The following is a 60,981-nucleotide window of genomic DNA, read 5'->3' on the forward strand; positions in this document are numbered from 1 at the left end:
ATATATGATACATGTGCCAGACAGACAGCATCTCTGGCCTAATGTATGTATTGTGTTGGTGTTGAGAGCGCTAGCATATGAGTTTCGTACTTTTGGCTGTTGTTTGTAGGGTTTCACTAGGAACCAAACTTGGAGTTCCTGCACGGACCAGTGTTTAAGGCATCAAATAAAAAGGCACAGTACAGTCACCTCAGAGAGAGTTGTTCACAAGAACAAGGAGGGCAGGACACAACTGCACAGAACAGATATCCAGAGACACCTTAAGTAAAGGATTGCATTTACACATACAGTAGATCTACAGTATATATATTTATACATCCAGAAAATTCACAGTATATGCACATTTACACATGCAGTAGCTATACATTATAAACACATTATTTCACATGCAGTACAGTACCCACACATTTATGCACACAGTAGATGAATTATATACATTTACAAATACATTATTTGCACATTGATATACAGTATATACACAATTTGCACATATAATGTATGTAGAAATGTACCACATATTATATTGAACAGTTGCTTCCCATCATACAAACCATTTTAGGAGATTTTACTGAACATACCAAACACATCACATCCACCACTATAATCAGGAGAATTTTCTGGGTATGATGAGGCAAGCAGGACAGACGCCAGCATGCCATTAAGCAGGTGGGTGTAGAGTGCCATTATTTCTTTTTACGCCAATTAAACACAGCACATCTTCAAGAGCTCTGCCAAAAATAAGTGCTCGGTAAATATGCTCAGGCAGAAAACTTTTAGTTTGGTGGCTTCTGTCTGAGGTGGGAATAAGTAATTAGGAAATGACTAATAGCTTCCGTCATGAGTTTCCCTCATGAGTAAATAAATCTGTGAGCGGACGTTCTTTCACCATACCATAAGAAACAAAAAACACTATTTCAAGAGTGCAACAACTTAGAAAAATGCTCAGCAGTGCTGTCTGGCAAGTCATAAATTTAGCTGAAAAGAATCCCATCTGAATTTTGCTTTAAAGAATTAAGACATCCTCACACCTTCAGCAGACTACATGGCAACACGATACACTGGTTCTCCATTAAGATACATTATACATGTATTAAATATACAGGAACCTAATCAGACCATGCATGGCCAGAGTATATGGAGAGCCAAAAGCCAGAATGTTTAGAAGTACCTCCAGCCTTAGGGGTGACCAGAGGTTGAGTACAGAGAGAGAAAAAAACACATAAAGTTGACAGGTTATGTTATTCATTCTGGAATTAACAATGTGCTAGTCGGAATAAGCTTGTTAGCCAGATAATGCGGAGGCAAAAAAATAAAGCAGCAAGGTCTGGGAGGCTGCAGCCAGAGAGAAGCAGCAGGATAATGGGAGCTCTTACAATCTGCTGGCTGATTAATCAAGCTCTGCAGTACTGCTCTAGGAACATGGTGCACACACACACACACACACACACACACAAGCAAAGATTCCCGCTTCGCACACATTCTCCTGCTTTGTTCAAGCAGCTACAGGCACGCTCCACTATAAACCCTGCTGCCAGGGTTACAAAGCCTCATGCACCTGTGCTTCACTTCCATGCAGGGACAAGTAAGGAATCTGGAGATGGAAAGAAACAACTTGTATATCTGAAGGCTACATAGGAAAAAGAAAGAACTTGTGGTGAAAAGAGTTTGATATAGACAAAGCCATAATGGTTTGATTTATTTTGTTGAATAGCATGTCTTCGCTATTTCAGTATCTGAGTGCTGAAAGAATCTTGGCTAATGAAATGAAGTTGACATTCTTAGGAAAGCGTCTCTCTTGTTTTGTCTCAGTTCTGAGCCAATGCAGGAAAGGCAGAATGACACAGACCTGATTGGATTGTCATTGATTATTTCAGCAGCCCTCTGTCTGGTGTCTGATGCATGATGGGAAGAGTACTGACCCCACACACTGGGATCATCAGTCTAAAACAGGGATGTCAGACTCCAGTCATGGAAGCCCACAGCACTGAAGAATTTAGTATCCTACATTATTTAAGACACCTGATCAAACATAACACACAATTACTGCTGCTTTCATTGGGCTAAATTTTGTGCTTTGAAAACACAAATATATGTTGAGCTGTGACCCTTCAGAACCTGAATTTGACAGGATAATGTAAAAGAAAGCACACACAAACCATCGGTTTAAGAAGTTTCTGTGCGTGACACTCCACTGTTAGTGGAAATAATGAATCAGCTTCAGCTTCATGGATAAAGCTCTAGCCATTGCTTATTAATACTGCACACCCCTAATTTACACTGATCAGCCATAACATTAAAACCACCGACAGGTAAAGTGAATAACATCGATTATCTCATTACAATAGCACCTGTGAAAGGATGGAATATATTAGGCAGCAGGTGAACAGTCATGATGTGTTAGAAGCAGGAAAAAACACAAGCATAACCATGAACCAGCGACAGGTCATGGGCGCCCAAGGCTCACTGATGCACCTGGGGAGTGAAGCTTAGCCTGTTTTACTCCCAATCCCACAGAAGAGCTACTGTAGCACAAACTGCTGAAAAAGTTAATGCTGGCTATGATAGAAAGGTGTCAGAACACACAGTGCATCGCAGCCTGCTGCATGTGGGGATGTATAGCCGTAGACCAGTCATAGTGCCCATGCTGACCTCTGTCCACTGCCGAAAGCATCTACAATGGGCACGTGAGCATTAGAACTGAACCATGGAGCAATGGAAGATAGTGGCCTGGTCTGATGAATCACTTTTTCTTTTACATCATGTGGATGGCCGTGTGCATGTTTACCTGGGGAAGAGATGGCACCAGCATGCACTATGGGAAGGCGAGCCAGCGGAGGCAGTGTGATGTTCTGGCCAATGTTCTGCTGGGAAACCTTGGTTCCTGGCATGCATATGTATGTTATGTTGACACATACCACCTACGTAAAGATTGTTGCAGACCAAGTACACCCCTTCATGGCAATGTTATTCCCTAATGGCAGATCAAGCATCTGTGGGATGTGCTGGACAAACAAGTCCAATCCATGGAGGCTCCACCTCCCAACTTACAGGACTTAAAGGATCTGCTGCTAACGTCTTGGTGCCAGATACCACAGCACACCTTCAGAGGTCTTGTGGAGTCCATGCCTCGACGGGTCAGAGCTGTTTTGGTGGCACAAGGGGAACCTGCTCAATATTAGGCAGGTGGTTTTAATGTTATGGCTGATCCCATGTCTGTGTGTGTGTGTGTGTGTGTGTGTGTGTGTGTGTGTGTGTGTGTGTGTGTGTCTGTGTGTATCCAAAGAGGACCTGAAGAAAGAAGGAGATCCAAGGAAAACGTAAACAGAGAAGGAACAAATATATTTCAGTAAAGCTGAAAGTACTTTTGTCTGAGTTTGCTGCAAATATACAGAGAGTTATTGAAATGTGCTGTTTTTATAAAGCTCTTTAAGGACATATTCAAGTAGAAAACTGAACCTCTGCTGCAGGTAATTATGTGAACTCTATTTATAGGGCTCATTACTTCATTTCATCGTGCAATATCATAATGATAATAAAGCTGACTTTGACTATAGCTAGATTTTTATTCATTTTAGAACTCAGATAGGTCGAATTGTACTGACATAGATTTAATTAAATCTTTTTTAGGAATATAAGTGAACAAAGTTTTCACGCAAAGCAAAAAAAAAATAAAAACCCTAACAAATCCTTATGTCATACAAACAAAATGCAGAAAAATTAAACACTGAAAATCCGACTTACAAAAGGAATAAAATCATATATGATTTGTTTTAGTATTGATATGAAATTATGTTAATAACCTTAAAAAACATACACTAACGTCTTGATTTTGATTATTTAACTATAAATCAAGTATTTTTCAGGTTCTTTAAATACAGTGCTCAAATTTACATACACTCTGATCAGACATGAGTATGGAAACCGTAGGTGGAATTTAGTGCTTGGACACATTTGGAGCCTTTTCTCAGTGTTCTGTGGAATATCAACCAGAGGCTGTGATTATCTATCTCCCTTTGTTCCTGTAGTGATTTCCAAAAGCTTAATTTCTACCCTCTGTGCTCCCACAAAGACCCCCATAGCTACAAGCCAAGACGAACATACATCTGTTCAGAGAGGAACCCGGCTAAAGCAGCAACAGTGCAGAGAAAGACTGTCTCAGTCCCATGGACATGGAGGCTTTCACTCAGAGAGCTGCTCCACTTGGCCCTGTCACGGCTGCAGGCTGTGGGCTTTGCAAAGAGCCAGAGTTGATCTTATGCATAGGAGGGAGCCGTGCCAAAAGGGCATCACCCATATAAGCCAAGCAGAGGGCAGGGAAAGAAGGCGGTCATAAGACTGGAGGAATCAGAGGAAAAAGTAAAGGATTTATGGCAGAATTTATTAGGGATCTTTTAATGTAAAGCAAGAGTTTTGCAAGTACTCCACTTGAAACTTGTCTGATCTTTTTCCCCCCCTTTTGAACAAGTGGAAAAACAGAATAAATGCCATCCAAAGCAAAATCCTGTGTCCTTATGGGTAAATAATGACACATTTACAAGGCATGTATTTAAAAACCCGTACAGATATATGTCTTTAAACAGCCTGCATATTAATGTGTTATATTAACGTAGTTAGCACCATGTGTTGAAGTGGTGACTTGATAAGCTCTTTCTCTCCCCTTGCTAAATATGCTCTGGCAGCAAGTATTATTTAAAGAAGCCCAATTATACATAATTCTCGACATAATCTGTCCATCCAGTTTCATTAACATGATTTTATATTTAAAGAAACTTGCAATGAGGAGTGACAAGAGTTTCATGTGTGTGAAGTGTGTTTTTGAACAGGGCAACAGCACTCTCTGCTGTCCAACCACTCTGACCGCAGAAAAAATATGACTTTGATTGTATTCAAGTAAGTCATGCTTTGTTGTGGCAAAATTGCTTTGTGTAGCCTTTCTTCTATACAGATAAAACAAAATGAAAAAAAAAAAAACACCCTACATGCAAATTGTAATCTCTTGGCCTTTTAAAAATATGTGGTGCTGTGAAGCTGTACCTTCTGGCAGTGCTGAGCACAGAGGACATTTTAGAAAATGATGCTTTTCTATACAAAATACACCACTGTTCCTTCTGTACTATTCTTCTGTACTATTATTTTAAGCTGATATAACAATGTCTTCCATATATTATATATTATTTCCATATATAAAAAATATAAGCAACATGTATGTTGATGAGCAATTCATATACCAGAGATGGGCTCACTGTTTAAAACACAAATCAATTCCAGATGTCAAACAAACATTTAATATATCAAAATGTAATATTTCAGAAATCCTCTTCTGCACATCATTACACATGCCTATGTGCATAGGTCTGCCAAAATTTCTTTTTTTTCTTATTCAGTACAATGAAAGAATGAAAGGTGCATTCTAATTAAAGTACCAGTCAAAGATTTGGACACATCTGATTGTGTATTTTTGATGATCTTGAAAAAAATATGATCCAAATGCTTACATTTGTCCAAAGCTACAATCAAGATCACTTTACATTTTAATTTAATTTAACCTTTTACTTTTTAATTTGCCAGCATTGTTACTCAAAAATTTGTAAAATTGCAACAACAAAAAGAAAGAAAGAAAGAAAGAAAGAAAAGAAAGAAACTCCTTCCTTGATGTGTGTCCAAACATTGCATGTTTGATGCGTGTCCAGATCCATTGATTTAGTATGTAATAAGACAAATTTGGGCAAAAGAGACAAATGTAGATTGTGAATCACACAAAAAAAATCACCTGATTTTACTGGTTGCCATGTCGACAGCCAACAGCATCAGCTCACACTGAGTATTCACAAGCCACCTGCTCCCCGTCCCCACCCTATTTTTCTCATCTAATTTAAGGGCCAGGAAGTGGTTTGGACATCAAGATGCCAGTCAAAAACTCCAGTGTAATTTATTTCCACATTCTCATAAGGCTGCCTAAAATCAGCTGGTTTTCCTAAATGAGTTTATTCATAAAGACAAAAGTCAAATAACTTTGTTAAATATGAAGTGTATGTATACAAGAAGAGTAGTGATTTATAGTCTCACTATCTGCTCTCACCCAGAAAAGAATGAGTTCCCTTTTGAAACTGCTGCTTCTCGAGGTTTCTTTCACATGTCTTCTTAGGGAGTTTTTCCTTGCCACTGTCATTACTGATCTAAAGCTCCTTTATGAAAATGTCTATACAAATAAATTTGACTTGAACTGAATTGTCTGCACTCATGAGTTGTGTTTCAGTGCTTAGGAAGACCAGAGACGACTTGAAACTCTGTGTGAAATTCTTGGATTAATGTGTATTGTATTGGTCATATTTATATGTTTTAGTTACATGGATTTGTAAGATTGCAGGAAAGGATTTTCTCTGCCTCTGAGGTGAGAGATTGGCAGTCTGTACATTAAGCACAAATGCTGTTAGTGCTTTTACTTATCAAGAAAAGCTGGGTCTGCTTGTCTACAGATGCTGGGGTTTGTTAGTGGCTTGAAAGCCTAACTGCACTTAACAGTGTTCCAGCTTATTCCATATGATTATTTCCTTGGCTCTCTTCCTATGGGTCGTTTTCCTTAGGCAAGACTTCTTGACTGATTTCAATTCTTGACAGGTTAAAATGTTTTTAGGGGATGAAATCCTATTCACAGTGTTGTTAAGCTTGATGATGGTTACACATGTCCTTTTGTAGACTTCAATTCGTACTGTAATGGGCTCTGCATTTGCTACAACACATCATAGAATGGATTCTTTTATTTATTTATTTATTTATGTATTTATTTTTGTAAGTTGGTAATAACTGCTCGATTGAGAGGACAGCGGGGGTGTATGATACAGCACAATATGCATTTTTTATAGAGCTGAACTTTTCCTTTCTCAGTCTGTTTGTTGCTGTTAGGCTGGTGTACATAAAATATTAGTGGCATTTGATCTGAAGGGTACCTACATTGGATAGCATAACACAGTCATAAGCTTTGCATTAATATTTTATAAGACAATACAGTACTTCTTATATCAAAACCTGTGAGATAACATTTTTATGAAGTATATGACTTTGTCTTTACCTGAAAGAAAGAAGAGAGAAGAAACCTCATCTGTAATCATTTTTTTAATCTTGGGTGTTATTATTTATTGTTTTTGTATTTATTAATAGCATATACATGAAGTATTGAGAAATCTGTTATTTTACTTTTTTGAGGTGTATTTACTGTATCTGTATCTTCATAATCAAGACTTTTATGAATCTCCACTAAAAATACATTATTTATGAAGCCCATATGCCACCAAAATGAATAACTACTATATCCTCAAGCTAAAGTGATGATCAAAAGTGTGTTAAAACAATGATATAAAACACCACCTTGCTCAGAGTTCATTTTTGCAGGTAATAAAAACTTCCACCCGTCTACGAGGGCTGTTCTCTCTAATTCATTTAAAAATGAAGCCATATAAATCTTCTCCTCCTCATTCTCATTGCTTTAAAAATGATTTATTCTTTCTTGTGTTTTATAAATGCCTTATGTAGTTACCCTTCAAATAAAGTGTTACCAAATTATATTCACTACTGTTAGAGTGGCCTGGATAATTTCTGTACATATACATAAACAGACCTAGCAACACCTGTTGAGTGTATTCTAGGAAAACAGGAAAGTTTGTGGTTTACCTCCTGGAAACTGTATCATTGGATCTTCTAATATTGTACTTATTTCCCATGTTAAAAAACCTGCTACTCCAGCACAATTAAAGTAAATGCTACATATTTGTAATACATAATTTAAGACCCTCTGAAAGTGTATGCTAATGAGCTTGTGCATTCATGCCGCTACTGCAATTAAGACAATACACTCAATAATAGAGGACAGAGTGTGAATGTCAGGCTGTTTCTGGGAGGCGGCTGCGTACTGTCACATTATAATACACCCAAAAAAATTACCCATTTCATCAGAATATATTTCTTGTATTCTTTTTTCAGCAGGATGAACATTTGTCACAAGCTGAGCACTGGGCACATTACGAATAAGTCATATGAATGACTGCAACAACAGCTTTCCCATAGAATTTTTTAGAAGTTTTATATAAACATGGAATCATAATTAACCTAAAATTATTAGACCCTAGGAAACAATGTTGTTAATAAATAACAAATTAATAATTACTCAATTAAATCTTTTTTGGCATGACAGTGCAAGCTTACTTCTGGTGAATTACCATTCAAGCCCTTCAGTTTATCCATGAGTCTCAGGATGCGTGATTTCACGTGTTGGTTCACATACAGCAGTCAGTTGTATCATCTGAATACTGTGTGACTGAGTTTCTCTTGCACTGTGAATTTAATCTCAACAGAAGTGCTCAGGTTTCAAACATCCTGGCACACAGTATCCATTCTGCACACTATTCAAATGCCGACCCACCGTGAGGAGACTATTTGTCTACTGTACCCTCTGATTATTATCATTTATACCCACTCTTCCTCACATACGCAAACTGTTATTATCAGAAACCTGCCGAGATAATCATGAGCATGTTAAGAAATTCCTATCTGCGCATTTGTTCCTCCTCTGTGCAGCAGCGGCTCTCAACTTGGCAAAAAAGAAACAAAGATAGGTGGGAGATGGGGTGAGGGAGCTACAGAATGAGAGAGGAAGCCTCTCTTCCTACTCAGTGTTTGTATTTTAGTGGCTCTGAATCAATCTGTCGTGCCGGTTTCCTATCAGATCAGGCCATGGGCTCCTTCACCTATTGTCATCTATCACAAGCTCCCAGCCACATGAACATGCCAGGGTTATTCTTACGTTTTTCTGCAAGTGTCAGTGCAGAGAGGAACAGAGTATGCACCTCCATACCCAAAAGATGGCCCAATCCTGCAGGCCACACAAGGATTTAGTCTAGTAATGAATCCAGTTTGAGCCTGCAAACACAGATAGTCTTGCCAGGTCAACCACCCATTATTGGATAAAAAATAATCCTCAAATTTACCACACATGGTCTTATATGAAAAATCATGACCAAGCTATCATCATGAGATACACATAATTAAGCTGCAGCACAATTCAGACATACAAAAGAACTCGTTTTTTATTCAACATTAAGAATTAATCTCCATTAAAACGCTTGCGAGAAACCAACAATATTATTTGATTTATGGCCCCTCGCTCAGAAAAACTGCAGTCCAAATAAATTTGCCTATAAAATTCTGAAACACGAACATTAAATCTGTCACAAATCTTAGTTCACTGAACTAAAAATCTAAATTTTCAATGAATTGGTTTTATTGATGCACTGCAGGTAGCATTGCCACGTCACAGCCGAGTCCCGGTTCGATCCTGAGTTCTGGTTACTGTGTGTGGAGTTTCTGTGCAGGATTTTCACTGATCTGTGTCAGTTTCCTCCGGTTCTCCACTTCCCTCCCATCTCCCAAAAACATGTCAGTGGGTGGACTGGCTAAAGGTAAATTGCCCCTAGGTGTGAATGTGTGTATTCCTGCCTCATGTCCAGTGTGTACGGCATAGGCTCCAGATCCACAGTGACCCTGACCAGGATAAAGCGGTTACTGAAAGTGAGGGAAAGTGATTTTCTTGACCAAATGTCATTACATTAGTGTGTCACATCAAAACAGTAGAAGGCTACAATGCTGTGTTTCAGTTCAATCAAATATGTATAGGAAGAATGTTACTTTACAAACCAAATGCCACTGAAATAACAAACCCCAAACTCTCCATTCTTCTAAGCAATGGTTCAATAGAGCAAGTGCAGACTGCATATAATACTTAGTGACATGTATTGCCAGAATTCAAATGGTCATTACAAACGTAGCAGTAAGTTAAGAAGGCTTCTCATATCGCTAGTATTTGAGAAAATAAGATATTTATAATAGGAGATCACTTCAATTCACATTAGTTCCAAATGCGTGATGACATGGACAAGAGGTTCAGTTGATGGGGGGGAAGGGACAATTCACAGTGTATACTCCAAGTATTTAATTGTTCCAGCAACTAATCTGGAAAGTAATTAGTGTTTGCAAGGCACATGTCTTGCAGTTCAACAGGAATAATGAGTAACAATGATGCAAAGGGACGTGTGCTCACAAACACTCCACAAAGCGTGCAATGGCAGCAAATGAGGTCATGGTGGCCATGAGTAATTGAAGGTTTAAAAAAAAAAAGTTAGCGCTATGGAGCAGCTGCTCCTTATCAAAGCTCTGATAACATGCAGACACACACACACACACACACACACATACACACACACAAAACATGCACATACATACAGTATTTATACAGTTCGTAATTGCTTGTCTTTACTCTGAGAGAATAACACTAGTGAAGAATCCAAATGAGATCACACTGACTTGGTGAGTCAAAAGGGGGTTGGCTTCAATATCGATCCAGTAGAGCAGGAAGGGATAACGCTATCACTGCTATAGTGATTATGCACAAACTGATATTCCCCCTTCACTTAGCAGCATCTTGTTTTCATCAGGCCTCATTAAAAAAACAATGCTAGACTGAGCCTATCCATGATGTTTGTCGGTTGAATACACCATAAAAGTCAAGACCTCATCACTCCCAACTGAGTGATAAGCTCACACACAAATTGGAGCTGGTTCAATTATGCCTCATAGATATTAAAAAAAATCCTCATCCCCTGTTTTTCTGAGATATTCATTCTTCAACACATGGCAGTGCACACATTGCTGCTGTGGAATTTTCAGCTGGCTCCTCACCAAAGTTGCAATCGGGGCTACTCCCGCACACCCACATACACACACACACACAAACACACGCACATATGTAGATGTTCATGACAAACTAACAGTGTGATGTCCAAATTCTCACAAATTTTAAAGTATTTAAAGCCCTCAGGCACAAGGGTGTGTGCATAAATTAAGCACGGTGAGGGAATTGGAAGCCTTTGTTGTTGAATGCTCATCAGTGGATTTCTCCAGCACAGAATAATATTGCTGGAGGGCAGCTGTACCTGCATCTCAAGTGACCAGATGAGTTTGAAGTAAGAAGACGAAAGCAGTTTCACTAAATAATCTACTTCCCTTTACCATTATTTGTTATATTACTGTTCCTATTGTTGTTATCTCGTTCTCATAAGAAAGAGCTATAAATAAAGCTAATATTAAAACAGTGTGCTGCTTTATAATATAAGGAAAGTCTGAACAGCACTTTAATGGATATTCCTACAAATGTCATTAATGTCTTGAAAGCTTAAATAAAAGAAGTAGTAACCATTCATTCAAGGTGTTTTCTTATATTTATCAATAAAATGTCACCAATGTAGGGGATTTATTGCAATAATTACATTTTACCTTTATTTTACATCTTTCATTTAAGTTTCATTTTACACAGACCTGCTTGGCATAGTCATTTCCAAGATTTTATGGAGAGATTATGAGATAATCATTTCAAAATGGAATAAGGCATGCGACAGACAGAGAACCAGAGCTCATTTTCTCCTGAATAATTTTTGTTTGTTTATTGATTTGATGAAGACAAGACATACTTAGCACTGTAGAATGTAGGCCAATCAATGATAGCTGATAGAGCCAAATAAGACATTGACTGGTATGCAGAGTTGTCTATACTAGAGCTATACTACACAGAATGATTTTTTTTTCCTAAAGGGCCATTAAAAAAACATTACTGTGTTATGGCATTGCTATTAATGTGCCTAAAATTGTTTAAGCAGAAAAATGTATCTCTGAAATACCAGAAATATAATGCCTTATAAAGCCAGTTTTCATCACAAGTGTCAAAACAACATCTTGTGTCAGCACTCAGGTGTGACATCAACTGGCCATCAGAATTGTAAAAATAATAGGAATGAACCTTTAAAGAGTAAATGTTACCCACTTTTATTAACTTTAACATGGAGCATGTGTAATGTGTGAAATGTGACATGTATGTGGGCAGGAAAAATGCTACTGTGTCTGAGTTTACTGTGGGGAGAGTGGTATGACACCTGTTCTGGACTATGGAAGAAGCCTTTTTGTCACATATACATCACAACACAGTTAAATACTTTCCTTTGCATATCCCAGCTTGTTAGGAACTTAGGGTTAGAGCACAGGGTCAGTCATGATACAGCACCCGTGGAGCAGAGAGGGGTAAGGGCCTTGCTCAAGGGCCCAACAGTGGCAGCATAGCAGTACTGGGTTTTGAACGTCCAGCACTTCAGTAACCCAAAGTCTGAACCATTGAGCCACCATTAAGAGAAGGGACATTAGAACCTTCCCTTCTCTATTACTGTATTAATATTCAGCAGCATCCCAGGCAGCACATGCTAAGCTCTTCACCAAAACAGATATTACCATGTCATCTTGGAAGATGTCTCAAACTCTCAAATCAGACCGAAGGCAGTTTGCAGGTATTTTCCTTTACACAGTAGAGTGATAGACCTCTAAAAGCTGCCTCCATTAACTAAATGGAAGATTATTTAAATAATAGAAATTTCCTTTATTTTTTACATTTTATAGAAAATAGTGCACATTTACTTACTTCCATTGTGTCATGTGTTTTTGACATGTATTTGCAGCTGACTTGAGGGAAGTGGAACGCATGGTAATCAGCTGCTTTTCACAGAACATCAACTATTCTCTGATAAACATGCAATTACTCTAAGATGTGACCATATGAAAAAAAATATCCCTTGTCTTGTGAGTTTTCTCGCTGTACTAACTTCTCTCTTACAGGGTTTTAAGCTCGATGATATTAGACCCTGACTTGTTGAACTAGCATGAGGATATGTTTTTTGATGAAAGCATTTCTGTATAAGAGTCTCTGATAAAAGCTGTAAATGTAAAAGTAAATGCAAACATGTACAGATGGTCACTATAGAAGTCTGCTGAGAAAATCTAAAGCACAGGTTACTGCAGGTCAGGCATGAATGTTCTCGATTACTGAGCTAGACGGTCGACTGTGCAAACTGCTTGTTAAAAATATACCATTTTTATACATACTTTTGTTCGTATACTGTTATATGAGCAAAGGGATGTTATAGCCCCCAAACAGAGAAATCCTTAGATTGCTTTGGACTGTTTTATGCGCAGGTTCAGATGAATACAGCTAGATTACATGCCATTATTTTTAAAATATATATACTAATTACCTGCTACTATCTTCATAAAACCCACTATTTCTCATACACACACACATAGTGTACTTAAGCTAATTACAGTTGTGACAAAGCCTTGTTATTGTACTTGGCACAGCACAGCATCTTTTGGTATGTAAATAAGAGCAGGCTAGAGAGCTTTGGTCAGGGTGAGGAGTGCAGGGAATCAGCCAGGCAATCTGAATTGCCACAGGCTGTTTGTATATCTGCTCTCTGCTCTACGCCACAGGTCCTTGGGTCTCAGCCAAGCAGCAGTCCTGCTGGAAATGTAACATGCACATATCTGAGTGAGCACATGCATCTCTGGAGCCTTCAGAGAGAAGGAAACTGTTTAACTGCATCCTGTAGCATAATCAGAAAAACAGCAGCTGAAATAACCAATCAAAACAAAGACTTTGTGAAACTTTATTGAGCGGGACATGTTCACCTACACTCTACATCTTAAAAGACTTCAGGCTTTATCCTGCTGTGAGAAAATCTTGCCCACACACCCTTAACATAAATCTATAAGTACCTGATAGTATTCCATCTTATAAACTTATTTCAGAGCAGATCTTTGCCAGTCTCCCAGCTGGCATCATTCAACGAGGATTTGTTTCCAAAAACATCTGTTTGTTCAGACGAGGAACATATCACTTTTTATGCAGTCAGAATGGCTAGCTTATGACCTGAGTGAACCTTTCAACTGACCTCTGCATACACAAAGGAAACACAACCAGTGCTGTCCAGACAAGAGTAGTTCCCCTAGTGTTAATTTTTGGCTACTCTTAAGCTTTTCTCCACAGGTTTTTTTTTTTAACCTTGCCACTGCTGCCTCAAGATTGCTTGTTATGGATCTGACCCTAGTTTGATACATTTTCTTTTATTTTTGTGCCCCATCAATGGCCACATACATTGTAAGCTATGTGTGTCAAAAACTAAAAATATGACACGTTGAAAATTCTAAAGTACCTTAAGTGACCTACAGGTCTGAAAAAGGGGGGACAAGTATGTGCAAATGTAGCCATCTAGTGGTTGCATGAACAAATTGCATCAGCTGGATACAACTGACTCATGATGTTCAGAATGAGAGACTAACCAGACACGATAAAGAGCGAAAAGATGAGATGAAGTCATTAAAACTAACCTCTTGAGAAATTTCTGAAGAAGTCAGTCTCTAAGCATTCCAAACACAGTTGTTTGTAATCCAGTTACGTTTTTAATTGTCTTGGAAAATCCAGAAATAAAAGTGGTCTAGAAAACCACACTCATATGGACAGCATTATTTTTAATAAATACATTAGCCTTAAAAACTAACTAACTTTTTAAACTTTGCTTTAAAATCAATTCAACAGCATTTGGTATAGAAGAATGCTTTTGAGGTCATAGTAAAAACAAGCTAGTGGTGAAAATGAAATGAGAAGGTCCAGATGGCACACCAGAACAAAAAACATATTACCAAAACCACAGGCAGAAAATGTAGCAGCACAAACAGGAAAAAAAAAAAATCCTGCCAGAATTGACAAGTTATAGCAACTAATTTAAAAACAGCATCAGACTTTTTAAGGTATCCCCCTTCCACACAACTTGTTTAACTCATAATCCCCAAAACAATGTTTTCTTTCAACAAATTGTACATTTCAATATTATTCAGGTTCATTAACCTCAAACCAACTTCCTAAAAGATGATTTAATAACAACCATTTTGCATAATCAATTGGACATTTGGAGGGGGAAATCACCTAATCTTCAATTATACTTCCAGAAAAAAAAAAAAAAAAAACCTTTCATAAGGTATACTTCAACTGATCAGAATTGAAATCTCTAAAACACAGCTAGCTGCATATACAGTATGAGTCTACGTTACTCCCTTATATTGCTTTCACTGTGTAGAATACATTTACATACATGTCTATTTCAACATTCAATTTTTATTTACATCTACATCAGGAGAAATGTCCATGTGAGCTTTTCCGGAGTTTAAGATGTCCATCTCCACCAGGCCACCTTTACTCTGTCCCACACTGCTTCAAGAGAGTCAACTGCAGGACGAACATCCAAGATAGAGAACTGGTACGTGCCTTTGTCAAGGTCTCCTTCATAATAGTCAATCACATACCGGACCTCTTTTCCACAACGATCCACAATCCAGTCATGTCGGTCGAAGGGTAGTTCATATCTATACACACACACACACACACACACACACACACACACACACACACACACAAAAAAAAAAAAAATAAAAAAAAGTTAGAATACGCTGTACAGGGAAAGCTGAGGAATGTTACCTAGCTCAACACTTAAACAGGATACAACTTCATACCCCATCCAGTGACGTATCCTGGCTCTGGGTGAAAACTCCTTTGCTTTACCACCAAACCGTTTCAAAGATGGGCCACATGGACATTCACTATAAACCAGAAACAAAGAAAATGATTTTTCAAATGAGTTGAAAAAATAATAATGAAAAGAATTAGCATTGTACAACTGGCATAATACTATCACTACATTCACCAACCACTTTAATAGAAACACCTGTACACCTGCACCTTCATGCAACTCATGATCTTGTGGCAGCAATGCAGTGCATAAATCATGCAAATGCAGGTCAAGAGCTACAGATAATGCGCACATCATACATCAGAATGGGATCTCAATGATTCTAACCACTTCATGGTTGTTGGTGCCAGACAAACAGCATTTCAGAAACTGCTGATCTCCTGGAATTTTCACACACAACAATCTAGAGTTTACAGAGAATATTTTTTAAATAAATAAATAAATAAATACAAAAAAAAAAAAAAGAACCCCTAAAGCGAGAAGCAGTTCTGTTGGTGGAAATGCCATGTTGATTGCCAGATTGGTTCAAGATGACAGGAAGTCTACAGTAATTTAACCACTCTTTACAACTGTGGTGAGCAGAAAAGCATCTCAGACTGTACAACCTTGAGGCTACAACTCTAGAGATGAGCTCTTATAATGAACAGGTGTTCCTAATAAAGTGGACAGCAAGCGTACTACTACTATTATTATGATTATTATTATTATTATTATTATTATTATAACAGCAACAACAATAATAATTTACTCACCCAGCATGCAGTGCCTCCCACTTCAGGATCTCCTCCCAGGCCTGTTCATTGTTGCGGTTGTGGATTTTAATGATATTTGTCATGTCATCTGGGGAAAGACTTTCATCCTTCCAACGCCACCTACAAAAACAGATCATTATTTCTATGCTTCTGGTATGTTACGAAAGTGTTTGCTTCTGTGTTTGTAAGCTGACATTATTTCATCACTCATTACATGTATCCAGGTGCAATAAGTTTCAAAGCCCAAACACAGAAAATAACTGACATCTACCTGATCACTCTGCTTCTTTGTGCCTGACTGTGAGCAAAACTGCACTTTTAGAATTTGGACCATTTATATACACTATGTGGAGCTAGTTTATGTGTGGTAATGGTGAGAAGAATGAGTCTGGCTGCACTATGACTGAGATAATCATCATTAACAGCTAGCATTGTGAAAAGCAAGACAAGCTGTAATTTTATCTAATTAACCCCCACTAATACTCACAATAAACATATCATTCTCATTTACACTTGGGCACACTGAAAAGTCAAAACTACACATTTTATTTTCACAAATATACAAGTTTATCTGATCTTACCAAGCTTCACCAGCAAAACTCACTACCCTAAATGGTAAATAAGCTGCTTGCAACCACATGACCGTAAGCAGGTGAATTAGCAGACAGAAAGCTTTTAAACCATTATAAACCAGATGTGATAATCACGCTGCTTCTGCAAAGTGCACTGCCAAGCAGTGCTGATCAGTGTTGCTTTTTAAACAAGCGAGGAGAAGGGGAGGTAGCAGTGAAGTCCACACAACCTACAATCTTCTCATATTTTCATCACCTTCCCTAAGCCCTGTGCAAAACACACCATCACATCACTCAATGACTCCCAGTACTACTACAAGCACTATCAAGACGTTGTTTGTGTTGTGGGGAGACACCGCTGTCAGTCAGTGTGTGATCTGACATGCCCACATAGTTTGGATCGGGCAGAAAATAGAACTTTTTTGAAGTGTTCACTTATAATTAAGTAGTACTTGTGATCACAAAGAATTTAACATTTGAAACTATGGTGGAAGGGTTTTCAAAGTTTCCATCCTGTTGTGAGCCCTAGGCACAGCCAGATTTACTAGGCAACTAGTCCTGCTGTGAAATTGTACAGTCAACGCCGGAAATTATTGGCACCGTTCAGGAAAAAGATCTGTCTAAGGCCAAGTCCTAACCTCCTGACTGAAGAAACCAGGTTTTGGACTGAAATAGCCTGGTACATAGCAGAATTCATAATTCCATCAAGAATCCATGATGGTCCCAGGAACCACCAACTGGACATCTGACCACTACACAATACCAAACACAGTTGCAGTGATGGTTGGTGAAAATCAGGGGTGGAAAATTACTGAGAAATTATACTTAAGTGAAAGAATAGACAATGTGCCAGAATCTGACTCAGTAGAAAGTGGAAGTATCCAGCCAAAAATATGCTCAAGTGAAATCCAAAAAGCTGCTACTTGAATGTAATGTACAAGCATGAATAAATTAAACAGAATTGTTTTTAAATGATGAGATTAAGGTAGACATGTTTTCGTGTAAAAAGTAACTTTTATACTCATCTAAATCTGTTAGATGATTTTCATTTAAAAAAAAAAAAAAAAAAACTTTGCCCGAAAACGTCATTCACTCTCTGTAGGTTTGCTTGTCGTATGCATGACTAACACTCATAGCTTGCTAATGAATTAATCAAAAGTTAAAAAATATATGTAAACAACCAATATTTAACATTAGCTCGAATCTGACCTGCTGCCTAGCCAAATATTTTAGTTACTGGAATCGACGCTAGTCTAACTTGGCATTAGGAAAGAAAACAGGTCAAGTTAGTACAATTTAGCCTGACAGCATACACACAACTTACCTCAACATGCTTTTTCAGATTAGATGAATTTTATGCCTACTAGGGAGGCAAAGGAGACATCATATTTTATATGAGTCTGCTTCTGCTGAGGTGGGGCCAGGGCACTCAGCCTCAAGGTCAACACTGCTGTCCAGCTACTTATCCATATTCAGATACACACAGATAACTATAGCGATAACTATACTGTGTAGCATAAGAAGGTCACCACAGATGACAAACTGGCATGATTCCTGATAGTTTCTTTCTACACTGAAGACTTTAACTGGATGATAAGCTTCCCTGAGCCTATTCGATTGATATGCTGGGCATGGTCATTGGCTGAGAGGATCACAGGATCAGAGAAGAGACCTTTGTGATTTGTAAAAAGTGTTTTGAAGGTCTAAACTAAAATGTAAAAGTAGTAAGAAGTAAAGTAGTATAGTATAGGAGTATAGTCACAAAGTACTATTACTCAAGTATTTTCCACCCCGATTAGGAACACCCTGGTTGTCATCACAGCAAGTTCTCCAGACGGAGAAATAAATTCTCTCTGTTCAGCATTCAGTTCACATCAAGGAAAACCAAGCTACAGCAATATTTGAATCTGTGCTATTATTATTTTGCATGCAATGAAAATGTCACAAACATACCCTTTTCTCAACATGGCATTCCAAAACATCTGCTCTGAGGGATACACCCAGTTTTTATCTGTTCCGAATCTGGGAATTGTGGACTCGTCTCTGTTAACCGGCAGGGGGAAAGGCTGGTCAGAAGCTGGCTGTTGGTTTGGCGGTGGCATCTAACAGGAACACAGACACACAAGAGTTTGTAGTTTATCATTTCCGAAGCAAACAAACACAAGTATCATATCCGGAAGTGATGGTTTAGGTACCATGTTTGCTGGATCAATGTCAGACATTCCTTTAGCAGCTTTCATGGGGCACTCCACAAAGTCGTAGGCCCTCTCCTGGTGCACTGGTCCTGCAGGAACTGCGGTCTGAGACTCAGCCTGATGCATGGGGCACTCAGATGGAGGAGAACCTTGAATTTTAGACACATTACATGTGAAATAAATGTTTTACATTTATCGGTGAATATCAAAGCTTTGCAATAGACGTACTTTCCTGGCGTGCCTGGTGCATTGGACAGCCCTGTGGAGGCACGCTGCTGCCAACGTGAGCCTCTGCTTTAACAGTGGCAGCAGGACTGGACACTGAGCCACCCATCCTGAAGTCCCGGTCTCTTCTGTTATAGAAATAACCGCAAATGAATATTACACAATCCCAATAAAGAGGCTTAGATAGCCAAACAGACCACAGAGCAAGCTAGGTGTACAGTATGCATGCTTAAACTAATTCATGACAACAGCTTACATAGTGAAATAACAGATAATAATTGCATGAGATGACCTTTAAAGCAAAACAGGACCAAAAAAACTGAGCTAACTTATCAATAGTTTACTACAAGCAGTCATTTTAATGATCCAAACTGCTTAATTTAGCTGTAGCTATTCTCAAATAAATCTTAGCTAGCTGGAGGTGTGTTAATGGCATGAAGGATACCAGGACTTTTCAGTAAAATGATTATAAACAAAGCTATAAGCGATTCATTATTTATACACTTTCCATCAACAGCTAGCTTAAGTGTACAGACTTTCATCAATAAACACACTATTCCTACTAACAGCTAATACTAATATGAGCTAGATGTAAACAATTACACCCATCCCACATATACCACAATAAATAATATATATACATATATATATATATATATAAAACCAGAAAAAAAAGGTTTTACCTCAATTAACCTGCTCACACAACGCAACCCAATCCCCAATGTCAACGTGCAGTAGCACCGCCAGCAGTTACCCATAATCCTTTACTGCTTCTTCGTCTAATCCATCTGAAACACTTCAGCTTATTACTGCCACCTACAGGAGCCACTGTGTCACTTTACACTACCCCCAGCCTCAGACACCCAACATAGCACACTAAAGCTATTTTTTGCACACTGCATCTCTGCACATCTGTTTTTTTTTTAAGCATATTCTATTTATGCATATTCATATTCTACATTTCATTCCTCTAAAGGCTGCTAAACTTTCTTACATATAGTCTACTAGATCTTATTCTATTATATTCTGTTTTTATTATGTATCATTGTTGCACTGTGGGACGAAGCACTAAGGAAAAACATTTCACTACCTTACATCACATGTATGTAATATGTATGTGACAAATAAAGAACCCTGAACCAATGTAAACACATTGTAATCAATTTTAGTGACTACTGTAAACATGACTACTGGGACAGTATGTTAAAGTCCATCCCATGTCTACTCAGAAGATTCAAATTTACAACTGCTGATGATGATTCTCAGGTATGTAGATTTAAATTTTGCATTTAAATAGAAAATTGTTATCTTCTGGTTGGATTTCTTATATTAATAATCATTACACATCTAAACACAGAGGGTTTTTTGTCTAACAGATAGTGGTGGGTTAATTTTAATTCTAATGGTAGGACTAATTTTTTTGTAAGACCTTTTCATTCCTGTTCTAAGCTTAATACTCACTTACACACTTACATTTATATTTACACTATTAGCAGACATCCAGAGCGACTTACAGAAGTGGTTTCAGTGGTGTTTTCAGTACAGAAGTGGTAAGTCTTCGGTCAATGACTCAGCTATTCGGACAAACAGAGGAAGTACATTCTGCCACCTGAGTGCCATGACATAGAAGACACTTGATGCATGTCTTCTTTGTATCTTGAGGGATGGTGGTTCCAGTCAAGCCGTGCTAGAGGTACTTCCCACCTCCTAAAAGCATTCTAGTACATGGATTCGCTCCTATTCAAGCCTTGCACCCAGTGTTCCTGGACCACCGTGATCCTGACCAGGATTAAGTGGTTACTGAAGATGAATTACATTTTAGTGTTTTATTGTGAAATATGTGTAGTCTGACTACATGAACTAGCAAACTGTTCCTCATTACTCCTTTAACCCATGTTTCACCTCACTGTGGGTGTGCTGCTGATGCCACTGGTAGGTTCCCATCCCTAGAGCTGGTTAAACTCTCCTAATCATCCACTGGCATATCCCAACAACAGCAAAAAGAACTGGACTGAATATGTGTGCTTCTCCAGGCTTTGCTATATCTCTGACCCTCATTCACCTGGACCTGGAGAACAGTACACAGTGTGAACATGATGCTCTCCTGGTCAGTTATTGTGTGTGCCATAAAAAATTTGAAGTTCAGTGTTAAGCTATATTATTTGTTTTTTTGCCAATCACAAGTACTCCTACTTTCATTTAATCTCATGTTATTATTTGTATTACTCACCCATGAATCTTACACATCAGTTTTCTATCCTTCAGATATTCAGTTGCAAGGATCTGATCAAGTCTCTGTGTGGCAACATGTCCTTTATGGAGATGCAGTCTTCTATCAATCCTCATCTTCACTCTGCTTCTGGAGGTTGTTTATTGATTTATTTCCATTCAGATGACTCACTCCCACAGGTTCATACTGGATTCAATGCCCTCTACCAAACACAAGATAAAACATTTCAGTAAGCATTTGGGTAAATGATGCAAATGATAAAACCTTAATAAATGTGTAGTCTAGATGTTCCATGACATGTATAAAATGCTAGAGAAGGTCCAGTTGACATTGAATTTGCATTAGAATGGCAAAAGGAAAAGATCTAAATGGCTTTGATGGTAGGAAGTTCAGTCACAAAAGACTGCTCTTTTGGCCAGTGTTTCAGTAGGAACTAAGACATTGGTCTAAAATCTCCCGTAGGTGTTCAACTGGGTCACGGTCTGTTGTCTATGAAGGCCATAACATATGAATTGCATCATTTTCATCCTCATCAAACCAGTCAGTGAACCACGGTGTCCTGAAGAAGGGGCCATTCTGGAAGAGCCCATTCCCAACAGGATAGAAATGTTTCATTACAGGATAGGTGATTGATTTGCAGTGACTCTTCCTTGTAAAGGGACGAGTAGATGTGGGTGTGGACGTCAGCAATATGCTCCCAAAATCATTACAGAGCTACTTTTTCTTTTTCCTTTAATTTGTCACTAAATCACAGTTCTTATAAATTCCTTAAAAAGAATTAAAACAGTAATTATTTTAATGTTATGTTTGCAAGTTTATATATTTGACTCCCTTTGATAAAAACTCTGTAATGGGACTAATGCTGTTTTCTTAACATTTCATTAGAAAGGTGGGCAACATATGACAGTGTGGAAAATGTCCTCCATGAGCCTTATGTTCAAGACTCTAATCATTTGCACAAATCTCAGCTTTTGGCAAGTCTATTGGTCGCAATGGAAGTACAATGTAAAGGCAGCGAGGTCAGCATGATCAGCATGGTCTTATGGAAAACCTTCACAATAGCCTTTTGCATGGATATGGAATATGTTTGTATGTCTGCTGACGCAACATTTTACCCTAACTTGATTTGTTTGCTTTTTGTTTCATGCCCATGCTGTATTGGGTTCATACTCTCTAAATGAAAATAAACTCTTGTTTGCCTTTACGTCTTTACAGTGATTTGTTAATTGTTGTGTTGTGTGATGTTCCCCAGGGGTACAGTGTGAGTCTCCAAAAAACATAAACAGGAGGATTAGTCCAGTGCTTCCCACATACTACTACAGACATGTGATCACTGCTCAATGTGACATAGGCTACAAAATCATTATAGTAAGAACAAATGAAACTTCTGTTAGGTGATGGATAAAAAAATAATGCATTTGAATTAATTTTTCTTTCAGAAAGGAGTAGAGTTAAATAATTACACATTTGCCTGTCAGAGTAATGGCCAGGGGAGTTTACCTCTTTCTCAGTGCCACAGTAAGTCCAACTGTTCCAACATTTTATACACAGGTTAGTCATATAAAGAATTGTAATTTAATTGTAATTATATTACCATTTTCTCTTCTAATTATAGTTATACATTTTAAAAACCCACCACCCTTACTAAATGGAGAAGTCTTATTGTTTTTCTAAAACCACAGAGGCATAGTTGTCTGTTAAACTACATTCATTTAAACCAAAGGATAATTTGATGATTCAAAGATTTCTTGCTTTTCATTTTTTTTAATGTAATTTCCTCTAGTAACCTACACCTGTGATGCATACAAGGAATGGAAAGATGACCAAAACAATGTCATGTCTGTGGCTCCAAAATGTGTCCCAGGTAAAAACTAGTGTATGATTACAAACCACAAAAATAGCACTCACATTCAGTATGTTGTCTATGTGTATGTAAACAAATGCATATGTATGTCTTAGGGAAGTTTCTTGTAAATGCTTCTTAGCCGTCTGTGTGAATTGCACGATTATCAGAGTGTGGGTGCCCACTGGTTGGCCTGGAGCATCATAAGAGGGTGTTAGGAAGTAATCTTGCTCCACAGAGAGCATTCCTCTGGCATGCCTTTATAAACCTCTTACATGGAAGAGGTGGAGCTGTCATAGCAGAAAAATGAATTTTGACAGCAGCAAATGTTCTAATGATCAAAAACCAGATTATTAACCCCAACCAAATGAAGATATATTGTGTTACCAGGAGGTGTGCTCTATCAAGTAAGTAAAAGTAAGGCCTTGGAGTATTTCTTAAAACTCCCAAAATAATGCTTCAGATTTTGTGTTAAATTTAACAATGAAGAAAAACTTTGAGTCTCATATACAGATATTTATATCCTTAATATTGACCTACTAGTATGTAAAATTGAGGTCACACTACAGTGAAAGATAACTTTACAGTTATTTTGTCATTTATCAAACAGAGCTCTGATCATAATCTGATCATCACCTATGACAGTGATATTAGTTGATTTTTGCCTACTGCTGTTTTTCTGTCTGTTTTTAGATATACGTTGGAGTCAGTGATATACTAAAACAATCTAAATTCTCACCTCTTTACACATCCACCCCTTGTATAATAACTCAGATGGTACACACTATGGCCATGACATCGCACTAATAAAGCTGAAGAAGCCAATTCTGTATAATGCTGATTATGTTTGCCTCCACAAAAAGCTGTATTTACACCCGGTCTTACTGGGTAATGGTGTTTTTCGAAGCACCACACACAAATATAGGCTACATCCTATATTTTCCTACCGAATGAGGCCTATATAAATAAAGAAAAGCTTTAGGGCAATTCTTACTCACTTTTTCACAAAACAATACATGCAGTTTATCACAGCACACTTAACTATGTATTGTGTGCTCTGATCTGTAATGTATCATACGTATTGGCCAATTCCTCCTTCATTTCAGGTCTCTGGATTTGGTCAGACAGTGAGAATGAAATCATCCAGGTATCTCAAGTATACCTTCCTCCCTCTTGTGGACAAAAAGACATGCCAAAATTTTGTTGATATCTTAGGGATCCTTGTAGTCCTGACAGACAGCATGTTCTGTGCTGGTGTACCTGAAGTTGGAAAAGACACATGGGGATGGTGGTGGGGCACTGGTTTTAAAAAAGGATGGTGTGTTCTGGGCCAGAGGCATTGTTAGCTGGGGCTATGACTGTGACAAACCAGGTAGATATGGAGCATACACTCAGGTGTCACAGTATGTAGACTGGATAAACAAGACAATGAGTGAATTCTAGGAGCAGTATATTTTTTACTTCAATAATTTTACTTCAATATCTGTGATGCATTTTGACCTCATCAAAATTGAGATTAAGTATGTGTGTCTCTCACAATCCACTTGACTGTGTTAGTGTTATGCATATTTGTTAAGTTGCTTTTGCACATCAAGCTTAAATACTGGGTCACACTTAATTAAGTAACAAACTATTGTGTGCATGCACAACCATTGAAACCCAGTCATCAGATCAGAGCTCAACTAAAATGGCAAAGATCATGTTTGCATTCTAAGATCTGCATTTGTATCTGTAAACTATGCAAAGTAAAACATTAAATATTTAAATGAAGGCCATTATCCAATGCTCCAGTTTTGCAGTTTTAACATCTTTAAATAGGTGTCAGGTTCAGCTTAGTGATAGTGAAACAGTAATGTGTTTTTAGGTTATGTACAGTATATGTAGTTAAAAGTGATAAAGCAACAGATTTTAACAAAAAAAAAATTTATGGGTGCCCTTTAACTCAACTGTCAATTGCACTGCTTCCATAAAGCGTGGAGTGTTAAGTCCTGCTAAAAGCGAAATGGGTGGTGATTTTCTGCCCAGTGAATATGAGGGATTGGTGGTGGGTTTTTTGGGGGGGGTTTCCTCCAGGGTCCTCTGGTTTCCTCCCACCTTCCTAAAACATGCCAGTAGGTGGGTTCGGAGCTGTGGGGGAGGGGCATGCAAGGCACGCAGCGCAGGGGGCCCCCTATCAAGATTTAATTATCATGGACCCCAACCATTAGAGAGAAGAATAAAAGGACATTTTGATCACAGTTAAAGGTAGAGGATTCCAGATCTTTTTCACACTTCCGTGTTACAAATGTGGAAGGGTAAGTAGTAGCGTTTCAGAACTTCCGGCGAGATAGTGAACAATGGCAGCAAATGCAGTTCACGCAGTGAGTCTGCCAAATGCCGTTAATGAAGAAAATGTCATTTTATTCACAGTCTCTGCAGCGTCAACATCAAACATCTGCTGTCTGGAGACAAACTCAGAAAAGTCAGCAGTGTGTGTATAGGGCCTGCTCCTGCTGCAGACCATGACTACCATTTTGCATTATGCCACTGGGTGAGTTAGAAACACTAAACTACCGCTAGGTGTAAATGAGTCTACAAAAGTCTGCAGATCCACTGCAACCCTGACAAAGATAAAATGGTTACATCATCATCATCATCATCATCATAATAATAATAATAACAATAATAATAATAATCATCATCATCATCATTGTAACTGCTATTAAAATGCATGAAAATACATTACGCATTTTGAGTACATTTCAAAACAAAAACATTTTATCCCCTTATAAAATGTATTTGTTTTGAAATGTACTCAAACATTAACTCGTTAGCTCCGCCCCTATTACTTTCACTTTCACTTTGAGACTGGCAAAACACTGCATATTTGGGCGGCTAGCAGCAGACAGAGTGCACGCGCCTGCCTACTGCAAGAGACAACTGCGCATCTAAAGGCGGAAGTTTGATTTTAAATTAAAAGTGAAACTGCACTGAATTAGGGGATGTCCAATATCCAACAGACATTTAGACCCGAACTCATTGTTTTTTATATTTTTTTCGACTAAACAGCGTAAACGGTGCTGGTGTTACAGTTAGTGGTGTTTTGTGTGTTTGTAGAAATAATCCGTCATGCTTGAAATCTTCATTTTCGCTTTTTTGCACGCGCTGGCACACGGTGAGGTTTACAGTTGATTTATTTTAATTTAAGTGACGATTTCCATCAAACATTCCGTAAGCAGAATTTTCTGAAATCTATGTGTTTTGTTCATATTCATTTCTCGAGAATAATGGCATTGCAGAGCTGGCTTTTCTGGCTTTGTTGTTTGTAATATGCTGCTCTCTGCTACACATCTCTCTCTCTCTCTATCTCTCTCTCTATCTCTCTCTCTCAGGTGTGCAGGTTGCGGATGTGGTGCTGTCCTGCTCCTTCGTTGAGGAAGGGGGAGGAATGACCGGAGCACACTTCATACGCTCCCCTGCCACTGTGGTACTAAGGGACCTTCCTATGAACACTGACCTTTCACCAGAAACCATCACCCCCTACATCCCTCCTGACACCCCTAACGCTGATGACCTCATTTTTGAGGCCACTGGTAAATTAAAATACTATTGTCCATATACTAGTGCTAAAAGTCATCTATTTTGCAATTTGCTTTACCAGCATTTATACTTTTGCCTCCTATCCATTTTGCCTTTTTGTCTCTTGGGTTAGCTTCATCAGTGGAGATTCCTGAAGCAGAGTCTCTCCTCCATGCTGACTGTAATGAACAGGAAGTGACTTGTGAATTAAGTCGTTATATCCCTCGAGGTACAAAACCAGATTCTGTACCTGCTCATTTCATCGCTTCAGTCCAGCTTGAAGGAGGCGGGGTCGGCTTCACTCTGGTGCTACAGACAATAGCCAATGAGAATGCAGAATCAAATACTGCATCACTAATGCAGAGCAAACTTCAGCTTCCTCTCAGCCAATGGGGAACTCTGATCTCAGATGGTATTATTCTGTTAAATTTTTTTTATACCTAGAATTATACACCGATCAGCCATAAGATTAAAACCACCTACCTAATATTGTGTAGGTCCCCTTGTGCCACCAAAACAGCTCTGACCCGTAGAGGCATGGACTCCACAAGACCTCTGAAGGTGTGCTGTGGTATCATCTGGCACCAAGACGTTAGCAGCAGATCCTTTAAGTCCTGTATGATGCAAGGTGGGGCCTCCATGGATCGGACTTGTTTGTCCAGCACATCCCACAGATGCTTGATCGGATTGAGATCTGGGGAATTTGGAGGCCACATCTCAACATCTTGAATTCATTCATCTTGAAGTCAACATCTTGAATTCATTGTCATGTTCTTCAAACCATTCCTGAACAATTTTTGCAGGGTGGCAGCACGCATTATCCTGCTGAAAGAGGCCTCTGCCATTAGGGAATACCGTTGGCATGAAGGGGTGTACTTGGTCTGCAATGAAGTTTAGGTACGTGGTAGGTATCAAAGTAACATCCACATGAATGTCAGGACCCAAGGGTTCCCAGCAGAACATTGCCCAGAGCATCACACTGCCTGTGCTGGTTTGCCTTCTTCCTATAGTGCATCCTGGTGCCATCTCTTCCCCAGGTAAGCGATGCACCAGCACCCGGCCATCCTGATGATGTAAAAGAAGACGTGATTCATCAGACCACCTTCTTCCATTGTTCCATGGTCCAGTTCTGATGCTCACGTGCCCATTGTAGTCATGTTCGGCAATGGACAGGGATCAGCATGGGCACTCTGACTGGTCTGCAGCTACGCGACCCCATGCGCAGCAAGCTGTGCAGCAAACTGTGTTCTGACACCTTTCTATCATAGCCAGCATTAACTGTTAAAAATTAAAAATTTTATTAACATTAAATTTTCAGCAATTTGTGCTACAGTAGCTCTTCTGTGGGTTTGGACCAGATGGGCTAGCCTTCGCTCTCCACGCACCTCAGTGAGCCTTGGGTGCCCATGACCCTGTCACCGGTTCACCGGTTGCCCTTCCTTGGACCACTTTTGGTAGGTACTAATCACTGCATACCGGGAACACCCCACAAGACCTGCTGTTTTGGAGATGCTCTGACCCAGCCATGTAGCCATCACAGTTTGGCCCTTGTCAAATTCACTGAGATCCTTATGCTTGTGTTTTTTCCTGCTTCCAACATGTCATCGTCGCGATCTGACTGCTGCCCACTTGCTGCCCACCCCTTGACAGGTGCCATTGTAATGAGATAATCAATGTTATTCACTTCACCTGTCAGTGGTTTTAATGTTATGGCTGATCGGTGTATGTACACTTATAAATCCGTCAATTGAGTCACATTACTATGTATTTGTTTCTCTATTCTAATTGCTGCGTAATGGTGCAATTCCTTGACGGATGAAAGAATGGGTGTTTTCAATTGTTCATACAGTATATACCTTGGTTTCTGAGCAAAGCAGCAGTCACATTCTAACACAAATCAATCTATAAAGTTTTACAACAACAGTGTAAAACTATCAAAGTGATTTATTGACAATAGATAAGTATTCAAGTGCATGCTGTACTTTGATTTGATTTTTTACTTACAGTATATAATGCAAGTGATAATACAAATTACAGAATGTAGTTCAACTAGTTGCAGATAGATATTTTTAGCTAAACAGTATAGACTATATCACTCACATACTATGTTACATATTACACAATACTGTTTACAGCTATGTGTTCCTCTATTTGTTTCTTCAGTTATCTAACAGCAAATGCAAAGATGTTTCTAAGAATTTCAGTATGTTGGTATGTTTAAATAGTTCAAAGCAAAAAAGCTTGAGGAATAATAGGCAGAGGGGGCCAAACTAAAAACTTCTTTTATGTAATGGAATAGGTTAAGTATAGATAATTACACAGAGAAGACTGGTATCTTCTCTTCTTTCATAGCAGAATGTGTTATTATTCATCATATTATCCCTGACTTCTCCATCATCTCTCTTTTACTCCCTGTCTGTTCTTTTTCTCGCTTTTGCAGTTGTGTTTGTGGTGTTCTCTCGCTCACCTTCCGTTGCGGCCCCTATAGGTGAAGACACTGTATTAGATTGTGGTTATAGGCAAAGGGACACCCCTGCAGAGCAGTATGTGGGTCTTGAGTGGCGTTGGCAGTATAGAGGACAAGGGCGAACCATTCTGGATATGAGAGAGACTGAGGCAGGAACATTTGGTGAGTAAATGTTTGTGCATGTATATCCAATAATTAAATATGATGGTACATATTGGGATTGATACGTTCATGATATTTTAATAGATGGATTATATTCATTAAAACTCTATTCTCAGATTTTTTGCTTACATCAGTTAAAATGTACAGTATCTATTGTTCACAGTTGCTACAAATCATAATGTCTGAACAATATTTTCTTAATATTTTATTTGTTTTCTGGCTGGTAGTTGAAGTGGATCGAGATGGAGCGAGTGCAAACTCAACCTTGCTAGTTACAGATGGAAATGCATCTCTGACAATGAAGAAGTTAAAGGTCTCAGATGAGGGCACATACATCTGCACCATTAACTCTGGACCCTTTCAGACTCAGCAAATAGTTCAGCTGAACATCATGCGTGAGTATCTTGCCAGTATGTGGACATGTCAAATGTCTTTGCTCTTGGGATTACTTATGTGAAAGGCATCAGTTTAAAAGTTCATTACTGTGGTTATCATGTGTTGATCTGATGTCCTGTATTTCTGTCACTTTTAGAACCTCCCAGAGTTTTTTTCTCAGAAAACAAAATAACATTTCAAGATGACTCACCACAGAGACTGACTTGTCACTGTGAGCGTTATTACCCCCTAGATGTACAGGTGTGTATTTACATGCAGTCAGCACACAATCTAATGATTCAGGTATTGGCTCATTTAATATGACTTGTCATTACATTGAGTATAACCAGCCCTTAATTTGAAAAATAAGAGTGTGTCAAAGTGCAAAGTTGTCACTGTGTGACTGTGACTTCATGTGTGTAACCTACAAAAGGCCCCACTATGTCATGCTCATTCTCTGGCCATTCATGTCAACCGGAGCAATCCAAGTGGCCATGGCAGTCCTTCACTCAGTTACATAAGTAGCTTTCATTTAAAAAAACAGTGAAACCATGTCAAATTTTTTCTCAGATTTATTTAATTAATTTCAATTAACATTGTAAACCCTTGTTTAGAGCACTTACTGACATTCAGGAATCAGCTGGCTCTGCTTTGGCTCTATGCAGGTGGAGTGGTTTTCTCAGCTCCCTTCAGAGACAAAGAGCATCTCCCGGACAGAGGGAGCCTCTCTCTCCAGCCATCGGCAGCACAGTGATGGGACGTTCTCTCTCTCATCCTTCCTCATCGTCCGCCCATCTGAACACCCTCCTGGCACTGTGTTCACCTGCAGGGTCTCTCACGTTGCCCTGCAAACTCCCAGTGAAGTTATTCTGACAGTACACACACCTGAGCCAGGTCCATTCACCAGCCTGTGTAAGTAATGGGTGCTTTGTATTTCATGTCCATAATCTCTCTGAAAAAAGGGTACTACAGTGTACCATTCCTTGTTGATGGGATGATATTCTTAACATCTGTTATATGTTTTACCTAAAAAGTGAATGAATTGTACCTTTTAAGCTTTACTCTGAAAGATATTTACAGTCCCTTTATGTACCCTAAATTTTTTTTTAGACTATATTGAAATTTCCAGGTGAAAGATACATATTTTAAGGTATAAAAGATAAGCATACACAGCAACGAGGAAAGGTGCAGTTTAGTACTATTATTTCTCAGAATGTAGGGACTAACTGTATTCCAGAGACATCGATTGTGTAAGGTTTCATAGTAATATAGTAACTGTACAACAGATGACAGTGAAATTGAATAAGAAATTAAAGTATTATTCATTCCGAATTCACATCTACATTCCAAGATCCTTCTCCATGTATTGAGGGCAAATTTATGTAACAGTGTGACATAGACAGACCTAAACACAGCAAAGCATATATAAATGTAGCATATCTAATTATTGTAGTGACAATTGCAATTATGCTACATATTGCTTACATTTTAATGTTGTGTGTGATCACTGTATTTTTAGTCTGACTGCTAAAGCTTTTTTTTTTCTCTTGATGAACAGTGGAATATTATTGGATGATTCTGGTGACACTGATTTTGTCAATACTGTTTTTATATCAAGCATCAAGATAGGTATGTACACTACTTTCTGTTACAGACTACCATATGAAATGTTGAAATAATGTATTTGTATTTATACATTATTTGTACATTTCATAAAAGTATTTATGAAATGTATAAATAATGTATTGGTTATAAAATGTATATTAATCAAAGGGGGTTCCTAGGGAAAATTTGCAATATTTAGTATAGCAAAAAAATTAATAAATGAATAATTTCTTATATTAATAGGTACTGAAGAGGTTAATGGCTGGCGTGGTGGCTCAGCAGGTAGAGCCTGACAATTCCAGGACCTGGGGCTTAATCCTAATCTCAGGTTACTGTCTGTGCAGTTTCACTTCTCTTTGTGTCCGTGTGGGTTTCCTCCAGTTTCTTCCCACCAGTGTGTGTGTGTGTGTGTGTGTGTGTGTGTGTGTGTGTCCTACGGTGGACTGTAAAGTGGCTAGTGACATAGAGTTGCAAATAAACCATGTACTTTTTTAATGAGTGTATATGTAGGTGTACATGTAAAGCTGAATTAATTTAAGTTGAAATGTGAACACTGTAAACATGTACACTTCCCATCAAAAGCTGAACTCTCTTGGACTCTTTTCTTGTCAATCTTCTTGTCAATTTCTTGTTGTTCCTTGTCAGTTTGCAATAACTAACCCCACTATATAACTAATAACACACTAGTTTTATTTTGAGAAGAAACTAATACTGCACAGGTAACATTTGTGACAGTAATTACAAAGGTAATAATGAAGTTAAATATACCTATGTAAGAACGCCTGTCTTAGCTGTGATAACTGCTGCACATGCTTTCTTCAAGTCATTTTTTCTACAGCATTTCTTAGATATGTGTTGCTGTTTCTGATGTCTCTCTTTTTTAAATCCATCAATGCAACCCATCCCAGAGTAAATACAGTAGTTTGGTTTTTGATCATTTTATTTCACTCACAATTGCTTAGTTCCTCTCAAAATATCCCTCACACAGTGTGTGAAATAACAATCAAATTAAAGCAAATATGTCACTAAACCTTTGACTGTATATAGTTTTCTGTTTATTTTTAAATTTTCTTTTCACATGAAAAAACTAGTACACTATGGTTTTTAAATTTCTTTATTAGCATCAGCAAAAGTGTTAGAGCAAATCGGCATGCTTTTGAATTCTTCTCTGGGTTCTCTACATGGTCATAAGTGATTTGCTTTCCTATTGGTCAGTGCTAAATCTTTCATAAATGGCATTTACATTTAGCAATGTGCAATACAATCTCTTTGAATCCACCTGCAAAATGGAAACTGAAAGCTCTTGCAATTTTACTGCATAGAAAAATAATAAAATTGTTGCATATGAAGGACATTTGATTTAAAATAGCATACTACATGGCAAGTCAAATACTTGGTTTTTTTTTTTTCCTCTTCACATTTTCTCAGAAATGTAGCAGGCCATTGTATGTTTTTGGCAGGCTCACAGATCTTATGTTTTGTACACTGCAGAGTTTTCATGGAAGCAATGACATGTTTCTATTTGGGCTGTACATTAGGCAGTAGGAGTTGAGGAAATGAAGTCTTACAATGTGTCCAATCTTCCATGCAAGTCATTAGACACAAGTTAATTACTAATTGTTTGTGTGTGTGTGTGTGTGTGTGTGTGTGTGTGTGTGTGTGTGTGTGTGTGTGTGAATGTGGGCCTGCTTATCAAATATGGTTTGGTTTGTGTAGGTCAGTCTATGTATGTTTTAACACCTTTTTTGTTTTGTGTTATTTTTCAACTAAAGAACTAAAATTGTTTAAAATATTGTCAACAAGAGAAATCCTAAGATGTCATACAGTATAGGTCCGCGATATGTATGTATACATGCCTTGTGAGTGCAGTGTGTGTGTGTGTGTGTGTGTGTGTGTGTGTGTGTGCGCGTATACGCGGGTACGCGTTATTTTCCCGAACCAATATTTAAAAATCTTCCCTGACTTTTCTCCCTCACATCCCTGTTTACCTCTCCCTTTTTTTCGTTATTCGTTCTACAGCAGATAAATAAATGGGATATTTCTAAGTATAGCAGTATATCTGAAAAAGAGTTTCTATCAGCAATGCTTGCAACGACAATTACACATACACAATAAAGGTAGGTTAAATTTCTTCTCATGTATCTTGTTGACACTAATAAATACAAGCAGATGGGGTGATGGCCATAAAGGTTGTGACAGTAGGAAGGCGCAACATATGTTGTATATGCTGAGATCAGTTTACTAATTTCCAAAGGCTTTAGAAAGTCAGCTGAGGATGCTCTGGCATTCACTTAAACTCCATGTCACACCTTCACAACAGAGGCTCACAGCATCCCACCCTTTATCAGACTAATCCCACAAACACTCCCGGTCTATGTCCCTGTGCGTGTGTGTGTGTGTGTGTGTGTGTGTGTGTGTGATGTCAGAGATTCTAAGACAGGAAGATTCTAAGATAGAGGAAATCATAATGAAAGAGTCAATGAACAGCATAGCAGATTATGGGAGAAAAGGAATCTTGTGAATCTGATGACTACTGTCACACTAAGAAGTAGCAGATGGCTGGAATGAGAGGCCTTGATAGTAAAAAGAGAGAGGGAACAGGAAAAGGCATGGACTTTATGAGTGGGCTTTTCATTATGCTTTGTTGTTCTTCAGCCTTCTTTAACTTGTTTTCTTATCTCTGTCAGCTGGGTGAGCTCATGAGAAGAAATACACTGTAGAGGAAAGAGGAAAAGAGGAAGATACAGGGAGGGGACAGAACAGAAAACGATTAAGAAATCATCAGATTACAGACTTTCACACATTTAAAATACCACAAATTCATATAGCAGTGTGACTTCCTTTTCTCAGTAGCTGTGTGCTTAATGGGCTGTATGCTACTCCTACTGAATGATCAGGCATAACTGCACAAAATGTTTTGCTGAATAAATTATTGAACTTGTGCTGAGAAGGTCTAGTCTGGACGTTAATCGTGTACACCCTTGAGTCACAACAAGAAAACCAGACAAAAAAAGAATTTAAAATGACATTGTAGCTATATATCTAAAGCCTACTTAATTAAGAATAGATTGAAATTATTTTTTAGAATAGTTAGTAATGCCTACAAAAGAAATCCTTGCAAATAATGTTAAACTTCTACATTATTGATTCAGTACAAAAACATTTTAGATTTCCAAACATTAGTATTCCAGCACAAAATTAAATATTACAGAAAAATGTTGGTATTGTTTCATTTAATACTGTTCACTGTTCTTTATAGTATTTTTTAATGTAGAACCATTTAATTTCTTTATTTTTGAAGGCATCTTTGCTCTACAGCATTTCTTTGCGTGTGCCTAAGACTTTTGCACAGTACTGTATATGTATTAGTTCATCCTTATAGTTCATCTGAGAACTAAAATGTAAGTAGTGTGTATTTTATAATACATTCTTAGTCTACTAAAAATGTACTTAATTTTATTTAATTGTACTTAAGTGTTGTAGAATGTTATTAAAAGTATAAATATAGTGGAACTCACAGAAGATTATTCCGACCACTATGACTCCAATAATCCCCATCATAATCATCATCTAACAGAAGGTGAAAGAAACAGAGAAACAAAAGTGTTAAATTACATGTTAAGTGTTCAATCACAATTACATACATACATATACACAGTACACCATACTTTTTAAAGGAGATTAAAACCCTGATGAAGGACAGGATCTGACACAGCTGTTCGCTTGCTTTCTGCTCTCTCCCCCTTCAAATCTACATACTGTCTCTTACGTACGTTGTCCATTAATAGTCACAGAGAGCACCAGAGAAAGAGACACATGTGGTGCTGGATGTTTAGGCTCTCTGTTTGGACTAACAGTTACTTGCTGTTAGAAGAACATTTCATAATGTGATGCATCCTTTTCCATTACATGGATAAAGGCTGCGAAAGGCAAGTAACACATATTCAGAGAGAATTCAAGGCTGTGTCCTGAACCACATAATGTGCACTCAGTAGTGTGCATAAATAATAATGATGCCAATGGTGTGTATATTTAGTATGTAGGATTCTATTTGGGACTTTGAGGATTTAATTTCCTGCTTATGTTCCATCAGTATTACAGACACTTTAATATATATATATATATATATATATATATATATATATATGTATGTATGTAAGTATAGTACACATGTGAAAGAGTAAAAGCTCTCCTGTAATCTATCAGTGTGCTGCTGTGTATGCTATGACAGCTAAAAAAATAGTTTAGAGCATTACCTGTGGTAAGTTCTGTTGTGTGTATTTTATTACGGAATGCGTGTTCTCCATGTATTTTATTATCTAATCTATATTTTTTGTTCCCAGGCTTCCAAAGTCGAATAGTGGTAGCATGTTAGCTAAAACACAGAGTAGTAAATATAACCACTGAGGCCAGCAGAGGCCCCAGATTACTCATTCTCACCAAGTATTACCAAGTTTGGAATCTAAAACTACAGAGAATACACATACACCTCTTAATCACTAGTCAGCTATGATAAGTCACCGTATCTAGCTAACCGACTTAACAACTAGGTAATGATAAATTGGTTGACTATTATTCACAAACTTCCGACCAAATTAGAGTCTTACTTGTTCAAAAACGCCATTACTCCTGAATCTATTTACCTCTTATAGTTAAAATATTGACCCTGACTCTGGTTTGTTTACTCTCTCATCTTTAGATCATCTAGTCAGACTTCTTTCACGCCTAAAGATCAGGCAAATCTGTCGTTTGATGTATGAGTACAAATGTCCCACCAAATCTGGCCCAATACCCCTGAGTATGAATTAGAATTACAGGACTGTCTTCTCTGCAACTCAGTAATGTTATTTTATAAAGTATTTTTTGTCCCCTAACTGAATAATCCTGTCTTATTATTCTTACCAAAATATCCTACAAACTGTGAGTTTCATCACTATTCATCACTTGGGCCCAAAACACACCACTCAAAAATGTTTAATTAAGAGAGATATCCTGACATTAAGGAGTGAAAAACGGCTGAGGACTGCTTCAGAGAATGGTGAAGCAAAGTCAGATGGCAACAGATAATGTCTCTGATTCATGCTGCCAATGTTGCACTTTTGGAGAAGGTGGGGAAAATAATGTACACATTTTTGTTAGGGTGTTAATTATTTTCCCCACCTTCTCCAAACCTCCTAATTGGTCAAACAAATTGTAAATGCATGTTCATTTAACAGAAATAAAAAGAGGTTATAAAGTAGCCTTAACCTACTGTTCCAATACTGATAGTCAATTTTATATCCTGAAAAACATAATTAAATACTTATAATTGTGTTTATATCTTAGATAATGATTTCATTAAACAGGCCTGATGGTATCTACACCAACTGCTGTCATTTCCCTTGGGTTCAAATTTACTCTCATTAACTAATTATCCCCACACACACAGCGTAATACATGACTCCTGAGATTAAGATCAGTAGAGGAAGCATGAGTGAGAGGTTTTCTCATTTTTCTTTCTCTTCCTTACACAAATTCTTTCTCTTCATATCTGGTGCTTTCAATGTGTTATTTTTTCCCTTATATGTTCTCTCTCTTTTTCTTTCTCATGCTTATTCATCTCTGTGTACATATGAAGAGTAAATAAGCTCATCCAAACCAAGTGATTAAATAAATGCAATCAATTTTTAAAAAATGGAATTTCAGTGAATGTGTTGGCTCCAGTTACAGATGGCACTGTGTCTGCTGTCAGTCTGTCTCACCTTACAGTTCTTCCACCAGTACTTGTTCTTTAGCTTGGCAGCACAGCTCTCAAACTGAGAGGCTCCAGCCTGCAATGCATCAGCCCTGTTGTCCAGCTCTGACAGTTTCTGGTCCCGCTCCAAGACTTTATCCACATTCACACGCATAATATCTACAACCTTCACAGAAAAGCAGACCAGGTCATTATTAAGGATTTTAATGCTCATTAATGATTCATTATTAATGATACATTGCATTTACTTTCGTAGATGATAATTATAGTTGGTGATTATTGGTGAATGTACTATTGCAGTGCTTAGTTCAATGTAAAATCAAGAATTAAAAACTTTGCAATTATAAGGGTCTATCAGCCAAGACTTTAATAAACTGGGCCATAAAGTTTTGCCAATGAATAATGACATGAATAATGGTTAGGGTTTAATTGAATACTTGTAGACTCTAAACATACAGGCATTAATGAAAACCTGCTGCTCTGAAAACATACACCAACCTCAGCTCAGAGAATTCACTAGAAGGCATAAACTTATTGTTGGGCCAAGAGCAGAAAGTCCAGGTATAATTTGTTAAAATGCACATTAAAAGCTTGTGGAGTTCTTTGGCAAAGATATATAGATAGATGAGTTGATGTACATATACTCATATATTACATTTACAAAATAATAGAAACTAAGCATAGACTCTCCTTTAATATAATTAAAATTATTTGACTAGTGACAACCCAGGCTTAAGTACAACATATTCCCTTCTCCTCTTTCCTCCCTTCTTCTTCCTCAGACATGCTCACCTCTTCCACCTGCGCCTGTGTCTGCTGTAGTCGGCGATTGCTGCTGGTGTTGGGAGGAGGGGCAGGAGGGCCTGTGCCTGGTGCTCCTTCTGCCCCGGGAGCGCCAGGAGCCCCGGGAGCTCCTGCAGGAGCTGCAGCATCTGGAGCTGGAGCTGACCTGAACATGAAGCCATCAGAGGATTAATATATATCATGGGTGCACGGCTATAGGAGTGTCAGACTCCAGGCCTGGAGGGCTGCAGCCCTACAGAAATGTGTGTTTTCCTATTTAACACACTAGATTCATCCTATAAAGGCTTTGCTCATTCGCTTATGAGCGTGTGTTAAACGAGGTACCTCTGCAGTGCTGTAGCTCTCCAGGACTGAAGTCTAGCTCGTTTCAGAGTTTTTAAAATGTTGTCCTATTTCTAAAGCTACGCTGTATTGGACACTGGATGACTATGAATAATGAGGACACCAAAGCACAGTCACCAGTCACGCACAAAGTCCATTACGGCACTGATCTCATTCGGAAGTGCGCATTTTCACATGGCAGGAGAGGTTTAATTATTCCTTTCTACTACTATATATGAGTAAAATTCTGAGCAAAATTCAGTTTTTTTATTAGTAAAGCATCACAAATTAAAAAAATAACCTATTTTAGAAACATCATACTGCTACATTTTTGCTCTCCATACGTAGGATGGCTCAGCTGCTTATATATTGTAGTGAATGGTTTGTGCTATAGCAGCAGTATAACATGTTCAGTGGACCTGAGCATCTCCTGCAAGTCAATAAATGCGTAACACACCTTCCTTGAAAAAAAAAAGAAAGAAGAAGGAGTAACCTGGGTGAAAATAACGAGTTCTGAAGTTACAACAAAACACACAATAACGTGTACCCGAAAGAATGGGGGGGAAAAAAAGACAAGGATAATAAAGCACACAGAGGCACACAGGAGCTCAGGGTGCAATAGAGAAGTCCGCATTGGTACTCACATGCTCTCTGCAGCACTTTCGCCTGGGTACAGAAGAGGAGGAAGAGGAGGGAGAGATGAAGGGGAAGGGTTTTAAGTCAACGAGATGGCAGCAAAGTGGAGAAGAGGATGCCAGGAGGATTAAAAAGTGGCCAGAATTGCCCGATGAGCAGTGTGGTTGGCTCTGATGGGGGGATGCTGGGAGAGGAGCGCAGAGCTCACTGCTGCAGCTGGAGCATCAGCCGGAGTGGCGCATTACGAGCAGCTATAATTCACCTAGAACCGAGTGTCAACCGAGTCCTGCCAGCACACACACACACACACACACACACACACACACGTATATACACGCACACGCACACGCACGCGCAATCTGTGTCCGGAATCAACACGCGGTATTTTCTTCCAAGAGAAAAAAGGATGCTATGGAGTCAGCATAAAATAAACCATACGAGTCTCTGCTATGTCGGCTTCTGAGGTCAGGATCTCCTTCTTCTGCTTCTTCTTCTTCTTTCTGGATGAGTGTGTGTGTGTGTGTGTGTGTGTCTGAGGCTTTTGGACTAGCGCAGGACTTTCTTCTCAGTACTGCAATGATGCGTCGCCTCCCCCTCCCTCCCCCCTCCCTTCACTAATACACTCTCTCTCTCTCTCTCTCTCTCTCTCTCTCTCTCTCTCTCTCTCTGCGCTAACACGCCTGGGACGCACAGAGTGTTGAGTTTGCTGTTTTGCCCTGTCTAGAACGGTCTCCCCTCCTCCTCCTTCTCCTCCTCCTCCTCCTTCTCTTCCTCCAGTATACACTGCTGCTTATAAAGCACTGTTCTCGCCATATCCCATACTGCACCTGCCCGAAACACTCCATTTTATACATCCATTCTTGAAAAACTGAAGTAGTGAAGTTGCACACAGCTGCATCATTTCAGCTCCTGGCATCATTTCAGATGTAATTGCATTATGCAAGGCAGAAGCTTCCATGGAGAATACTGAGAGAGTCCTGAGCTCATCCTGCGGGGTTGGCACAGCTGCACTAAAGACAAATCACTCAAATTTGAAGCCACCCTGAAACTCGGAGTCACTAAGCTAGCATGAACACAGCTACTGTAAAAGAAAAAAGTTCTAAAATTACTCTAATAGGTGAAATTGTTTGCTAGGAAAAATACTACCATTGATTTCAAATATTGATTTCATATACCAGGGTCTATGGTTTGAGCCTGAGCTCGGGTTACGGGTCTGTGGTGCTTTTATGCATGTTCTCCTCATGTCCATGTGGGTTTGATCTGGGTTCACCTGTTTCCTCCCACCTCCAAAATCTCCAACTCTAACTGAGCTTCAGTAGTTCTCTACAGAGAAGAACGGCCATCTGTGAAATACTCCATCAGTCAGGCCTTTATGACAGAGTGACTAGATGGAAGCCATTCCTGAGTAAAAGGACTCTGAGAGCATGAAGAAAAAGCCTGTCTGGTCTGACAGTGCTACGTCTGGCAGAAACCAAGTACCACTCATCAACTAGCTAATACCATGTCAATGGTGAAGCATGGTGGTGGCAGTATCATGCTATGGTGGTGCTTCTCAGTGGCAATGGTTAATAAAGCCTGCTCCAGAGTGCACACAACCTCAGACTGGTGCAATAGGAACACCTTTTATGCAGAATTTCTTGTTCTGCAGCAAAAGTCTCAAACAATCCACTGCTCAAAGTAAATGTCACACTGTTATGTGCATGTGCATGGGATTAATCATAGCCTGATTGTCTAGAGCTGGATAGACAAAAATGTAACTTAAATTCATGTTTAGTTTATTACTGCTGAAGTTCAATGTTTGTTAATCTTAACTAATGCAATACATAATGTTAGTTAATGGAATGTTAATTAAGCAATATTATATGAGCAATGGTGCTGTTATACTAAATATCAGCACGGCCGGGATTTGGCCATAGGTAAACACAGCCATGCTAATATTCATTATAATAGCAGTGTGATTATCGCTTTTATACAACAGTTCTATTAACAAGAAACTAGTATCAGAAACTGGTTTCCTAATAAATATAGTTACCAAAACATAGCAGAAATGTAATATTGCAATAGCTCATATGGTAGTGTCTTTGTTGCCAGTAACTGACATTTCATCAATAGTTCCCAAAAACAGACAGACAGACAGCCCGTAATAAGCATAGTTTCACATTTTCAGTGTAACAAACTAGTACTAGAATTGTATTCTTTTTTTTATAGTGAACAAGCAGAGTGATACAAACAAGTACTCTCGAAACACTGCTTGTCCAATCAAATTAGTGGACTAGAACTGTTGCATAATATAAAGCATTACATTTCAAAAGCCAACTGAACAAGGCAAAACTTTTGGCAAAATAATGAATTCTGATGATTAGTGTTAGATTTGGTGTCAAAAGGATAGGTCAGTAGTGACAGTGTGATGGTGTGGAGAATGTTTTCCCAGAACTCATTATGAAGAACATCATTCCTGACCAAGTCCATCTCCTTATGGCTACAGTTAATTAACACCCCTATATAAAACAACTTTTTGCCATTTCATTTGGCTACATGTAAAAGGCTTAATATTTTATTGAACTTTATTTAAAATAGCTTTTGTTTAATAAACTATTGTATCATCATGGATCTTTCTTCCATGTTAAGAGCATGTTATTATTGATAGTATAATCTATAGTATTATAGATTTATATATAGAGGTCTATACATGCCTCTGAAGAAAACAGGAAACCACCAAAAAGTTTAAAAATTTATTAGCCTATTTAAAATCTAAGTGACAATATGAAAAAAAAAAACCACCACCACATTAAATTGGCAGGAAAGGCAGGTGATTAACAAGATGGGGGAATGGGCAGGGGTTTTTGCGTGCTGTTTATATACAGTACATATACACATTATACACAAGCTGAGTAAAAATATAGGCAATCCTTCCACTCCTGAAACCACCAGACATTCAGGTTTTTACAAAAAATAATATATAATAGCTTAAACACAACAAATACAGTGTACAATGTCAGACTCCCACCTTTGCCAGAAATGCAATTTCAGAAAATGATTTTCTGTTGCTTAACAGCATTCAAACAATTGTCTATAGTACACGGAATATTAGGATTCATACAATCATACAAGGTACAAAAAACGGTTTCCTAATAAATATAGTTACCAAAACATAAGCTGGCAGAAATGTAATATTGCAATAGTTCATATGGTAGTGTCTTTGTTGCCAGCATATTATCTTGTGTGAATTGTGCAAGACTGATGTGTCTGTTGTGCATTAGTCAGTTTCACCACAAGTCTGTGTCAGTAAAATTAAAATACTGCAAAAAGACCTATGGCCAGGAGCATTAGCTGAATACTCACTCATCATTCAGTTAACACAAATTTGAACCACACAGACACAAAGGAGTCTTCAGGCACCTGTCATATGACTAGGTACCCCTGCCTTCATCAGGGCACTGGAGTTCAGGTCTCAAGAAATGCAAAGAAAACAAGAATGATTTGAAATAATAAAAAAAAGGAAGCTGATTGGTTGGTTGAACCTTTGAGCATACACAAGTAAGGCCATACCCTGCACACTGGAAAGAAAAACACAGTTAAAGATATAAAATCATGACAGCATAAAGTGCATGAAACTTCAACCACTGTAGTACATTTTGCACTTGCTTTGTCAACAGGAAAAGGCATATTCTCTTTAAATGTCATGTTACTCTAATCAGAACACTGGTTATTCTTGGTTACAAGATTTCAGCCAGTTAAAAAATACAGAACCCAAGACAAGCGAAACAATAGCAATTCCAGAAGAAAATGTTAGGGTCATCGAGGCCAAGCATGACAATTGTGTCCATTTTTGCAAATCCTGTTTAGATACTGGAGCTCAGTTTCGATTTTATGCCTCCTACAGACAATCAGCATTTACAAATTTTATATTAAAGATTCTCTTCTCCGAGTTTGGTGCACTGTTGACTGCATACCACTCCATATGACACCCTTGAATACATTTACTGTATTCAGGTAGGATCCTTTTGGATATCCAGCACCATGGTGGCCATAAAGTAACCACATAGTGTCCCAGCACTTGTGAAGTTGATGAAATTAATGTCATTCAGTATTAGGTTTCAATTATGGTTGCAAAATAATGTTCACATTTTATTCAACTCCAAGATAAAAACTGCTTAACAAATTTTCATTAAGTTTCATCTTAAAGGCTCTTCATGTAACAAGACAGCCTTAAAAAAAAAATCTATTGTCTTACTGTTTTAGGACAAGTCTGGCTTGTCTAACATGTAGGATGCATATTGTGCATCCTTTTAATGTAGATGGCGTTTAATAGGCGTGAAAAAAAAAAAAAACAGATGAAACTAGTAAAGTTAACCTGTCAGGCAAATGCTGGAAACAGCAGCAGTATCATGTGACGCAAACTGTGCCATTACAAACTTAGTGTATTTGAAAGAATAGGATGAAGAATCAAGATGGCCACTCTAAATTTCCCCTTCATCAGCTCTGAAAAGTAAACCAATTACTCAAGAGAACACTAAGCGTGTATAGGTGACCAAACCAGTACAGTGCTTTTATCAACAAGAAACGATAAACGTCCCACTCTGTTAGTGCACATTCAAACATACTCAAGCACCTTCAGCCACTTAGTCTCTTGTGGAACAGCTCAACTCTGCACTTCAGAAAAATTTCAGAACACTTGGTCCCACACTGCACTCATTCAAAATATCTAAAATCAAAAAGCACATGATAAAATACTTGCATGGTGCATGGACACTGCCTTTAGTTTGAGCAGAACACCATATATAGCTAATATATACACCAAGTTTGAGTTACACGTTTTTGTCCATGACTCAGGGGGGGAGGGGGCAAATTCCTTCACACCTTTTGTGCAAAATAATGCTTAACTAACAAAAATGTATAACTGTGGACAATTTAGATACGTTAAATAAAAGTGTGTTTCCAGAAAAAGATTTATGTTACAATATAATGCAGGGAAAAATAAAGCAAAGCACAAGAAATGCACAAAGAGCTGAAATTTTTAACTGAGGTATATAAATGCGGCAAAAGAACTGTAATGATTACTGTCACGTTGAAATGACCACTTGCATAAGTAATGTACCGAATGTAGGTAATTTCTGTATCCAGCAGAAATTAGCAAGCTCTGAAAGAGTGCACTGTTAATGAAGCAGATGAGGCATGCCAAGAAAGTATAACAAATATAAACATGTTAATTTGTTAGTTTAGAATACATACTGCTTCATAAAAGCATATTAGTCTTTATAATAGGTATGCAAACACACAAAAGTGAATAATATTTACACAACTATTTACAAAAATACAGTACAAATCAATGAATTGAAGGCCACTGGCATTAAAAACAAGCAAGCCCGTCCATCCACTCATGAATCTACACTGCTGATTGGTCCATTTAAAAGAATGGAAACACTTGAGATTGACAAAAAAGCTTGCAAGATCTTCAAGAGTAGAATAACAAAAGAAAGTTAACAGAAAATTAAAGTGATTGGCACCAAAACACTGATTAAGACACTAGCAGAACAGACAAGCACAAAAACAATATTTGCTTCTTAGCACAAGAACAATATTTGCTTCTTAGTTTTTGAGAGGAAAAAAAAAAAAACTACCATTTTGACTGAATTTTGAAGTCAAATATCAGGTAGATCTCAGTCATGACAGTTCAGAGATCACCCCATTCACAACAGGGCTAGAGTAATTAATTACTGAACAGGGCCACGCATCTTGGTTTGCTCCAGCATCCACGTCAACAATGATGTGTTTCTGCAGGTCTGAAGATGCATCATTCTGAAATAACCCTACAGGTTAAACTGCAAATTACATGCCTGGTATGCACATTACTGCAAAAGCAGATCTCCATGAAGGAATCATTTCAGATCATCTTCATAATTATGGGAATAAAGGAAAAAGTCCACCAGAGAATTTAACTAATACTGTCTGACATAAAAAGAGTGTTAACACCCAGTATGAAATAGCAATATAATTTGTTCACAAAGTCCTCTTATAACTGTTGTAAAAATAGAGCAAAGTCAGAACAGAATTTATATAGAATAAATAATTTCAGTCTTCTTTCTCTGTACATGTATGTACGAGCAACAAAACTGTGTGTTTGAATGGAAAGACCAAAGTCTACGTGTTTATGAACAACGTGCAGTGTGAGACCGAAGGCGACTCTGAAGCTCAGGAAAGGAACTGTGTAGTCAACAGGTGGAGTTATAGCAGCATACCCTGTGGTGGAGAAAGAGAAGAGAGTCTATCGCTCACACTCTCCGGCCCATACCCACTGGAGTGTCACTCCAAAGGCTTGGAATTCCTTCCACTCCTTCCCACAGTGAGAGACGACTTCTAATTCAATTGATCTGAGGCTCTCGTTCATATGCATTTTCATGTCTCCCTCTTTTCCTGTATCACGTTTTCAGGCTGTCTTACTGTAAAACAGACAAAAGGTGTAGTTTATCCATCTTTATTCTCTCAACAAACTCCTATACACAATGCAAGTTTATGTGGTGTCAACTGGCAATGACTTTCAAACACTACTTCAACAGTGGAAATGCATACATTTGCCCTAATTTGCCACACCGCTTTTATGTGCCTCCAATCAGCAACCATAGTAATCAAACCAGCCACAGTTGCGCAGAGGTTCAACATGGTTCTCGGGAACAATTTTTCAACCTCTACAGAATGTGTAAACACCATGTTTATGTCTCACAAGATGTTCCACATTTGCAACACTACTGCTAAATTGTGGCTGGTGTGAAAACTCATGCTGATTACTATAGCTTAGGGCTGAACAACTAATCATTATTATTGTTGTTGCAGTGTGAGTTTCTGCAGTGTGAGTTTCTGCAATGAACACATCGTGGAAGGCTGTGATAAATGCTTAAAAGTTGGAAATAATAATGCTGCTCAAACTCCTTTACAGCTCCAACATATGCAACACAGCAGAGCGATTCTCTTGCACTGTACACGTTTGTGTACACAGACAGGTGCTGAAGGCAGGACCACAGAACTAAACATACAAACACACACACACACACACACACACACACACACACACACACACACACACACACACACACAAGCTGGGACAAACAGAACAGCTAATGCGAGTGGGGAAGGTGCTGAAGGAGCAATTGGTGCTGAAAAGCAAAAAGCACTTCTGTAATTTGGATTTAAATGAGATGACTGTCTCAGACACAAGTTTTGTGTACAATGTGTCATTAGTGACTCAATTAGAGGTACAATTTATTTAAAAAGTTACTTTTTTCATGCAAGAATGGTTTTTACTCTTGTAGAATGTATATTTGCCAATTTGGATTAAGCTTTTTTCCTTCCGCGTAAGTTTCTTTCCTCTGTAGCTTATTCTTAAATGGAGTGCGCAACGCGTAGTGCAAACTGATCACGGCATGTTTGTTATTTTGCACTTGGCACCATAATAAATTGTTGTTTAGAAAACCATTTGCATTACTGATATCTACTGTCTCAAACAATTCATTTTCATGTTCTGCATCATATCTAGTAAAACAGATTAAGATTTAGTCTCATCTTGCATCTCACTGCAACATTTAATTTTTGGATTTGTGATGAAAATGATGGTTAGTAGTTAGAAATAAACTTACAAAACAAATGTTGGTCTCTGGGATGATGTCTTTGAGAGAAATAGCATCTTCATTACCCATCTGCTCATCTGTAACTTCAGCTCCCAAACTAAGAGAAAGAGGTAGGGGGAGTTGCAAGCCTTTCAATTATTGTTCAATGACGAATACAATCATATTAACAAAGCATGTGTGTTCGGCTTTACCTGAGAAAAGTGTTGCTATCAGCTTCTGTGCTTGCAGATTTGTGCACCTCCACCCCTACTGACCTACACCGAACAACACAATATAACCATGAACCAAAACAAAAAAAATCTGAAAGGTTGACATTTTTACATTAAATTGTGACATTATATAAGATGTGTTAAGATACAGAACTGTGAATATGTTAATACCTGATTGGGGGCACTGAGGGATTAGGCATATCAGCTGCTTCATATTCACTCGAGGGTCCAGCTGTGGGAGGCATGCTCGGGAGCAGGTCAGGTCTGTCTGACTGCATGCCTGGAAAATAATTAAACAGATGTATAAAAATAATTGTGTGTCTCAGTACAGCCTAGGTTTGAAAAGATACTGGATTTCATCGGTCACATCATTCCTCTCCTTTCTCACCAATTTCGACATCTGTGTCAGGGTGGGTAAAGTGTGAATGGTAGACAAGTCGAGCATCAAGAAGCATGTGGCTGCTGGACTGGGCAGTCGGGAAAGCAGTGCCCATGGGCAGCCTCCTAGCCACACTCTGACAACCTGCACGGCTCTTCTTCGATGGTGATGACTTCACTGGGGACAGAAAGAGATGCACCAAAACATAAGCACATGCAGCTCACATTTTTCAACAGATAGAGCACATTACAAGAGACACGTGTCACAAGAAAGATAATAACTGACAGTGAATTCAGATCATTTTGAGACCTACTTGCTTTCCTAAATACAGTGTTGCACATAAAGCGCTGGAATCGCTCTGCATAGAAACCTGGTCGGTGAACAGACACAGTGTCCTGGAAAAGAATAAAGAATTCAGGGTAGAATAGTCATGGGGCCATTGCGTTTTAAATAGCAATAGCAAACTGATACAAGGAAAGACTGTACTTAATATCTTACCCCATCATGAACCAGTGCTTTCCAGGAATGCTCTAACTTCTTGATGAATCTACAAAACCACATTTTCAAGAATGAGGCATGTCAGAAAACATGTCATGTCAAAAAACATGCGCAATAGAAATGTAAAAGAACTGTATGTTTCATATGTAATTATCATCTTTACACGTGGTACTAGGCCTGTCACGAATACTACTTTTGTTGGGCAATATATTGTCCTAGAAATAATTGCGATAAACAATAGTCATTTTAAGACAATTTTATACCACTGATATAATAATATAATGGCATAATAATGCAAGTACACCCTTTCAAGGAGCAATGAACTTTTAATTCTTAAGAATATTCAGACACTGGAACTGAAATGTCCAAAAAAAAAAAAAAAAAAAAAAAAAAAACCCAGATTTTTAAACCAACAGTCCACAAGAGGGCGCAACGCATAAATACAAACCAAACTGCGCTGTGTGGTACTGTGCATACAATTATAAAATCAAAAGATTTAACCTAGGCTCTCTGGCCAGTTCCAGTGTTAATTTTCTGACTTATTCATGACTGATGTTTTTAGTCATGTCTTTAAATTTAGTCAATATTACTTCGTCATTTTTATTTATTTTAGTTAATTTTACTCTACATTTTAATACCAATTTTAAGTACACTATTGTAATACAATATTTTAATTCTTTACTATTTTTTTTTAAATTGCTATTTACTTATTCATTGTCCATGTTTTAGTGCGTTGTTATGGAAAGAATGTATTCATCATCATTTTGTGCAGAAGCAAGTTGTAATATTACATTTATGTTGTGTATATCTCATGTGCATAGGGTGCGTTTGGGTGAGTTAATTAAGCCGCTACTAAAGCGCTTCAGTATATCGATGTTCATTCACTGTTCAGCTTCAGCTCATGCAGCTTAAGTGGCTCAATCCCTGACATAATTGTCTATGACTGGATTACCTGAAACACTAGAACTATTCCTTCTAGATTTTTCTTCTTCAAAAAACATCGTTTCAAATTCTTCAAATTGCATTGTTAATATCTTGCGTGTCATTTTTTCAACAGTACATTTTAGACAAAATCTGTGCTATTGCTTGCTACACATCTTAAATTGGAATGCACACAGTTTTTGCATTCGAATGTGCATTTTTATCTTAAATTCGATATTCGAATATTTAAAGCTTGAATTTTGATGTGACAGACCTAGGACAGAAGGACAGAAGCAGCACGGATGGCTAAAATGTTGGTGACATTCATTCTTATGTAAACAAACATGCATGTAAAACACAATGGGCAATATTAATGATCGAGGTCATGTCCATATATCATACGGTAAGTTGACAACGTAAATATCGTGACAGGCTTACAGGGTACCATTTAAAACTACAAGCTTCGCTTGCCACATCACAGCAGCAATGCTTCTATTTTGCAACCGCTCTGCTAACTCCATTAATAAATTAACGTGTCTATCATTAGCTTAATAATGTTCTGACATTACTTTACTGGATAGCCTAGAAAACCTTTTCCCACACAACTACAATCAGCATGGGGTGTTGAGTTACCTGTATGACTGCAGAATGTCAATAATGCCAATGTAAACCAGTAGCCGCTCTCCTCTACTGTTGCGAGCTGGGATACCTCCCCACCTAAACAGACAAACAGATAGAAAAGTAAGACCCTGATTTACAAAGTCTAGTGCGTAGGGACTAATGATAATTACATTAGCAAGCCCACCAGTCAAAAGGAAGCTCCAGTGTGCTGCCCAGTCCCAGAACACTGGAGCTTCCACTTGTCTGGAAGGCTTGCTAATGTATTTATTGTTTTGATTGCCCAGAAGCATAACTGACTAGACTAAAATGTGGCTGCTAGCATAAAAAGCTAATTAGCTACAGTAATAAACAAGTACATGAATTCCCAGGGAAGGGACAATCGTGAAGCCAGTCTTTATCCCGTCCTTGTAACGTTTTTGATGCAACACGTTCATAACTGACAAAAAGTCACTGGCGAACGTTATGACCTGCAGTGCTCTCCTCACTTCACAAGTAAAAATATTCTGAGCCTTAAACCTATTGTATTTTTATTTTCTATATGTTGCATGGCTTCATCAGTATTTTCATATGTGTGTTCCTGATTCTGAAAAGATATCAGTCATCTGTATATGGTAAATAATTCACCTAGCAAAATCATTGAACCATCAGCCAGTGCAGCAAAATTTGCGATTTGGAAATATGCACTAAATATTACAGGATGAAGGTGATGTGGTATTATATTTAAACATACCAAATGGAAACTTTTGCTTTACAAAAGTCAGTAGGACGTAGGGTTCATTTCCTTCGTTGGTTGTTAAACCCATTTGTATGCTAAGCAACTACGAATAAAAAAAACTAACCCACACCCCCATAAGACTCATAAGACTTTGAAAACAAAATATATCAAACATAGGAAAAAAAAACCCCACAAAAACAAAAAGAACTGGAAAGTTAAAAAATAGAGCAGGAGATAAGAGCGACAAAAGATCAAGTGGCACATGCAAAAAATAAATTGCAGTAAACATGTGTAGGTGTTTTACCCGAGGCTCCATGCATTTCTGATACCGATAGACATAGGCTAGTTCACTAACTCAAGCTAGCTACCTAAAGTACAGAGAATAAAACTATCCCCTCTGATCCTTTCCTATGTGTGAAACTCCATAATTAGAATAAACTGACTATCGATTGCTAATTAGAGGACAGATTAATGCTTTATCTGTACAAATAAAAACATCACACTTGAAATCTCTTATAGTATCATACTGATCCAGATTGCTGTCTGTTTATTCCCTCTCGCTCATACGGAATGTGCATTCTGAAAACAAATTCGCGACATGACATTTTGCACACACATTTTCATTGTGTGGTCGGGATTCAACTTATTGCAACTTCATGCAAATTAGCGGCAGCTGCGTATCATTGACCAAATGTGTTTTGGAAGCAAAGATGCTGTTGTCTGACTGCAAATAATCGGGCACCAAATTTTTTTATGCCCCAACCACAATTGTAAGAGTTAAAAAAAAATTTTTAAATTAAAATAAATTTTAAAAAAAATAATAATAAAAAAAGAATAAGAAAGTAAGATAGATAAAATACATTTGCTTCTGGCAGACAGTTTCCCAAACTGCAGGTTTTTTTTTTTTTTTTTTTTTTAACAGTTTCTGTATTTTATGCTCTTGGTGAATTAAATGCAGGTTTTCACACAGAATCAGAATGCACAGGGAAATGAAAGCCCAAACACACCAGCAAGACAGAATAACATATGTGTATAGATGTCAAGAAAGTGAGACAGACAGAGACATAGCTATAGTTAAAAAAATGAGTGACTGACTGGTCCTCGCTGTCCACTGTGCCCTTCCCACGTGCCTCTCCCTGGATGGACTCCATAGCCGTACTGTACAGGGCTTTCTGGGCCTGAGGCCTCTTCTGGTCAGGTGTGACTGTCCCCTCCACTGGCCTGCAGCTTTCCCCTGCACCGAGACGCTCACGGCTCGCCTGATCCACATTGTGGATTCCAACCAACAAACTGTAGTCCATGATCTTAAAGCTCTGCAACAGCTAAAATACACAAACCACCAAGTCATCAACACCATCTTTCAATGTAAACAGCCATGTTAAAACATGATCATCACAGACTGCCTGCAATTATTCTAGTGAAGCTGCCAAGTATCTGCAAACACACAACTACTAGCTAATGACAGAAGTCTATGGTCCATGCAGACAAACATACAGTCCAGGGCATACTCGCCAATCACAGTGATCATAATGCTTTTACACACGTGAGCACACACTCACCAGGCAGTCTCGCTGGATGGTCTTACTGAGAGCGTTGTAGTTGTCTGGCTCGAGCTGAATTCCCTCAGGCATGTCCTGGATGAAGTCAAGGTCTTTGCAGGTGGGCACAGTTTTCTCCCTCTCTTTGGGAGAGGCACGGCGCTTGTAAGTGGAGCCTTTTAAGTCATATTTGAGGTGCATTGGTACAGAGCGTGGCAGAAGGTTGTTCATCACCACAATGCGTATGTTCTTCCCCCCTGCCTGCACACAGTACAGTCCATAGAACTTGGGCAGCAGCGTCCGTTTGTTTTGGTTCAGGTTCTAGCACACCAGAGAAAGAGGGCACAGAATGAAATACCATCAGACAACATAAGCTAATAACTAAGCACAGCCCGAGCAAAGCTCTGCTCTGTTCTACCTCCAACATGCTCCCTCCACACACACACACACACACACACACACACAAAAACAATACATGCAAAATGAAAAAAGTTACAAAGGTGCATTCACATAAAATACACACCATGAAATATCCTGGCAGTAGTTTTTGCAAGAACTCAGCTTCTTTGTGCTGGACAGTTTTAATAATAAATTCATCATCGCTGGAGACGTAGAAGATCGAGCCACTCGCACCAGGATTCGACAGTTCTATCAGAGGATCATTACACAGAGAGTACTGCAGAGAAAAACAAAACACATATACAACCCATGAGCCAGCAATAATATTCAACAGACCAGCAATTATGAATGATATTAGAAAAATACACATTGCTTGGAAGCAACTGTTTAAAGGTAAGGCTCCTAGAACATCCCATTAGATCTTACTGTAACCAGATTAGAAAACATGAAGACTAATGAAAGGAATGTTGGAATGGTTTTGTGTGTGCAAGTGTCCAGGGGTTTTAGCTGACCAGGTAGTCATCGGGTCGAATGCCAAAGAGTTCTCTGAAGTAACGAAAGGCAATGGGTGCGTAAGTCTTAAATCGGAAGTCACCATGGTGATGTGCAGGCGTCAGATTACTGCCCTCACTGAGAAAGAGAGATACATGAAAGATGGCATAAATGGTACACAATACTTAACTACAAACAAACTAAATATAAAGAGATATGTACTAAATACCAAGTGGTGTGCCCTTAAACATCCTGGAATTGGCTAAATGTAATATAATAGAGGGATGCTAGTGAAGGATACAGTTTTAAAAGGTCATATGAATTAGAATATGGCTACTTAACAACAGGACAATCACGTGTATATATACTTAGTTACCTATAACTAAATAAATTAATGGTGATGTTAAAGTGGCGATGGACACAACCAGAAACAAGAAGCAGGGAATACACATCATCTCCCCAAATCAGCACAAAACAGGAGAAAGCTCATACCTAGGGAAGAATATGCTTTCTACTACATAGAAGTCCTGCATAAGGACATCTCTCTCAGCCTTCTGGCTCAGGCTTCCCACAGTGTGGGTAATACCAAGCTGAATGGCTCCTTTCAGGGCAGAAGAAGTTGTCTGGTGGGAGAAATGTTGTAAAATTAGTCCAAACAGCCTGCAACGGTCTCTTTCTGTGTAAGTTAGCAGTTCTTGGCCATGTTTTGTACCAGACTCTCTTTAGCAACAGCTAGAAATCTTGAACGAACAGTTCTTTTTTATTTCATCTACTCTGTACCAAGATGCCCTCATTCCTGGTTTGGTCTTTCTAACGTTAACTGACCTTTTTGTAAGTGGTCTCTCCAGTAGGGTTGATCCCTCGATGACCAATAGTCTTCTTCATACTTTGAGACGACCCTGGACCCTGTGAGACAGAGTGACAGAAATGAGAGACAAAAAGAATGAATAGGAAACATAAAACATGTGTCCGGTCTATCAGGGGAGACACTTCTATTACCCTGGATTTTTCTTAATGCTGGTCCTCTCTAATTAGTGCTTCCCATGCAGTAAACTGTTACCCACAAAACATTTCTAGTGGTCATAAACCACACTTCCTACTTCCACTCTCACCATTCCTAGAGTAATTTCTGTATCACTGATTATGAAAAATTGTCCTATAGCTCAGTGATCTCAAGATCTTATCCACATTTGTCAGTAATGTTCTAACACTAATTTATTTTAACACACTGGGTCCTTTCCCTAACAGGTCAGAACAGACGAAGCTGGGAAATAATGCTGTCAGGTCAGCTAAGGTGCGTTCACCAAGGACAGATAGAGAACGAAAAGCTGATTTTTTTTTTTTCTTATAAAAAAAAAAAAGTCGATGACTTTTCACCCAAATCAGCACAGAAAAATGTTAATTTCAAACCATGGCAAAATCTATTTTTGGTTTATAGTCTAGACATAAACAACAAAAAGCTCATTGTATCACACCCACCTCTGGTGAAGCCGTTTTTCGACTGGACCCTTTAAAGAAGAACAAGAGAAAGATTAATTTGGTAGGAAAGGATTTGTGAAGAAAGCTGCTTTTGAGAAACTCTGAATACATTTATCATGCTTCCTGGCATTACCTTTCACAGTCCCACTTTATATCAAGAGTCTCTAGTATCTGTAGTCACACAAACTACACATGCAACCACAATGTGACTAATGAGGATACAGATGCACCTCAGAAGTACATTTTAAGTAAAAAAAAAAATATACAACAATTTTAGCATTTGCTCTCCAAAGAAAACAAGAGCATGTTGTGTACTCTCAGATATCTCTCAGATCATTTTGTGTTATTTTTGTTTGACTATCAGAATATGTATTAATTAGCAACATTCAGGGGCTTATTTAAGATTTAGGAGGTGCAAACAATCTACAAATGTTCAGTTAATGTGCTATAAGGATGTTGCCAACACTGATACCAGGGAAAAGTATTTAGGACAGACATAAACTGAAAATTTGTCTTAAAGGCTAAATTAAAACGCCTACAGCCGGCTAGACTTTAGCATGTTAAAAGAAATATTGCCCAGTAATTACAAAATGATGCTGAGATGGTTACATTACACAACAGAACAGGTAAGGAATGGTTAGTAGGCTCATTTGCTCACTGCAATATCATAACAGAAAAGGTGATAGAAAAGTAAATAATTACTAGACAATAAACTGAGCAGCACCCATATTTACAGGAGGTTTTAATTTGCAAAGAAAATCAAAGTCTTTAAGCTTATAAATTAGGGGCACAAAAAAACAGTGTGGCTGCAGGTTTTCAATCCAGCCAAGAACGAGCCACATCTGATGGTCAGTTGAAGAGCAAAATACAAATAAAATCAGTTGTGGCTCCTGATTGGTTGGAACAAAAACCTCCAGCCACACCAGCCCTGTGTGAATAAGACTCGATACCCCTGTTAGAAATTAAAATGGGGATTTAGACCTTTAAACTAAGCAATTATAATCTCCCTTGTGAAACATACTTGTTTAATTAACATGTAATCTAACTCAAACCTGTTTTGCATCCCTGCAGACACACTGTAATTTTATCATTCTTTTATAGGAAAAACAGCATTCATTGTGAGATGTAAATTGTTTTCCCTCAAAATCACAGCATCTTCAAGACAACTGACAACAGGATGTGAATATACTTTTCATACAGTTAGTCCATAACGAGTCCAGAACATTTATGATCAAATTATTATGGTCTACATGTAGTCCATTTTGAAACACATAAGAGACTTTGTGCATGCTAGGCTGTGTTGTAAAATGAATGTGAGAAAACCTCATCAAACAAGGCTGACATGCTTATTTTTACTGAATAACAGCCTGCTACCTAAACGTTTCAACAAATACCCATTTAGCTCTATTTGTATGTAATTACACCCTGTGCACACACAGGTGCCCAAAACACTACATGGTGGTCTAATAGACTAATTACACTTTACACTACACATCAAAACCGCATATAATCTGCCTCAACGCCCACTTACTGTAACTTGTTGGCTACTTAGATGGGCTCGTATGTAATGTTTGTGACTTATTTGTTTAGCATAATTAATCATGGCAGAAAAAAAAAAAAAAAAAAAAAAAAAAAGAGTGGTTCACTACAGTAACTTAATCACCAAAATTTTTTGTTTCATTTCACACGCAAAAACAAATGTCGGCACAGCACAACCATGCATGTACTTCTCTGAGAGGTCAGCATCCTCCAGAAGGGAGTCCTCAAGTCTGTGGGAGTAAGAGACCTCTTTAAAACGGGTAAGACCAGCTAAATTCATAAACGTCTTCTAATGCATGATGACAGGCAGGGTTTACCCTGCCACTGCAAATATAAGATGAGTACAGAAGTCTCATGTTCTGCAACCAAATGAACTGGCTCTGTGAGGGAGTTGATCGAGGCATCAATACAGTTTCGAGTTCTGGGTCAAACAGACAACCAACCACCCAAGAACTTCCTGCTTTTCCACCCACCACATAAGCCAGGGAAACCATACAAGTGACCATTAAGATCATTGTATGTGTATTATCAATTACATCATAAGTAAAAAAAAATGCAGTTGAACTGTTTACCAGCCAGATGAGACCAACAGACTAGTGGGGTCAACAATTTGTGTTCTTGTAAGAGGAAAAAAAAAATAATGAGACATGTCACAACTATTTTTCATTATTAGTTACTGTCTTTTGGAATACGCTTTATAAAAGTGAATCCAATATTAAGCCCAGCGAGAAAACAGTCAACTGCAGCCTCTACTCTTTATTCTGTGCATTTTTTTTAACTAGTGAATTCAGTTCAGATTTCTGAATTGTGTTAGTAATTTTTCACACCAACACGGTCTAGTGTATGGGGTTTATGCATGAAATCCTGTAACAAATACAAGCAGCTGCAATTACTCCACAAATCTATGAACAAAAAGCTCAGACGTAACAAAAAAAATGACCGAAGGGTCTGTTGATGGTGGACAGCATCACATGTGCCACATTTGGTCAAGGGAGGAAAAATTTTTAGAGGTTTGTGGGTTATGCTCCAAATACATGCCGGTTGGACAGTCCTTCTGGATCACAGATTACAGATGTAATCCAGTATCTATGGTCTCAGCCTATTCGGTTACTACTAAAAGCTGGTTTAAAACACACACACACACAAAGGAATATCAACTACTACTGAAAATTTAATCTTTCCCACAACAGGGCAAGTTGAGTAATTAAAACCAAATATATTATAACATTTATTTCAAAACTCTCATTTATGCTAATTTAAATAAACCATAAATTCAGCCTGAGAACACACATTTTGAGTCAAGGGGCACTAACATTACACACTAAACTACAAGCAAGCTCCTAGAGATGATCAAAACAGACCCAGAAACACAGCCTAACTCAACCCTTTTTAAGGGAGAGCTGTTTCCCTTAATATTTACATCTGGTACACGACCAGCTACCCCAGACAACAACTTCCTAAGCTGAAACAGAGTAAACAAGTAAGCAGGAACAGATGGAGAGATAAGGCTGGAAATACAGACACAACAAAGTGATCATGGTTGAAGTTATGCAAGCAAATATGGGCATGAAAAGGGGGACTTTAAACATTTGTTCAAGACTGAAAGATAGATGTACAGAAACAGTACCAAAAGTAACTCGATATTAATAGCTGGTTGAGGTGAGATACTCAACCCTGGGACTGTTTTCTCTTTCCTTCAGAATGGAAAGCTCCAACAATACAGGCCACACAGCAGAGCCACAACAAAGCTAGCTACAATGGAGACAATAGAATTGCGTACAGCCCATCTGGGGGGAAAAGTCAAGTCTATAAAACGTTATCTAATACATAAGATTCGATGAAATGTTAAAAATACTTTAGATAAAGGTGTCTAAGTGAATCAGGTTATTTAGCTAACCAGTTTACCCAGCTCTGTTTAGCGCGCTAGCAAGCAGTCGAACACCGCTGAGAAATGTGCTGCCTACCAGCTCAACTTTCTCCTGCAATAACTAGGCTGCAGACGAGAACAGAACGAGTGAAGACGAGAAACAAAACACTTTCCTGCAGTAATTACAGCTTTCCAGCTTGTATCCATTAAAACATCTTAGCTAACGTACCACTCCTGGATTAGCTAACTTTTGGGATAGCAATCAGTATAGCTAGCTCAATCTCACAGACACATGGCTCCAACCCCCCGATATAACGTTTTATAGCTAGCTAAAACAGACATGCTGAACATACTCTGCCTTAGCGTTTATAGAGTCACTGAGGGCTGGTGAAATTAAGCAAAGCTAACAGAGCTAAGTTAGCCTCGTGTGAACATTTTCCTCAGTACTTCCAAACACAAACACTCGAAGCGTTCAGCTGTTATCCTAAACGGGCTGATGTTACAAAGATAATTCCTGAAATAAAAACTAGCAAAATAACATCTCTTCAAGAGTATCTATAGTCAAAAGCGCAAATTTTCCAGTTATAAGAAGACTCTCGGTAAAAATATTTCTACCTGGGGGGGCACTGAAGCCCGGTTCTGCAGGACCGGCGGTCGCCATTTTCCTGTGACTCTGGCAACAGCCTCCGATTCCGCTCGGGAGTCTTGCTCGCGCTCCCTGTCGGTGACGCCACAGTCCGTGGGCGGGGCCACTTGTTTAGGCCACACCCTCCTGCTGAAAGTTAACCCTTTTCAACGCACTGAGTAGGCGTGGCGTTTAGACATGGGCTAGACTTATAAATGCTCAGACATTTATAAGCAGCACAGCAAGAAGTAGGTGGTGGGGGCTTTATGGGATCTATCAGAAAAGGACAAATGATCATCACAAGGCTGAAAATAGGACATACTTAAGACTTAAAATGGAAACACCCAACAGGAAACTGTGCCCACTGTCCAATAACTGAAGTAGTTCATCATGCTTTATTTACATGCAGTAAATATTCAGAGGAAAAAAAGTCAAGTCATACAGCAGTGTAGAGAATAGAAAACAGACAGCTCAATTTCAAAAGTACAGTCATCAAGATAGACATACTCCACTATAGAAGGTGCATAGCCAGTTAAAAGTTACAGCCAACCTGCCATGAAAAGGATACTAATATAACAGAACCCAGTTCAAACTAACACACCCAGATACTATAGCCTGGGCTTAGCAAAGGAATAGTACTTTTTTCAATCTAATGTTTATCTTTTGTGATTATAGCATATGTGGAGTACTGCAATGTTTTGGGGAGATGGGAGGAAACCGGAGAACTCAGAAGAAACCCCCATTTACATGGGGAGACCATTCAGTAGACAGTATAAGATCCGAATCAAACCATGACCCCAGAGCGGTGAGGTGGCAACACTACCAAATCGCTCAATAACATTTCTGCAAAATGTTTTTTTATGAAACACTTTCATAAATCCTTCATTCAAAAGTATTTGTAAGTTATCTCTAAATCTGCATAATCAGTTCTTTCAAATATGGGACTACCTTTTAAGAGGGAAGAATTTGGGGTTAGGAATTACAGGTAAAGACAGAAGTGCTCTACTTTCTACCTAATCATGCATGGACACCACAAAACCTCAGGAAAGGTGTAACTACATTTTACTTTGCTGTTTCAGTACTAAGTAGAAGTGTGGTAAGGTTAGAGATTCAGTAAGGTGTGTTGCCTCCTAAGATTTATTGTTAGCTGGTTTGGTGGGAGTTTTGTATTAGGTGAATGTTTGATCATATATTTTAAATGTTTATTGACTAGCAGAACTCCCAGTTGCCTAGAAACAGAGGTCTCAGTGTCTTGTGTAATCTTGACATTTCAAAAATACTGTATATCTGCCTTGTACCAGTTAAATGACTAGCTTACATTAGATTTATTTGCCTTAGCTTTGTCTCAGATACTATTTATGTCTAGTTACATCAGAGTATTGAAATACTGACTTTGAAATATATCCAGTTCAACACAATGAAGCTCATTATACAGCACTAATGACAATTTTTTTTCCACTGGAACTACTTCCCCAATCTTGGTTGTATTTACAGCTGTGACCTGTGTAGGCCCATGATTTTCTAAACAAAAGGCAATTACTCCGCACTTTTCTGAATATTTTTAACTTTACTTTTTTGTAAGCACTCCACCCTGACAAAAAAGCCTCTTTAATTGCCCATATTTTATGCATGAAATAGAGATATTTACAGTGATGACTCTATACTGGATTCCTACAGTATGGTAATGATTTACAATTATTAATTTTAAACACTATTCCCTGTAAGAAACTCAAATATGTGAAGTGTATTAATAACAGAACTATGCCATCTGTTCTGAAACCTCTGATTGTAGCTTAAAGCTCAATGAAACCCACACTGACTCCTGTAGTGACATCTAGGTAGAAATGAGAGAAGCCGGTTTGGTCACATACGTCATGAACAACTAAGACCGGTACATTGTTTTTTTTACATTTGTGTGGGTTATTGTGTTAAAAAAAGGTTACATTTGAAAAGCACTCTCCCAGCCCAGATTCCATAGCTGTGGTTTTGTTTGCCCAGGATGGACGATATTTACAGTGCCTTAATTGGACTGTGAACCAATTATCAAAGTCACACAACTAAAAATATTTGTTAATACTTATTACCAGCTAAAACCAGACTGCCTGCATGCTTTCTCAAGCCAAGCCTTTTTAAAACTGACAGTATGAAAATAGCAATAAGATAGTATCACTTTGGGTTTGGTCAATAGCATAGGCCTGAGGAATGTGTATATTTAGAAAGGGAAGCCCTTCTTTTTTAGCAGAGTCATGAATTTCAGCAAAAATATCAGTGCAGTCATAAGTTATGGGTTGGATGTTGATTATATTACACCAATAACGTAGAAATCAGCAACTTCAATGACAATATATTTTAATATCTTTACACATTGCACATTGTCAGTTTCAAGGGCATCACTTTCACTTTTGCCAGTTACAGTGAGCCCATCAGAGAGACACTCATAAACTTGAGGGTTTGAAGGCTATTTGCCAAGAGGAATGGGCTAAAACTGAATCACAGTGCTGTAAAAAGTCGTAGATGTCTTGAAGCTGTAATTGCCAACTGCTTTGCAACAAAATACTAATTTTGATCATCTGTGGTGTCCTAATACTTTTTTCCTGTCAATTCAATTTAAACACATTAAACATCCATGATTGGGCCAAAATGTTTTGGAAACCTGACCATTACACCCATATGTGGGCCTTCCCCAAACTGCCACAAAGTTGGAAACACACAACTGTATAGGATGTCTATGTATGCTGTAGTATTAAGACAGTATTTCCCTTCACTGGAACTAAGGGGAACAAAAATGGTCCAGCATGACAATGCCCCTGTGCACAAAGCGAGATCCATGAAGACATGATTTGCCAAGGCTGGTGTGGAAGAACTCGAGTGGCCTGCACAGAGCCCTGACCTCAACCCCACTGAACACCTTTGGGATGAACTGGAACACTGACTGCACCCCAGGCCTCCTTGCCTGATATCAGTACCTGACCTCACTAATGCTCACGTGGGCAAATGGGCAAATCCCCACAGCCACGCTCCAGGATCAAGTGGAAATCCTTCCCAGAAGAGTGGAGGTTGTTGTAACCCAGACATTTTTGTACAAAGTACAAAATCGAAAGACACTGTGTGTAAATTTGAAGTGGATACATGTATAGGAAGTATATTAA

The 60,981-nt window shown here is 38.3% G+C and overlaps 4 protein-coding genes and 1 pseudogene across 7 annotated transcripts; 2 read left to right on the top strand and 3 right to left on the bottom strand.

Moving 5' to 3' along the window:
• Positions 1-13,968: 13,968 nt before the first annotated feature.
• Positions 13,969-20,018, bottom strand: LOC113534127 (holocytochrome c-type synthase). The gene is made up of 7 exons (XM_034305114.2): positions 19,877-20,018; positions 19,197-19,321; positions 18,969-19,117; positions 18,727-18,875; positions 16,202-16,321; positions 15,433-15,519; positions 13,969-15,285 (listed from the first exon to the last, which is right to left on the bottom strand). Exons 2-7 carry the CDS (start codon positions 19,300-19,302, stop codon positions 15,087-15,089), a joined length of 810 nt encoding a protein of 269 aa, XP_034161005.1. The 5' UTR covers positions 19,303-19,321; positions 19,877-20,018; the 3' UTR covers positions 13,969-15,086.
• A 2,397-nt stretch (positions 20,019-22,415) lies between these two features.
• On the top strand, positions 22,416-24,709 carry LOC117596849 (complement C1r subcomponent-like; annotated as a pseudogene).
• Positions 24,710-26,141: 1,432 nt separating this feature from the next.
• Positions 26,142-32,463, top strand: tapbpl (TAP binding protein like). 2 transcript variants are annotated; one of them, XM_026926761.3, is made up of 9 exons: positions 26,142-26,476; positions 26,638-26,838; positions 26,958-27,236; positions 29,265-29,453; positions 29,681-29,848; positions 29,986-30,089; positions 30,494-30,740; positions 31,387-31,457; positions 31,677-32,463. In XM_026926761.3, exons 2-8 carry the CDS (start codon positions 26,694-26,696, stop codon positions 31,455-31,457), a joined length of 1,203 nt encoding a protein of 400 aa, XP_026782562.1. In that variant the 5' UTR covers positions 26,142-26,476; positions 26,638-26,693; the 3' UTR covers positions 31,677-32,463. The 2 variants fall into 2 exon arrangements, with proteins under 2 accessions (XP_026782562.1, XP_026782561.1); XM_026926760.3 differs by having other exon boundaries at positions 26,142-26,420.
• Positions 32,464-32,531: 68 nt separating this feature from the next.
• On the bottom strand, positions 32,532-39,510 carry vamp1b (vesicle associated membrane protein 1b). Of its 2 annotated transcripts, XM_026926764.3 has the most exons (6): positions 39,367-39,505; positions 38,937-39,214; positions 37,960-38,116; positions 37,175-37,333; positions 34,952-35,003; positions 32,532-34,147 (listed from the first exon to the last, which is right to left on the bottom strand). In XM_026926764.3, coding segments are annotated over exons 2-6 (387 nt in total). In that variant the 5' UTR covers positions 38,939-39,214; positions 39,367-39,505; the 3' UTR covers positions 32,532-34,130. The 2 variants fall into 2 exon arrangements, with proteins under 2 accessions (XP_026782565.1, XP_026782563.1); XM_026926762.3 differs by having other exon boundaries at positions 38,937-39,510.
• A 2,136-nt stretch (positions 39,511-41,646) lies between these two features.
• pip5k1ab (phosphatidylinositol-4-phosphate 5-kinase, type I, alpha, b) lies at positions 41,647-57,951 on the bottom strand. 2 transcript variants are annotated; one of them, XM_053235118.1, is made up of 17 exons: positions 57,823-57,942; positions 55,529-55,570; positions 53,802-53,830; positions 53,148-53,228; positions 52,815-52,945; positions 52,343-52,460; positions 51,955-52,107; positions 51,453-51,752; positions 50,989-51,215; positions 49,191-49,274; positions 47,637-47,685; positions 47,452-47,533; positions 47,148-47,315; positions 46,931-47,039; positions 46,742-46,804; positions 46,560-46,647; positions 41,647-45,368 (listed from the first exon to the last, which is right to left on the bottom strand). In XM_053235118.1, the coding sequence occupies exons 1-17, from the start codon at positions 57,866-57,868 to the stop codon at positions 45,366-45,368; spliced, it is 1,773 nt and encodes a 590-aa protein (XP_053091093.1). In that variant the 5' UTR covers positions 57,869-57,942; the 3' UTR covers positions 41,647-45,365. The 2 variants fall into 2 exon arrangements, with proteins under 2 accessions (XP_053091093.1, XP_026782295.1); XM_026926494.3 differs by lacking the exon at positions 55,529-55,570 and having other exon boundaries at positions 57,823-57,951.
• Between the last annotated feature and the right edge of the window lie 3,030 nt (positions 57,952-60,981).

Source organism: Pangasianodon hypophthalmus, chromosome 1, assembly GCF_027358585.1.
Source record: "Pangasianodon hypophthalmus isolate fPanHyp1 chromosome 1, fPanHyp1.pri, whole genome shotgun sequence".
Lineage (NCBI taxonomy): Eukaryota > Metazoa > Chordata > Actinopteri > Siluriformes > Pangasiidae > Pangasianodon > Pangasianodon hypophthalmus.

Coding starts and splice junctions, on each gene's coding strand:
- tapbpl (XM_026926760.3), top strand. CDS start 26,375: ATGCTTGAAATCTTCATTTTCGCTTTTTTGCACGCGCTGGCACACG. Junction 26,839..26,957: donor CCTCATTTTTGAGGCCACTG/GTAAATTAAAAT, acceptor CTCTTGGGTTAG/CTTCATCAGTGGAGATTCCT. Junction 27,237..29,264: donor GGGAACTCTGATCTCAGATG/GTATTATTCTGT, acceptor TCGCTTTTGCAG/TTGTGTTTGTGGTGTTCTCT.
- pip5k1ab (XM_053235118.1), bottom strand. CDS start 57,868: ATGGCGACCGCCGGTCCTGCAGAACCGGGCTTCAGTGCCCCCCCAG. Junction 52,461..52,814: donor GAAAGCATATTCTTCCCTAG/GTATGAGCTTTC, acceptor TCTCTTTCTCAG/TGAGGGCAGTAATCTGACGC. Junction 49,275..50,988: donor ACAGTGGACAGCGAGGACCA/GTCAGTCACTCA, acceptor TTGTCTGTTTAG/GTGGGGAGGTATCCCAGCTC.
- LOC113534127 (XM_034305114.2), bottom strand. CDS start 19,302: ATGGGTGGCTCAGTGTCCAGTCCTGCTGCCACTGTTAAAGCAGAGGCT. Junction 19,118..19,196: donor GCACCAGGCACGCCAGGAAA/GTACGTCTATTG, acceptor CTAAAATTCAAG/GTTCTCCTCCATCTGAGTGC. Junction 15,520..16,201: donor TGGGAGGCACTGCATGCTGG/GTGAGTAAATTA, acceptor TCTGGTTTATAG/TGAATGTCCATGTGGCCCAT.
- vamp1b (XM_026926762.3), bottom strand. Junction 37,334..37,959: donor CACAGGCGCAGGTGGAAGAG/GTGAGCATGTCT, acceptor TTTTCTGTGAAG/GTTGTAGATATTATGCGTGT. Junction 35,004..37,174: donor ACTGGTGGAAGAACTGTAAG/GTGAGACAGACT, acceptor ACCTTCTGTTAG/ATGATGATTATGATGGGGAT.